General features: G+C 63.8%; 2 protein-coding genes across 4 annotated transcripts in view; both read left to right on the top strand.

Moving 5' to 3' along the window:
• The first annotated feature begins 9973 nt into the window (after positions 1-9973).
• On the top strand, positions 9974-47767 carry FES (FES proto-oncogene, tyrosine kinase). The gene is made up of 20 exons (XM_084642205.1): positions 9974-10077; positions 12582-12861; positions 17627-17800; positions 18743-18839; positions 20489-20672; positions 21547-21684; positions 22533-22652; positions 22805-22927; positions 26028-26214; positions 39804-39881; positions 40158-40367; positions 41363-41485; positions 41630-41683; positions 42411-42529; positions 43061-43155; positions 43386-43509; positions 45229-45386; positions 45916-46038; positions 46262-46400; positions 46944-47767. Exons 2-20 carry the CDS (start codon positions 12637-12639, stop codon positions 47128-47130), a joined length of 2658 nt encoding a protein of 885 aa, XP_084498331.1. The 5' UTR covers positions 9974-10077; positions 12582-12636; the 3' UTR covers positions 47131-47767.
• A 7833-nt stretch (positions 47768-55600) lies between these two features.
• MAN2A2 (mannosidase alpha class 2A member 2) overlaps positions 55601-60948 on the top strand; it is a 37613-nt gene continuing 32265 nt past the window's right edge. For 2 of the 3 annotated variants that reach the window (XM_084642201.1, XM_084642202.1), the window contains exon 1: positions 55629-55761. The gene's annotated coding sequence lies outside the window, so the exon portion shown is untranslated. Of the gene's footprint in view, positions 55762-60948 lie in introns of all 3 variants that reach the window. The other variant, XM_084642203.1, reaches the window with a different exon arrangement.

Below are 60948 nucleotides of genomic sequence, written 5' to 3'. Positions count from 1 at the left end.
ACCTGCAACACTATGCGGTCCCACCAGTCTGTGCTTGTTTCCCGAGCCCAGAATCGGCGTTCCACAGCATGAACCTGCCCCATTAGCACCATGATGCATGCATTGGCAGGGCCCATGCTTTCAGAGAAATCTGTGTCCATGTCCTGATCACTCACGGGACCGCGCTGACGTCGCTTCCTCGCCCGGTATCGCGTTGCCATGTTCTGGTGCTGCATATACTGCTGGATAATGCGCGTGGTGTTTAATGTGCTCCTAATTGCCAAAGTGAGCTGAGCGGCCTCCAGGCTTGCCTTGGTATGGCGTCCGCACAGAAAAAAGGCGCGGAACGATTGTCTGCCGTTGCTCTGACGGAGGGAGGGGCGACTGACGACACGGCTTACAGGGTTGGCTTCAGGGAGCTAAAATCAACAAAGGGGGTGGCTGTACATCAAGGAGTATTTCAGGCAGGACTTCACGGAGGGTTCCAATAAGAAATGGTGCACCTAAGTTATCGTTCTTATTGGAACCAAGGAGGTTAGCCTAGCCTCTGATTGATACATGGCTAGATTTACCTCGCTGCACCTTCTCTGTGAGTGACTGCAGTGTGACCTAGAAGAATGAGTCCCCTAGACAGGGGAGGAGGCAAATGAGTACAAAACAAATCTGGTCTATTTCTTGTTTTGATCCACTCCATCTATCTTTTACATCTTTGGCTGGCAGCAGACGGTGCAGAAGGACTGCATGCCATCCACATCTCATGGCTGCTCGGCAGAAGATGGTACAGTACGACTGCTAGCCATCCTCATCTCTTGCCTGCCTGGCAGAAGATGGTACAGTACGACTGTTAGCAGTCCGTATCGCCTGCCCGCTCACCATAAGACGGTTCAATAGGACTGACTGCAGGACTAAAGAGAATGACCTGGTCAAGTCACTCCAAATTTAGTCCCTGCGCCCATGTCTGCCCAGGTGCTCCCAGCCGACGTGGCCAGGAGCACCTCGGACACGACGAGGACGACTACCAGTCGTATTGCACCGTCTGCTGCCAGAAGGCAATGGGTTGCTGCTACTGTGCAGCAAAGCCGTACCGCGTCTGCCAGCACCCAGGAGACATAGGGTGACGGTTACCTGAGCGGGCTCCATGCTTGCCATGGTATGGCGTCTGCACAGGTAACTCAGGAAAAAAGGCGCAAAATGATTGTCTGCCCTTGCTTTCACGGAGGGAGGGAGGGAACGGGGGCTTGACGATACGTACCCAGAACCACCCGTGACAATGTTTTAGCCCCATCAGAGTGCTCCATTGTGACTGCTCTGGACAGCACTCTCAGATGCCCGATTGTTTGCCGTTGCTCTGACGCCGGGAGGGGCGACTGAGGACACGGCTTACAGGGTTGGCTTCAGGGAGCTAAAATCAACAAAGGGGGTGTCTTTACATCAAGGAGTATTTCAGGCAGGACTTCACGGAGGGTTCCAATAAGAAATGGTGCACCTAAGTTATTGTCCTTATTGGAACAAGAAGGTTAGCCTGGCCTCTGATTGATACATGGCTAGATTTACCTCGCTGCACCTTCTCTGTGAGTGACTGCAGTGTGACCTAGAAGAATGAGTCCCCTAGACAGGGGAGGGGGGGAAGCAAATGAGTACAAAACAAATCTGGTCTATTTCTTGTTTTGATCCACTCCATCTATCTTTTACATCTTTGGCTGGCAGCAGACGGTGCAGAAGGACTGCATGCCATCCACATCTCATGGCTGCTCGGCAGAAGATGGTACAGTACGACTGCTAGCCATCCTCATCTCTTGCCTGCCTGGCAGAAGATGGTACAGTACGACTGCTAGCAGTCCGTATCGCCTGCCCGCTCACCATAAGACTATTCAATAGGACTGACTGCAGGACTAAAGAGAATGACCTGGTCAAGTCACTCCAAATTTAGTCCCTGCGCTCATGTCTGCCCAGGCGCTCCCAGCCGACGTGACCAGGAGCACCTCGGACATGACGATGACGGCTACCAGTCGTACTGTACTGTCTGCTGCCACAAGGCAAGGGGTTGCTGCTACTGTGTAGCAATGCCGTACCGCGTCTGCCAGCACCCAGGAGACATAGGGTGACGGTTACCTGAGCGGGCTCCATGCTTGCCGTGGTATGGCGTCTGCACAGGTAACTCAGGAAAAAAGGCGCGAAATGATTGTCTGCCCTTGCTTTCACGGAGGCAGGGAGGGAACAGGGGCCTGATGATATGTACCCAGAACCACCCGCGACAATGTTTTAGCCCCATCAGGCATTGGGATCTCAACCCAGAATTCCAATGGGCAGCGGAGACTGCGGGAACTGTGGGGTAGCTACCCACAGTGCAACGCTCCGGAAGTCGACTCTAGCCTCGGTACTGTGGAAGCGCTCCGCCGAGTTAATGCACTGATAGCATTTTCTGTGGGGACACACACACTCGAATATATAAAACCGATTTCTAAAAAACCGACTTCTATAAATTCGACCTTATTCCGTAGTGTAGACATACCCTTAGAAGTTTTTAAGGTCAGGCTTGACAAAGCCCTGGCTGGGATGATTTAATTGGGGATTGGTCCTGCTTTTGAGCAGGGGGTTGGACTAGATGACCTCCTGAGGTCCCTTCCAACCCTGATATTCTATGATTCTATGACCCCTGCAGCAGAGCCTCGGGGAGCTCACTGCCCCCTTCTCTACGTAGTTTTCTTCTCCTCCAGCAGGTTACCAGACCCACTGCGTCGACTTTGGGTCTCTGGCCCTGTGAGTGCGTGTGCGCCCGAGCGCTTGCTCCTGGAGACGGCAGAGTCTTGTCTGGGGCCTGGGCCTGCGCAGAGCAGCCTCATGGGCATGTCAGGAGGCGCGAGTCTGCTGCTGCTCAGTTCCTCCTTGCCCCCGGGATGCAGCAGTCAGCTGGCCACTGGCCTCCGCTCCCACCTTTCTCCTTGGGAGCCGGTGGTTTTCCTTTGGTTACTCCATTCGTTGTATTCAGCACTGCTGTGCGGGGGGGGGGGGGCACCTTCTTCCCCCTCTTCTTCTTGGACCTCTGCTTTGTGCTGGAGCACTTGTTACACCCACGGTGCTGCCCGGGGCCTTTCCTGCGGTGCCAGCCATGCCAGGGATCCGCGGTGTTGGGGGCCTCTCAGAGTTGTCTGGGTTCAAAGGCAGAGCCAAGGACAGGAAGACTAGATGTCCACTCCTGTTAGTGGAACGTGCTCTAGCTCTGGAGGGACCCCCCCACCCCACATACATCAGCCACCATCGCAGGCCACCTGAGTCCTGCTGCTGGATCATCTCTGGCCCTGGCCGATGAAAGGGGAAGCTGCTCTCCCAGCGGGGACACGAAGCAGCAGGTAGCTCACCCCATGAACCCACTCTCGGAGCCCTCTCATCCCTCTAAGAGCACCGGCGAGGCTCCGGCTGAGTCCAGTTTCGAGGCGGTGGGCCTGCGGAAGAAGCCCTGTTCTGACAACACACCCGAGCATCTACCACAGTGGCAACACCTGACACCGGGCAGCACCAGGATACATACAGGGCTATGCCCTGGCACTGACATCTCACCATACCTCTGACCCTCCAACCACCTCCATGCCCAAACAGCCCCCATTTCCCCCTCTGGCGGCACCACCCCAAACCTCGCCCTCATCCTGCCAGCTGCCTTCCTTCAGGGGATTGCACAGGCCCCGCTGAACCCGAGTCTTCAGTACCGGGCAGATCGTCCAGCGACTCTCCCGGCACTGACCTGGCAGCTGCAAGCTGAGACTCACTTCAGCCTCCAGCCGTTGGGACTGGTCTGGGCATTGAAGGCCCCCCGAGGTGAGGAGCCCTCAGTCCAGAGAGCTGTCCCTGTAACAGACCTTCAGGAGCCCCTGGGGAACCCACCAGACGTTGTAGGCACAGCGACTGATTATCACTGGGACCCATGGGTCACTATGGCAACCAGTTCCATCAGGTACTTAAGAAAAAGCTCCAGCATCCCCTGGTACCACACCAGCCCCGACACCTGCAGGCTGCCACCCGGTACTGCACACCGTGGTGCCACGGGCCTCGGTACCCCACGGGCCTCGGTACCGCACACTGTATCAGGACCAGCTGATATACAGGAAGAGACTGAGGAGATCTCGCCTCCCTCTAAGGTCTCTTCATCTCTGGACCAGGGCAGGAGGCCTCCACCAGTCTCCCATGCTGAGAGCTTCAAGACCTTACAGGACGTCATGAAGAGGCTAGCGGATTCTCTTCGAGAGGCAGGCCCACAGTCATGATGTTCCTGGGTCACATCCTGACTCCTAACCCCCAGCGAAAGGTGCCCTACACCCTGTGCCAATGTCTGGCAGAATCCCATTGATCTGCAAGTGGGCAAAGACCTGCCATGTGCCACCAAACAGAGTGGAACTTCCCTGAAAGCTGCTCTCGATGCCGCTGACCCACCTCCAGGTCCTGGCCACAACGGTGCTCATGAGAAGAGCATCTGGCTCCCGTCCTCAGCTCCTCCAGCATAAGTACAAAATCCCAGGGCAGAGTTCCCATTTGGGGCCTAAGCTCCTCGGCGACCCAGAGCCCTCTCCTCACAGGCTCCAGGATGCCAGTGATGCGGCTGTCTCTGGGGAGCCATGTAGCTATATGGCTCACAGTGAGCCTATTCCAGAGCCAGCCACATACCTTCCTCCACTGCTGGGGCCTGTCCGGAGAAACCCAGATCTCCCACCCCTACTCCTACTCAGTCGGCCCCTCCCTCTAAGAGGTACTTTTGATACCTCAGTTGGGGCCATCAAGCAACTCACTCCACGGATCAGCGGTTGTGCAACTCCCCCGCTTCGGAGTCTGACTCTGCACTGCCTGCCTGTAACAGTGCTGCCCGTGGGAGCCCGCTGAGGTCACTCAATCAGGGTGAACTGCAAACAGAACTGGGCAGACATACCCCAAAGGCTGGTGGATATTCCAGTACTTAGATTTACCCAGCCAGCCCAAACCAGCTTCTATAGCACCTCCCTGGTTACTCAGAGGTCCAAATAATGCAGTTCCCTTAAAGTGCCCAGCCGCAGGCCTCTAGCCAGACACACATGTCAGATAAGATTTTCAGTAATCACCATCATATCTCATCATATAAAACAAAAGGTTCTTCCAATCCCAAAGGATCAGCCACACACCCAGATCCAATTATAACTTAGATCTTACCCAAAATACACACTTACAGCCAATTCTTATTAACTAAGCTAAAATTTATTAAAAAAGAAAAGAGAGTTGGTTGAAAGATCAATATACATACAGACTTGAGTTCAATTTCTTGAGGTCCAGTTACATAGCAGAGATGAGTTTGTAGTTGCCAAAAGTCCTTTTAGAAATAGTCCACAGGTTATAGTCCAATGTCCAGTCCGTGACTGGGGATCTCAATTTTTATGGCTTAGGGTTTCCCCTTCTTGAAACCCAAAGCAGATCTGATATAAAATAGGATGGTGTCCCAGGGGTTTTATACATTTTCCAGCAGCCTCTTGGCCTGAGAGAATAAACTTAAATCTTCTGTCTCTCAACCATCCTGGCAATTAGTATAGTGTCATTTATCCATTGAACAGTTCAGATACAGGGTTCAGAGTAGCAGCCATGTTAGTCTGTATCTGCAAAAAGAAAAGGAGGACGTGTGACACCTTAGAGACTAACACATTTATTTAACTTATGCTCAAATAAATTTGTTAGTCTCTAAGGTGCCACACGTCCTCCTTTAGTTCAGACACAGGTTACCACAACCTTCAAAGAGACATACAGACAATAATACTATGTCGCTCAAGTGTCTTCCTAAATGTTAATATTCCTTTTCTGATCTTTGAATCAAAGCTACAGCCATAGACAAGACTTGTTTGCTGACATCACAAGCCCTGAGCAAACATCTCCCCTTCTATCTCTAACAATGCAGGCTGCATTTCAAAGCTCTCTTCATTTCCATCTCTTCCTAACCAGTCTCTAAAGTTCAGCCATGGGTCAGGTCAGTCTGGGAGTTAATTAACTTTTTCTGGCCCGGTGTCACCTGTCAATGAGATATTATATTACACACCTAAGGTCACACTGCCGCCTGGAGGTTCCTTACCTGCAGGGCACTGAAGTGGGCTACTCCAGGCACATCCATTCCATCCCTTCCCCCCACCCCGCCCCTGGCCAGGCACTCCTAAGGCAAGAGTCTCATCTCCTCCTCCTCCTGGAAGCAAGAGAGCAGGTCCCAGCAGAATTCCTCAGAAAAGGGTTTTACTCCAGTTACTTCCTTGTTCCCAAGAAGGACGGAGGGTGGAGACCAAGCCTCACGCTCAGCAACCTGAGCAACTCCATCCTAGCAAACACTTCAGAATGGTGACACCAGCTTCCCTAATCCCAGCCTGAGACGGAGGAGATGGGTTGTTGCCCTCAGCCAACAGGACCATCCACCCCTCCCACAAATGCTTCCTACACCTTGTACTGGGGCGGATCACTCTCAATGCCAAGTTCTCCCCTTTGGACTCCCCACGGCCTCAGGGTGTTCACAGAGTCTCTCAGTGGTAGCGGTTCACCTCCCCCAGTGGGGCATGTGTGTGGTCTCATGTGTGGACGGTCGCTTCTCAGAGACCCATGACGGACATGTGGCTGTCTAGGGCCTGTGCCCCAAGCCCATGGAGACTCTGAGAAGACAATAGCCGCTCCAATTGCCCAGATATTTGGCACCTAGCAACTAAGGGTCAGGGATGACCCGCCAGTTGGGTGTGACCAGCTGGAGAAGAAAGGGCTAAGGAGGAGGCCAGCTGACAATGTTTGTCTGGAACAAGGAGAAAGGACTGAGGAGGGGCCAGGTGGCGTTAAGTGGGGCGGGACTGGGACTAAAGAAGGGTCAGAGGGCTCTCGGCCCTGGACCAGACTGTAACTTTCTGTTGTGTGTGTTAACTAAGGACGTTCTACGCTGGGTTCCAGCCTTCTAATAAACCCTTCTGCTTTTACACCGCTGCTGAGTCACTCCAGTTGAAGGAAGTTGGGGAACATGCTCCTTTCAGGTGTGCAAGTCTCTCTCTCTCAGGTGGATTCACTGAGGGGAGCTCAAAGCATGAAGCGGGGGGGCTGAAGGCTCCAAGAGTTGGTCCCAGGAGGTGGTGAAACCAAGGGGCTGACCCCAGTGAGAGCGTGACCCTAAGGGAGCTGACACACTGAAGGGGTCCCCCAGGGGCTACTCTAGCGCCCCAGAGCTGGGCATCCATGACACACCCAAGGGACAGATGCTCGAAGAAGAGAGGTTACTTCCCTGACGCTAACCGGAGTTCTTCGAGATGGGTTGTCCCTCGGGTTGCCCCACCTCCCACCCACTTTCTCCTCCACTGCAGAGATTCTGGCTTTAAGGGTGAAAAGGAGCTGGGTGGTAGCAGGCTTGTGTCTCTTGCTCTGCCCTTGTTCAAAGTGCGGGTCGCGGCTCTGCGCAGGCCCAACACTGCCGTCTCTGAACGAGAGTGCCCCACTGTGCACGCTTCCTACGCTGGAGCTCCCCCGGACAAACTGGCTTGAGGAACTCGAGTTCCCGTAAGGCCAGTAACCTCTCCTCCACACTGTACAAGCCTGAGGGCCCCTGCTTACTATTTGCCACTTGTCAGAAACATTCAGGAAATGAACAGGGAGCCAGAGCTAAGAACAGCCAGCCTGGGTCAGAGCAATAGGCCATGTAGCCAGTACCCTGTCTGCTGGCGGTGGCTGGTACCAGATGCCTCAGAGGGAATGAACAGAACAGGACAATTTCAAGTGATCCATCCCTATCCAGAGCAAGGGGTTGCAGCCGTGACCATCTTGGCTAATAGCCATTGATAGACCTGTCCTCCAGGAACGTATCAAATTCTTTGTTGAATGTTGTTATACTCGTGGCCTTCACAGCATCCTCTGGCAAGGAGTTCCACAGGTTGACTGTGTGTTGTGTGAAGAAATACTGCCTTTTGTTTGTTTTAAACCTGCTGCCTGTTAATTTCATTGGTGACCCCTAGTTCTTGTGTTATGTGTCTTCCTTATTCACTTTCTCCACACTGGTCCTGATTTCATAGACCTCTGTCATACCCCGCCATCCTCCTCGGTCGTCTCTTGGTTGTTTCTACTTCAGATTCCTCTGAGACCTTGGTCTCAACACAGGGCAGCTCAGTTGCTGTCAATCAATTGCCTACAACTGTTTGTCTCCTCTGGGCCACATCCTGACACGGAAACTCCACAGACTGAACTGGTCAGACGCTTTTGCTGGCACTGGTTCTGGTTAGTAGCCATAGTGAAATCTAACGCCATTAGTAGCTCATCCGCTCTCTCGGTGAGCCAGGCTCGGCTTCCAGAGGGCCCAGTCTCCACTGAGGTGGTTCAGTGCTGGCTCCCGCGTTCCCTAGCATTATTCAGCTTCCATCCTCCTCGCTAGCAGCTGCTTCCTCTCCAGGTGCCCTGCGCAGGGAGAGATTCAGTGCAGCAGCAAGAAGTTCCAGAGCCTCGCGCTCAGTCTTTGGCCTCCTTCCCCCATCTGGCTCTGCAGGGCTGCGGCCAGCTGAGCAGCTCTAACCTGGCCCGCTGACAGCCTGTCTTGGAGGGTAGCGGGGAAGCCGAATGCGCCAGGAGCTCATGTCTATGCAGGGTCTCTGCCAGGTCAGGTGGGGCTTCTACCCCTTGCTTTCCAGCCCGTAGCCAGGCCCTGACAGCTCAGACTGATGGCTGGCTCCAAACGGCGTGTCTGGGCCTTGAGCCAGAGATGGCTAATTCCTGCGTGGGGTAAGTTCTGCAGCAGCCCCAGAGCCTGGCCACAGGAAACCCTCCTTTCAGCCCAGCCCCCGGCCCTTCTGTGCTCGCACACTGAACTGAGCTGAGCCCAGCGAGCTTTTTCCCACCCTGGGCTCCGGGCCCTCGGCGTCCCGCCCCCAGGATCCCACCCTGGGCTCCGGACCATCGGCGTCCCACCCCCAGGATCCCATCCTGGGCTCCGGACCATCGGCGTTCCACCCCCAGGATCCCATCCTGGGCTCCGAGCCCTCAGCGTCCCGCTTCCAGGATCCCATCCTGGGCTCCGGACCATCGGCGTCCCACCCCCAGGATCCCATCCTGGGCTCCGAGCCCTCGACGTCCCGCCCCCAGGATCCCACCCTGGACTCCGGGCCCTCGGCGTCCCGCCCCCAGGATCCCACTCTGGGCTCCGGACCATCGGCGTCCCGCCCCCAGGATCCCACCCTGGGCTCCGGACCATCGGCGTCCCACCCCCAGGATCCCACCCTGGGCTCCGAGCCCTCGACGTCCCGCCCCCAGGATCCCACCCTGGACTCCGGGCCCTCAGCATCCTGCCCCCAGGATCCTGCCCCCAGCTGCAGGCTCCGCGGTCGCAGAGATGGACGCATTGGAGCCGGTGTGAGGCCAGCTAACTGAAGAAGGGCCAGTGGGGCGAGGGGTAACAGAAAAGGGCTGAGGTTGGCCAGGCATGGGCTGGGAGGGTCCCAGGAGGGCTGTGCTATGTAACCCTGGACTGGCCCAGCCCAGGGACTAGCCTGCAGGGACCTGCACTGCCCTGGCCCATGGGGCTTGTCCAGCTCTCAGCAGGGAGTGCAGCTGTCCCGTTGTCTGGGGGTTGGGATGGGGGCCGGAGCAGTGCTTGAGGGTGGCATGTAGGCTTGGGGCTGAAGAAGCGGGGCATTGGGGCACAGTGCACCCTGCCCCCCTGCTGTCCCCAGGGCCCAGCAGTATTTCCTGGAGCACCAAGGAACTCCTGTCTCTTCCTTTGGCTCAGCGTGGCTTCCCCCAGATTCCCCTCAGTGACAGGGCAGGTGGGTCAGTGCCATTCTCCCAGAGCAAGTGGGGCATTGGCAGGTCTTGGTGAGTCCCAGGGTGCTTCACACCCCCTCCCCGACCCCGTTATTCTCTGCAGGGGGCTGACCGCACAGCCTGGCGCTGGTGGGGTGGGAGGGGAGCAGGAAGTGCGGGAAGTCTTGCAATGGTTTGCTGGTCAGTGTAGCGTTTCCTGTTCTTCTTTCTCAGCTGGGGTTGTGCAGTATCCAGGCTAGTGACAGAGCTGCCTGCGTGGGGCCGGGGAGCCCAGTGCCACGAGGGATTCACAGCACTCCCCTGCTTCCCGGGAGCTAGGGCTGCAGACACGTGAGTCAGCGCCAGGGTGGGGGTGCCCTTTCTTACAGCCTTGTCCTGGGCTAAGGGCTCAGCCACAGGGCACGTAGCACCCAGCCCCTCCTGTCACCGCCTGCCCCCAGGAGAAGGGCTCAATGCTGGGAGCTCTGGCCCCCGGCCCCTCCTGAGCACTGAGTCCAGAGAGGTCAGTGCTGGGGACACAACTCCCTCCCAGCCGACTCCAGTTGTAGAGGGTCAGACTGAGTCTCCCTTTCTGCCTCATTCTGCACCCCAGCCCGGGTCCTGCCCGCCACGGCTCTGCAGGAGCCTCTGGTCTCCCCTCCCCCATGGCCATGGCAGCTGCAGCCCCTCTCCTCGGGGAACAGGTCCTCAGGGCCCTTTGCCAGCAGGTGCCTGGGGCAGTGATGCCAGGGCAGAACAGGGGGCTCACTGCCCCACGGTGCCTTGTAGACAGGGCCCCTCAGAGCCATTCAGAGCGACTTCCCACCACCCCCAGTGCCCTATAGACAGGGCCCCTCAGAGCCATTCAGAGGGGCTGTCCCCTGACCCAATGGTGAATGTCCATGCAGCACCATCTGACTGGGCTGGGCTGGGCTGGGCATCAGGCTGTCCCCGGGGGGCTGGGATACCAGTGGTACTCCCCTGGCAGGTGCTGCCCGCCCACATCCTCATCCCTTAGGCTGCGTCTCTGCTCGCCTGTTACTTGCTGGTGAGCTGCTCTCCCCTCTCAGCCCCCTGGGGCCAGATCTTGCCCCCCGGAACTTCGGCCAGCTTGGGCCCCCTGGGCTCCCAGCCCTTACTACAGCCGTCAAGAATCATAGAAGATCAGGGTTGGAAGGGCCCTCTGGAGGCCATCTAGTCCAACCCCCTGCCCAGAGCAGGACCAATCCCAACTAAATCATCCCAGCCAGGGCTTTGTCAAGCCTGACCTTAAAAATGTCAAAGGATGGAGATTCCACCACCTCGCTAGGGAACCCATTCCAGTGTTTCACCACCCTCCTCCTGAAATAGTGTTTCCTAATATCCAACCTAGACCTCCCCCACTGCAACTTGAGAGCATTGCTCCTTGTTCTGTCATCTGCCACCACTGAGAACAGCCAAGCTCCATCCTCTCTGGAACCCCCCTTCAGGTAGCTGAAGGCTGTTATCAAATCCCCCCCGCACTCTTCTCTTCTGCAGACTAAACAAGCCCAGTTCCCTCAGCCTCCCCTCATAAGTCACGTGCCCCAGCCCCCTGATCATTTCCGTTGCCCTCCGCTGGACTCTCTCCAATTTGTCCACATCCTTTCTGTAGTGGGGGCCCAAAACTGGATGCAATACTCCAGGTGTGGCCTCACCAGTGTCGAATAGAGGGGAATAATCACTTCCCTCGATCTGCTGGCTATGCTCCTACTAATACAGCCCAGTATGCCGTTGGCCTTCTTGGCAACAAGGGCAAGCTGCTGACTCATATCCAGCTTCTCATTTACTGTAACCCCCAGGTCCTTTTCTGCAGAAGTGCTGCTGAGCCATTCGGTCCCTAGTCTGTAGTGGTGCATGGGATTCTTCCTTCCTAAGTGCAGGACTCTGCACTTGTCCTTGTTGAACCCCATCAGATTTCTTTTGGCCCAATCCTCCAATTTGTCTAGGTCACTCTGGACCCTATCCATACCCTCCACCTCTCCCCCAAGCTTAGTGTCATCTGCAAACTTGCTGGGGCACAGCACACCCTGCCCCTCTGCTTTGCCCCGCTCATCCTGCCCCGGGGCTGTGGGGCTCAGCCCGGCCCTGCAGTATTCCCTGGAGAGCCAAGGACTGCTGCCGTTTGCCCCCCTCTGAGGCCAGGCTGGGTGCCTCCCACTCCAGTGAGTCCATACGCCCGGGCTGGAGCCCCCTCGCCCCAGACTCTAGTGGCTTGGGGGAAGGGAGCATCCCCCCACACACTGCGTGGGGCTCCCTTGCTCGCTCACTCTGGGGCTCAGCAAGTAGCAGCAAAACCAGAGTCTATTTCTGACCCACCACTTCCTCCCTCTGTGACCTCGGAGCAGCTCTGCCTGAGAGCGGCTCCCAGCCCAGGCCGCTCACGCATGAGACTAACACCTTCCCCCATGATTTGAATCCATTTTGGAAATCAGGTTTTGTGGGGCTGTGTCAAAGTGTCACTATTGTCCAGCCAGTCAAGTCCCCCCAGAACCCATGGCCCAGGGTGGTCACTGAGCCACAAACCCCATGGCCAGATCCTCCCGATGGGGGCAGTGCCCCAAAACCCCTGCCCCCAGGGCTGCACGGCTAGGTGTCGGGGCAACAGTCCACTGGGGAATTTGTGGAACTATTCAGACCCTCCCAAAAAACAATGCGGGAGAGGCGAGCCTGGAAAATGCAAAGGGGACCTGACCACAGGCAAATGAGCTGGGGAAGCTGCAGCAGGCTTGGGGATGGGGCACAGGGTGGTGGCTTGGGGGCTGGTATACGGTTCACACCCGGCGCCAGGGGAAGGGGCATTCTCGGGTGACTGTTCTACTCATGGCCTCCAACAGCATCGCCCCTGCCTGCTGTGGGGGGGAGAGGAGCCGGCTCTCTGCAGCTCGTGCCATGGGCTTGGGGATGGAGCTGTGCAGCCCCCAGGCACACAGCGCCCTGCTGCGGCTGCAGGACTCTGAGCTGCGCCTCCTGGAGCTGATGAAGAAGTGGATGGTGCAGCGAGCCAAGAGCGACAGGGAGTACGCGGCCCTGCTGCACAACACATTCTGCCAGCTGGAGAAGCAGGAGGGCTTCGGGCAGCCCCTGCCAGGAGACTACAGAAGCCAGATCAGTGAGGTAGGATTGCCCCAGGCTGGGTCAGCTCTGTAGGCAGAGACCCTGCAGCCATCCGGCCCCGACCCCTGGGCACGGAGAGCCAAGCTGGGGGAGGCAAAGGAGGGGCTGGCGGAGCGGGCACACTGCAGGCTGTGGCTCATGCTGGCTCCAAAGACTCCGAGAAGAGGGCATGTGGGGATGCAACAGAAACCCCTTTCAGAGGAGCAGCCGTGTTAGCCTGTATCCGCAAAAAGAAAAGGAGGACTTCTGGCACCTTAGAGACTAACCAATTTATTTGAGCATAAGCTTTCATGGGCTACAGCTCATTTCATTGGATGCATTCAGTGGAAAATACAGTGGGGAGATTTATATACACAGAGAACATAAAACAATGGGTGTTACCATACAGACTGTAAGGAGAGTGATCAGGTGAGGTGAGCTATTACCAGCAGGAGAGAAAAAAACCCTTTTGTAGTGCTAATCAAGGTGGGCCATTTCCAGCAGTTGACAAGACTGTGTGAGGAACAGTGGGGGGAGGGGGAAATAAACATGGGGAAATAGTTTTACTTTGTGTAATGACCCATCCACTCCCAGTCTCTATTCAAGCCTAAGTTAATGGTGTCCAGTTTGCAAATTAATTCCAATTAATCAGTTTCTCCTTGGAGTCTGTTTTTGTAGTTTTTTGTTGTAATTTTGTGAGTTTTAGGTCTGTAATCGAGTGACCAGAGAGATGGAAGTGTTCTCCGACTGGTTTATGAATGTTATAATTCTTGACGACTGATTTGTGTCCATTTATTCTTTTACGTAGAGACTGTCCAGTCTGGCCAATGTACATGGCAGAGGGGCATTGCTGGCACACGATGGCATATATCACATTGGTGGATGTGCAGGTGAACGAGCCTCTGATAGTGTGGCTGATGTTATTAGGCCCTGTGATGGTGTCCCCTGAATAGATATGTGGGCACAATTGGCAACGGGCTTTGTTGCAAGGATAAGTTCCTGGGTTAGTGGTTCTGTTGTGTGGTTGCTGGTTAGTATTTGCTTCAGGCTGGGGGGCTGTCTGTAGGCAAGGACTGGCCTGTCTCCCATGATCTGTGAAAGTGATGGGTCGTCCTTCAGGATAGGTTGTAGATCCTTGATGATGCACTGGAGAGGTTTTAGTTGGAGGCTGAAGGTGACGGCTAGTGGCTTTCTGTTACTGTCTTTGTTGGGCCTGTCCTGTAGTAGGTGACTTCTGGGAACTCTTCTGGCTCTGTCAATCTGTTTCTTCACTTCAGCAGGTGGGTATTGTAGTTGTAAGAACGCTTGATAGAGATCTTCGCAAAAAGAAAAGGAGGACTTGTGGCACCTTAGAGACTAACCAATTTATTAGAGCATAAGCTTTCGTGAGCTACAGCTCACTTCCTCAGATGCATATCGTGGAAACTGCAGCAGGCTTTATATATACACAGAGAATATGAAACAATACCTATTCCCACCCCACTGTCCTGCTGGTAATAGCTTATCTAAAGTGATTTCCAGCACAAATCCAGGTTTTCTCACCCTCCACCCCCCCACACAAATTCACTCTCCTGCTGGTGATAGCCCATCCAAAGTGACAACTCTTTACACAATGTGCATGACAATCAAGCTGGGCTATTTCCTGCATAAATCCAGGTTCTCACATCCCCCCACCCCCATACACACAGAAACTCACTCTCCTGCTGGTAATAGCTCATCCAAACTGACCACTCTTCAAGTTAAAATCCAAGTTATACTCACCAACAACCACATACCACACAACAGAACCACTAACCCAGGAACTTATCCTTGCAACAAAGCCCGTTGCCAACTGTGCCCACATATCTATTCAGGGGACACCATCACAGGGCCTAATAACATCAGCCACACTATCAGAGGCTCGTTCACCTGCACATCCACCAATGTGATATATGCCATCATGTGCCAGCAATGCCCCTCTGCCATGTACATTGGTCAAACTGGACAGTCTCTACGTAAAAGAATAAATGGACACAAATCAGATGTCAAGAATTGTAACATTCATAAACCAGTCGGAGAACACTTCAATCTCTCTGGTCACGCGATCACAGACATGAAGGTCGCTATCTTAAAACAAAAAAACTTCAAATCCAGACTCCAGCGAGAAACTGCTGAATTGGAATTCATTTGCAAATTGGATACTATTAATTTAGGCTTAAATAGAGACTTGGAGTGGCTAAGTCATTATGCAAGGTAGCCTGTTTCCTCTTGTTTTTTCCTACCCCCCCCCCCCAGATGTTCTGGTTTAACTTGGATTTTAACTTGAAGAGTGGTCAGTTTGGATGAGCTATTACCAGCAGGAGAGTGAGTTTCTGTGTGTATGGGGGTGGGGGGATGTGAGAACCTGGATTTATGCAGGAAATAGCCCAGCTTGATTGTCATGCACATTGTGTAAAGAGTTGTCACTTTGGATGGGCTATCACCAGCAGGAGAGTGAATTTGTGTGGGGGGGTGGAGGGTGAGAAAACCTGGATTTGTGCTGGAAATCACTTTAGATAAGCTATTACCAGCAGGACAGTGGGGTGGGAATAGGTATTGTTTCATATTCTCTGTGTATATATAAAGCCTGCTGCAGTTTCCACGATATGCATCTGAGGAAGTGAGCTGTAGCTCACGAAAGCTTATGCTCTAATAAATTGGTTAGTCTCTAAGGTGCCACAAGTCCTCCTTTTCTTTTTGCGAATACAGACTAACACGGCTGCTACTCTGAAACCTGATAGAGATCTTGTAGCTGTTTGTCTCTGTCTGAGGGGTGGAGCAAATGCGTTTGTATTGTAGAGCTTGGCTGTAGATGATAGATCGTGTGGTGTGGTCAGGGTGAGAGCTGGAGGCATGCAGGTAGGAATAGCGGTCAGTAGGTTTCCGGTATAGGGTGGTGTTTATGTGACCATCGCTTATTAGCACCGTAGTGTCCAGGAAGTGGATCTCTTGTGTGGACTGGTCCAGGCTGAGGTTGGTGGTGGGATGGAAATTGTTGAAATCATGGTGGAATTCCTCAAGGGCTTCTTTTCCATGGGTCCAGATGATGAAGATGTCATCAATATAGCGCAAGTAGAGTAGGGGCATTAGGGGACGAGAGCTGAGGAAGCGTTGTTCTAAATCAGCCATAAATATGTTGGCATCCTGTGGGGCCATGCGGGTACCCATAGCAGTGCTGCTGACTTGAAGGTATACATTGTCCCCAGATGTGACATAGTTATGGGTGAGGACAAAGTCCAAACCCCTTTGCGTTCCCTGTTCCTGGGACGGGTGTCAGCAGAGAGGGGCCCCTGCTGCGTAAGGGGCCGGAAGGCAGCCCATTCCCATCAGACAGCACACCCAGGGCCCTGAGCACTGTGGGGCCATCGCAGGACCCTGGGCCCCACCCCGTGCTCAGTTCGGGCTGCCCCTTGCCCCGGTGGGGAAGGTGCTGGCTGCAGCTCTGAGGCTGCTCTAGCTGATGCTGTGGGGCAGACGCAGGAGGTGCAAAGGCAGGTGAAAGCCCCCCGGGCTTTACTTCTCTGGGCCGGACCAGGCTGGGCCCCGCAGAGGTGCTGCTGAGTGCGAGGAGCCCCGGAGCCATCCCTCAAAGTGCCCTTGGGCGCAGCGAGGGAGGGCAGCACAGCGGGTACCTGTAGCATGGCTGGGACTCTTCCCGCCGGTACCCAGGGCTGTGGGCACCTCATTCCCACCTGCCTTCAGCTCCCGACCCCCCGCTCTAGCTCCAGCCCAACAACACAAGTTGCCGTGGGCCCCATTCTCGCTTTCCAGGCTAGCACCAGCCCCCAGCCCTACAAGCATCTCCCTGCAGGGCCCAGCCCCGGGGGACAAGTCTCAGAGCCAGGCCAGCTGACAGGCTCGTGGGGCTTGGGCTGTGGGCTACGACTGGCAGTGTCGGGTTTGGGCTTGGGTCGGACAGCAGGGTTGGAGCCCCGCCGTTTCAAAGCCCACACTCCAGCCATTGACTATAACAGGGTTTAAAAGAGAACTGGATACATCCATGGAGGTTAAGTCCACTAATGGCTATTAGCCAGGATGGGTGAGGAATGGTGTCCCTAGCCTCCGTTTGTCAGAGGGTGGAGATGGATGGCAGGAGAGAGATCACTAGGTCCTTACCTGTTTGGTTCACTCCCTCTGGGGCACCTGGCCTTGGCCACCGTCGGCAGACAGGACACTGGGCTGGATGGACCTTAGGTCTCCCCCGGAGACTTTACCCTCACTGGATTAGCCCTGTGCTCAGACTCAGTGGGCATCCCCGGGGCCCCTGAAGGGCTCAGGACACATGTACACAGACCGACAGACAGACACAGATGGACCGACAGCTCGGCCCCAGGCCCAGAGCACATCGCTATCTGGGGAGCTCGGGAGCTCCTGTGTGGTGGATGCACTGCAATTTTGCACGGAGGGCGGCCAGCATGAGCCAGGTGTTCAGTAGAGACCTCATGGGACACTCTGGGGTGCCCTGTATGTACCTCTGCCCCAGGGGCTCACTGTAAACCCATGGCACCTCTGGGCCCTCTGCCAGCTGGCACCAAGAGGGCCTGGGTCAGAGATCTCAGTCACCCCCAGAGCCCAGCTGGGCCCCTGGAGTCTGCTCAGGCCCCCCAGAAAATACCCCTCGGCTTCCCCATTGCCCTCCCCTAGGCTCCCCCACACTCAGCCACACGAGCTCCTCTGCCCCCATGCTACTGCCTCCCCCACACACTCTCAGCCCCTGCAAGCTCCCGCCGTGCTCCCGGCCCCGCTGAGCTCTCCCCTCTCCTGGCAGTCCTGGTGGGTGCTGGCGAACCAGACGGAGGTGCTGAGCCAGATCCTGCAGCGCCATGCGGAGGACCTGGCCGCCGGGCCCCTGAGCAAGCTGAGCCTGCTGATCCGCGACAAGCAGCGGCTCCGCAAGGCCTACAGCGAGCAGTGGCAGCAGCTGAGCCAGGACTATGTCAGGGTAGGAAGGGCCCCGTGCCCCCACCAGCAGGGCCCCCAGCGACCCCCAACCCCTGGGGCTGCTCCAGGGCGCCGTACCCAGCGGGGCCCCTGCCCGGCCAGCCTCACGGGAGCTGTGGGCAGCGTGGAGCGGCAGGCGTGAGGCCCTCTCTGCCATGGGGCCGGGTGTTTCCTCGCCCGGGAGAGGCCCTTCTTCCCTGGGGCAACTGCGGCCTGGCGCCCTCATTCCCGGGCTGCCTGCTGAACCAGGCCTGGGATACTCTGCCGGGGCCAAGCGCTGCCTCTGGCTCCGGCCACCACTCTGCCGGGTTTGCCCGCCCACCCCGGCCTCCCCCCGACTCTGCCCGCCCACCCCGGCGTCCGCCTGGCTCTGCCCACCCCCCATGGCTCTGCTCACCCCCCATTATCTCCCACAGGCTCTGCCGGACCCCCCCACAATCTCCCCCGGTTCTGCCCCCCCCGCCCCCCCGACTCTGCCCACCCCCCCGGCCTTCCCCCGACTCTGCCCGCCCCCCCAGCCTCCGCCTGGCTCTGCCCGCCCCCCCGGCCTGCCCCCGACTCTGCCCGCCCCCCCGGCCTCCCCCTGGCTCTGCCCGCCCCCCTGGCATCCGCCTGGCTCTGCCTGCCCCCCATGGCTCTGCTCACCCCCCATTATCTCCCACAGGCTCTGCCGGACCCCCCCACAATCTCCCCCGGTTCTGCCCCCGCAGCCTTCCCTGGCTCTGCCCGCCCCCCATGATCTTCATCGGGCTCTGCCCACCCCTCACATCCTCCCCCGGCTCTGCCCATCCCCCTCATTGCCCTGGCCTCTGCCCAACTCCCCAATCACCCCTCCGGTCTCTGTCCTGTCCCCCAGTCACCTCCCTTGGGGCTCTGCCCAGCCCCTGCTGTGGGGCACAGGGGGTTACGCTCCTCACACCAAGCGTTTCTGTGTCATTCACAGACAAACCAGCAGGAGCTGGAGAAGCTGAAGTCGCAGTACCGGAGCCTGGCCCGGGACAGTGCCCAGGCCAAGCGCAAGTTCCAGGAGGCCAGCAAAGGTGGGTGCCCTGCCCCACCCCTGCCCCACGCTGCTCCCAGCCTGAGCTGGGGTGAGTGGCACTGAGGGGAGCACCAAGCTTGCCCGGGATGCCAGCAATGGGGCTGCTCTGGCTGAGGCCAGGCCTGACCCCCAAGCTCCCTGCGGCTCTGCCACTCCCTGGCTCTGGCTGCTAGCAAGGCTCTTCTGTCCCGGCGTCCCCAGGCGATGCTCTGGAACTGCTCCCTGCGAAGCCAGTCAGGACTCTGGGGGAGTCTCCTCTCTGGGAGCAGCCTGTCTGCAGGACCCACAGCTCACACGGCTTCCCCCTTCCTGGGTCTAACCTTGGAGCATTCAGCCTCCTCTGCCCCTCTGTGCGCTTCCCACAGCGAGTCCGCTCAGGTGGGGTCTTGGGGAAGCCAGAGGGTCCTGCCCCCCAACTCCGCAGTCAGACGGGACTCTCAGCCAGCCAGTAACACAGAAGGTTTATTAGACGACAGGGACACAGCGTAGGGCAGAGCTCGTTAGCACAGAAATCTGTGACTTTCAGCCAAGTCCATCTTGGGGGGAGGGGAGCCCCCTGAGCCCCAAGCCAGCCGACTGACTCGCTTCCAGCTGCCTGGCCCCTGCCCTGTCAGTTGCTCCTCCTCTGGCCTTTGTTTTGCTTCCCAGCCAGAGTCACCTGGTTGCATCCCCCTCCTGGGTCTCAGGTGATGAAGGGGCGGCCACAGCATCCATGCAGGCAGCTGGAGCAACCCCCACAAAGGTCACACATGCTTATTCCCACCACCTAGGCATCGGTGTAATACACAGGGAAACAGGCATACACGGCATTCATGCAAAACAGTAAGACTCACATACAGCATAGCAAGGGGAAATCCCCACTTCCTCATACCTTGCAAACTCAGCCTGCTCTGCTGGTCCGTGACCCCGCTGGCCAGTCCCCCGGGCTGCGCTCCCTAGAGTTGCCAACTTTCTATTCACACAGAACTGAACACCTCTGCCCCACCCCTTCTCCGAGGCCCCGCCCATGCTTGCTCCACACCACCCCCCCCCACCCCCCACCCCCCCCCGTCGCTCGCTCTCCCCCACCGTCACTTGCTTTCACTGGGCTGGGGCAGGGGGTTGGGGTGTGGCGGGGGGAGAGCTCTGGCTGGGGCCGAGGATGAGCGGTTTGGGGTGCGGGAGGGGATTCCAGGCTGGACCGGGGGGGTTGGGGTGCAGGGGGTTGGGATGCAAGTTCCTGGCAGCACTTACCACAGCTCCGAGGAAGTGGCCGCCAGGCCCCTGTGCCCTCTAGGTGCATGGGCGGCCAGGCAGTTCTGCAGGGTGTGCACTGCCTTTGCACCGCAGGCACCTCCCCCTGCAGCGCCCATTGGTCACAGTTCCCGGCCAGTGGGAGCTGCGGAGCCGGTACTCGGGGCAGAGGCAGCGCGTGGAGCCTCCCAGTCCCTGATTGCCCCAGGCCCCCGCTGGGCCGCTGACTGGACTTTTAACGGCCCGGTCGTTGGTGCTGGCCAGAACCGCCAGGGTCCCTTTTCCACTGGGCGTTCCAGTCAAAAACCGGACACCTGGCAACGCTAGTTGGCAACGCTAGGCCCAGCAGGGGCCGCGGGGAATTGGGCTGGGGTGCCTCTCCCAGGACTTCCCCAGCTGCCGCTCTCCCCCCAGACAAGGACCGGGACAAGGCCAAGGACAAGTACGTGCGGAGCCTGTGGAAGCTCTACGCCCTGCACAACCAGTACGTGCTGGCCCTCAAGGCTGCCGAGCTGCACCATACGCTGCACTTCCAGCAGGCGCTGCCCGCCCTGCACCGCTCCCTGCATGGCCTGCACCAGGAGATGGCGCTTGTCCTGTAAGAGCCCCGCCCCGGCATTCCCACCCCCTGCTGCTGCCACCGGCATACCCACCCCCACCGCTGGCATTCCCACCCCCTGCTGCTGCCACCGGCATACCCACCCCCACCGCTGGCATACCCACCCCCACCGCCAGCATACCCAGCTCCCTGCCACTGGCATTCCCACCCCCTGCTGCCGGCATTCCCACCCCCACTGCTGGCATACCCAGCCCCTGCTGCTGCCACTAGCATACCCACCCCCACCGCTGGCATTCCCACCCCCTGCTGCCGGCATACCCAGCCCCTGCCATACCCAGCCCCTGCCGCTGGCATACCCAGCCCCTGCCGCCAGCATACCCAGCCCCTGCCGCCAGCATACCCAGCCCCTGCCATACCCAGCCCCTGCCACCGGCATACCCAGCCCCTGCCATACCCAGCCCCTGCCATACCCCTCCCCTGCCATACCCAGCCCCTGCCATACCCAGCCCCTGCCGTACCCAGCCCCTGCCGCCGGCATACCCAGCCCCTGCCATACCCAGCCCCTGCCGTACCCATGTGTGCGGCAGGGATGCTGCCCAGTGCTACCGCCACAGTGCCGGGGGATGCAGGCAGCGTGGAGGGCACAGAGAGCACAGCCGCTGCCAAGCGCACATGAGCACGCTCAGTCCGCGAGCTCCCACTTCACAGTTGCAGGCGTGTTTCTGGGGCCAACGGGGTGAGATCTGGCCTGGGGAGTCGGGCTCAGGGCCCCGTGTGCAGCTGCCCCATGGGGCTCGCCCTCCCAATAGGCCCAGGCCACCAGGGGAGAGGGCTCACGGCAGTGTCGGTGGCAGGCCTGGCTGGGGGCTGTGGCTGGGGGGATGGTCCGGGCTATGGTACCTGTGCCCCACAGGAAGGAGATCCTGCAGGAGTACGCCGAGGTCAGCAGCCTGGTTCAGGAGGAGGTGGGCTCCGTGCACCAGGAGATCACCCGCGCCATCCAGGCGATCGATCCCGCGACAGAATACGACAGCTTCCTCCAGCAGCACAGGTACGGCTCCTCCCGCCCCCCCACGCTCGGAGCTACACCCCGCTTCTGAACAGCCGCCTGGAGGAACCGCTCCCAAGGGCCCGCTTTGCTTTCCAGTGGGGCCCGCAGCCTCCCCGCCTCCTGGGCTCCAGCCGCCTGCTTCCCCCTGCGAGCCCCATGGAGCAGAGTCTGGGGAGCCTTGTGCTCTGCAGGGATCGAGGCATCCAGCCAGGAGTTGCAGGGCTCCTGGTACGCTGGAAGGCCTGAGGACAGCACAGGGAAGCCAAGGTTAAATCACCGTCCGTTCTGGCCACCGTTAGCGCAATGCCCCAGCCAGGCTGCAGTAACCCCCCCATCGGGCTCTGGTGCTCCTGGGCTCCTTAGTGCCCGGGGGAGAGCAGCCACTTCCCCAGAGCCCACACTGTGCCCTGCCTGTCCCAGCTCAGGCCCCTGTTCTCAAGCTGGGGTCTCCCTGCTGCGGGGGCACCTCCTCCCGCTGGGGTGGTTTGCTAGATCCTGGTCTCTCTGGGATTCTGCACTGCCGTGGAGTCACTTTCAGCAGATTCCAGCCCCTGGCCCAAACAGCTGGCCACACCCTCCCCTCATGGCCTGCGCTGCCCGCAAGAGCAAATGTAACACATTTCCCCACTGGGCAGCAATGCAAAGTGTGGGGGAAACTGAGGCACACACAGGATTCATAGACATGCCGGACAATTCCCACTTTGTCAGAGTCCTGCCCTCCTGGGGGTGGATGCTGGCAGGGCAGGGCACCGAAAGGCAGCAGGGATTCCCCGTTCCTGCCCCAGGTCTGTGTGTGCAGCCAGGGCTGGAGGCTGGTTTTAAGCACGCTCAGAGCACTGTCCCCCTAGGTGTGTGAGCGAGATCCCGCCCAGGGTGACCTTCGACGAGAGCCTGCTGGAGGAGAGCGAGAACCTGGAGGCCGACGAGCTGCAGCTGAATGAGCTGACAATAGAGAGCGTGCAGCACACGTGGGTACAGGGCAGGGGCGGGCACCGGGACGTGAGGGTCCCTGGGAGGGCTGTAGCACTGGGCCCTGGGCAGCCACTGGCTGGCTCCCGAACCCCAGGGGGTGTCAGGCCCAGCAGGGGACCCCCGGACTAGATGGTGCTATCTCTTGCAGCCTGACGGCCATGGAGGAGGAACTAGCCACTGCCACGCAGACCATGAGCAGCAAAGGGCAGCGTGTCCAGGACCTGCAGGCCGAGCTCCTGGGCGAGGAGCAGAGCGTGGGGCCCCGGGAGCGGTGAGATGGGGGGAGGGATGTAATGATGCTGGTTCTGGTGGGACCCAATTCAGGACAAATTGCTTCAAGCAGGGCAGTTACAGCCCAAGGCTGGGGTTCCTTTGCACACCAAGGCAAACCAAACCAGCCTTACAGAGAAGACTTTGGTTTTACCCCACTGGCTAACCACAAGTCACACAAGCAATTCCCTTAGACACTCCAGTTTCCCAGTATCCCCACCAGTGCCGCTCGTTATGGGGACGAATGGGTATGAAAACCAGCACCCCAGTAAAAGAAAAGAGGTTCTCTCGATCCCAAAGGACCAAGCCCCAGACCCAGGTCAATATACAAATCAGATCTTACCCACAAATCACACTGTTGCCAATCCTTTAGAATCTAAAATCTAAAGGTTTATTCATAAAAGGAAAAAGATAGAGATGAGAGCTAGGATTGCTTAAACGGAATCAATGACATGCAGTGATGGCAAAGTTCTTGGTTCAGGCTTGTAGCAGTGATGGCATAAACTGCAGGTTCAAATCAGGTCTCTGGAGAACATGCCCAGCTGGGGTGGGTCCTTCAGTCCTTTGTGTAGAGCTTCCAATTGTAGCAAAGTCCCTCCAGAGGTAGGAAGCAGGATTGAAGACCACATGGAGGAGCTGCAGCAGCTTTGTGTAGTCTCTTGCCATGTGGTCTCTGCTTTCTTTGTCCCAAAGACAAGCTGTCCATCCCATGGCCTGGAAAAACCTCGGAGTTCTGTCCATAGGCAGGTCCCTGCATGCTTGGCTGAGTCCCCAGGCGTGTCTGCCTTCTCTCAGTGGGTCAGTTGTGTAGCTGATGGTCCTTGATGGGCCACCCAGCAGGCTAGGCAGAGCTGACACCAGCTTGTCTGGGGTGTCGCCCAGAAGCACAGCACAAGTTTGAGCTACAGAGACAATACTTATAACTTTAAATAAAAAACTGATACATGCACGCAGATCGCATAATCCTAACCAGCCAACCATAACACTTTATACAAGATTTGGTGCCATTACAGGACCTTGGTTGCAACAATGATCTATATGGTCCCAGTTTATGTCAATAACATCACAAGGGATCAGTGAGATGGGGGGTCCCAGGGAACGGTGAGATGGGGGGCCCGAGGGACCGGTGAGAAGGGGGCAGGGAGTGGTGAGGTGGGGGGCCCCGGGAGTGGTGAGATGGGAGGACAGGGAGCAGTGAGGTGGGGGGGCCCCGGAAGCAGGGTGGTGCGGGATGTGACCTGGGTGGGGGTAGTGAGACAAGGGGTGGTGGGACCCAGGGATAGAGGGGTTTTGGTGAGAACCTGAGAAGTGGGTCCATGAGAGATCTGGAGGGAGGGGGAGCATTGTGAGCGGGGGAGAAAAGGGAGCAGTGTGATGGGGGGAGGGATGCAGTGTGACTTCGGATCTGTGCCTACTGTGGCCCAGCGGGGTTCAGCAGGGTATTCCCCTACCCCGGCCAGAGGCAGCAGTGCTGGGGATTCTGTCCCCCATGACATGGAAGTGGGGTGTGGGCTGGAAATGCCAGTCCATGCCCATTTGCTCAGGGATACCCGTGACTGGGGCAGCCGGGTGGGGCGGTCGGGGAGCTCTGGGCAGGCGGGCGAGCTCTGGGCCGGGAGCTCTGGGCAGGCGGGTGAGCTCTGGGCCAGGAGCTCTGGGCGGGCGGGGAGCTCTGAGCCGGGAGCTCTGGGCGGGCGGGTGAGCTCTGGGCCGGGAGCTCTGGGCGGGCGGGGAGCTCTGGGCCGGGAGCTCTGGGCGGGCGGGGAGCTCTGGGCCGGGAGCTCTGGGCGGGTGGGCAGCTCTGAGCTGGGAGCTCTGGGCGGGCGGGGAGCTCTGAGCCGGGAGCTCTGGGCGGGCGGGCGAGCTCTGGGCCGGGAGCTCTGGGCGGGCGGGCAGCTCTGAGCCGGGAGCTCTGGGCGGGCGGGGAGCTCTAGGCCGGGAGCTCTGGGCGGGCGGGCGAGCTCTGGGCTGGGAGCTCTGGGCGGGCGGGGAGCTCTGAGCCGGGAGCTCTGGGCGGGCGGGCGAGCTCTGGGCCGGGAGCTCTGGGCGGGCGGGGAGCTCTGAGCCGGGAGCTCTGGGTGGGCGGGCAGCTCTGAGCCGGGAGCTCTGGGCGGGCGGGCGAGCTCTGGGCCGGGAGCTCTGGGCGGGCGGGGAGCTCTGGGCCGGGAGCTCTGGGCGGGCGGGGAGCTCTGAGCCGGGAGCTCTGGGCGGGCGGGGAGCTCTGAGCCGGGAGCTCTGGGCGGGCGGGGAGCTCTGAGCCGGGAGCTCTGGGCGGGCGGGCGAGCTCTGAGCCAGGAGCTCTGGGCCGGGAACTCTGGGCGGGCGGGGAGCTCTGGGCAGGCGGGCAGCTCTGGGCCGGGAGCTCTGGGCGGGCGGGGAGCTCTGGGCCGGGAGCTCTGGGCGGGCTGGGAGCTCTGGGCGGGCGGGGAGCTCTGAGCCGGGAGCTCTGGGCGGGCGGGCGAGCTCTGAGCCGGGAGCTCTGGGCCGGGAACTCTGGGCGGGCGGGGAGCTCTGGGCAGGCGGGCAGCTCTGGGCCGGGAGCTCTGGGCGGGCGGGGAGCTCTGGGCCGGGAGCTCTGGGCGGGCTGGGAGCTCTGGGCGGGCGGGGAGCTCTGAGCCGGGAGCTCTGGGCGGGCGGGCGAGCTCTGAGCCGGGAGCTCTGGGCCGGGAACTCTGGGCGGGCGGGGAGCTCTGGGCGGGCGGGCAGCTCTGGGCCGGGAGCTCTGGGCGGGCGGGGAGCTCTGGGCCGGGAGCTCTGGGCGGGCTGGGAGCTCTGGGCGGGCGGGGAGCTCTGGGCCAGGAGCTCTGGGCGGGCGGGGAGCTCTGGGCCGGGAGCTCTGGGCGGGCGGGGAGCTCTGGGTGGGTGGGGAGCTCTGGGCCGGGAGCTCTGGGCGGGTGGGGAGCTCTGGGCCGGGAGCTCTGGGCGGGCGGGGAGCTCTGGGCCGGGAGCTCTGGGCGGGCGGGGAGCTCTGGGTGGGCGGGGAGCTCTGGGCGGGAGCTCTGGGTGGGCGGGGAGCTCTGGGCGGGCGGGCAGCTCTGGGCAGGCGGGGAGCTCTGGGCAGGCGGGGAGCTCTGAGCCGCGGCTGTTGCTGTCTGGCACAGGGTGCACCTGCTGGGGAAGCGCCAGGCTCTGCAGGAGGCGCAGCTGCATTTCCAGGTCTCCCTGTGCGCCCAGGCCAAGCTGCAAGCCCAGCGGGACGTACTGCACCAGAAGCTGGACCAGCTGGGCTCCCGCACCCCCCGTCCAGGCCTGCCCCTGCAGGACGACAGGAACTCCCTCTCCTCCACGGTGAGCACGTCCCCCGCTGCCCCGCCCACGCCCAGCAGCCCGCCACCCCCAGAGCCCTGCCCGCCCCACCCCCAGAGCCCTGCCACCCCCAGAGCCCCCAGCATCCTGCCACCCCCAGAGCCCTGCCCCACCCCCAGCATCCCGCCACCCCCAGAGCCCCCAGCATCCCGCCACCCCCAGAGCCCTGCCCGCCCCACCCCACCCCCAGAGCCCTGCCACCCCCAGAGCCCCCAGCATCCCGCCACCCCCAGAGCCCTGCCCTGCCCCACCCCACCCCCAGCATCCCGCCACCCCCAGAGCCCTGCCCTGCCCCACCCCACCCCCAGCATCCCGCCACCCCCAGAGCCCTGCCCTGCCCCACCCCCAGCAGCCCGCCACCCCCAGAGCCCCCAGCAGCCCGCCACCCCCAGAGCCCTGCCCTGCCCCACCCCCAGCATCCCGCCACCCCCAGAGCCCTGCCCTGCCCCACCCCACCCCCAGCAGCCTGCCACCCCCAGAGCCCCCAGCAGCCCGCCACCCCCAGAGCCCTGCCCTGCCGCACCCCCAGCGCCCTGTGCCAGCCCCAGCCTCCCACCCAGCCCCACCCTGAGCACCGTACCCTGACCCACCCCCAGATCCCCACTCTGTGCCACCCCCAGCATCCCACCCTGTGCCCCAGCACCCTCCCGTGCCCTGCCCTGGTGTGACGCAGCAGGGAGGGGGGAGCATTGACCTGGGAATGGGGCAGGGGAGTTTCACTGGGGATGGGAGACCTGGGAGCCTGTCACCTGAGCCAGGAGGGGGAGGGGGAGGTAACACCTCTGCCTGGGAATGTGAACAGAGGCTGCAGGAAGGAGCTTGCTGGGGGGGGTTAGTTTTTCAGTTTGGGGCTGGGTGGAGGAACGCAGGGAACCCCAGGGCTGGGGTCTAAGCTCCCTGCACCCCCAGAAGGACGTGATTGAGGGGTCCTGGGTGTACCCACAAGCTCTGTTTTGGACTGTGTTCCTGTTGTCCAATAAACCTTCTGTTTTACTGGCTGGCTGAGAGTCTCAGTGGATCCCAGGAAGAGGGGTGCAGGGCCTGGACTCCCCCACACTCCGTGACAACTGGTGGCAGCGGTGGGATGTACTGCACCCCGTGAACGGCGCTTCCTGCAGTAAGTGACTGGGGAGCAGTAAAACGAAGGGGGATTGACGGGAACCAGGCGTGCTGAAGATTCAGAGAGAGACGGTTTCGGGGGGCGGTTAACCCCTGGGAATGTGTGACCAGAGAGAAAGACTTTTGCAGTAACAGGGTCCCCCGGGGGATTGTAGCGAGCGGTCCCGGGGCGGAGGAGTCTGCAGCTCGACCCTGGCAAAGAGGTGGTGACCTCAAGAAGGACTGGCACACGAGGGGTTTTTCCTGGAAACCGTGGGAAGCTGCCCGGCCTGCGAGTGGCCAGCAGGGAGATGTACGCTAAACGCCTTAAGAGCGACCTGGTGGAGCTGTGCAGGCAGAGGGGGCTGCGCATCAGGAGGTCCACCAAGGAACAGCTGATTGCCCAGTTGGAGGAGAGGGATCGCTTGGATGACCCGATCCCTGTCCCTGAGGGAAGCTGCCTGGCGGAGGCAGCGTGGGCCCTGGGGCCTGACCGGGCTGGGAGGGGTCAGACTGCTGCTGAGGACATCCCGAGACCCTTCCTACCTGGGCCTGGGGGAGGGGTTGGGGGAAGCCCAGCGAATACCGAGGGCACCCTGACCCTGGCAGCCAGCAGGGGATCCTCCCGGTGGAGCTCCCCATCCCTGGAGCGGAGGCGGCTGGAATGGGAGAGGGAGATGAACATGAGGGAGCTGGAGGATCATGAAAAGCAGCGTCAGCATGAGCAGGAGGAGAAGGAGAAACAAAGACAGCATGAACTGGAGCTGGCCAGGCTGAGGAGTAGTGGGGCCCCGGCTGCGGTGAGTGCGAGGGGACCCAAGACTGCAAGGAGCTTTGAATAGTGCTTCCTGGCCCAGCGGAAGGAGGGGGAGGACATAGATAGCTTCCTGACGGCCTTTGAGAATGCCTGTGAGCTGCACAGGGTTGACCCTGCGGACAGGCTCCAGTTCCTCACCCCCTTACTGGACCCCAAAGCCGTGGAGGTGTACAGCCGGATGACAGGGCCGGAGGCAGGGGACTATGAACTGTTCAAGCAGGCCCTGCTCCGTGAGTTTGGGCTGACCCCCGAGATGTACCGGAGAAGGTTCCGGAGTCAGCGTAAAACGCCTGAGGTCACCTACCTACAACTGGTCAACCGGATGCAGGGGTATGCCCGCAAGTGGGCAGCTGGGGCCCGAGCTAAAGAGGACCTGCTGGACCTAATCGTACTGGAGCAGCTGTATGATCAGTGCCCGTCCGACCTGAGGCTGTGGTTGGTGGACAAAAAGCTAGAGAACCCCCAGCACGCAGGGCAGCTGGCCGACGAGTTTGTGAACAGTCGGTCAGGGGGTAGCCAGGAGGAGCCCCAAAAGAACAGCCCCCCTCCCCCCCGATGCAGAGAGAGAGTCACCAGGGGGCCCCCAGCGGGGAAATAGGGAGAACCGCCTCCCAAGGGGAACGTCTGGCGTCAGGACCATCCGACCCGCTCAAGGGGACCAACGTGACCTGAGCTGCTATCACTGTGGCCAGAGAGGCCACGTACGGTCCCAGTGCCCCAGGCTCAGTGACAGACTGAGCAGACCCAACCTACCCAGGGTTAACTGGGTAGGGACCCAGCTGGACGAGGGGCAGACGGCCCAGGCAAAGGGGGCTGCCAGCTTACCACCTGCTCAGGAGGGAAAAGTACCCCCGGACAGCCCTGCCAGAGGGCTGGATGCTCTGGACTCAGGGTTCTTGGTTTATGGGATGGGCGCGGGGCTGTCCCTCCGGAGAGAGTGCCTTGTTCCCCAGGAGGTGGATGGGAGGAAGGTCAATGGATACTGGGATACGGGCGCGGAGGTGACGCTGGCCCGGTCCGAGGTGGTGGCCCCAGATCGGGTGGTGCCCGATACCTACCTGACCCTGACGGGGTGGGCGGGACCCCATTCAAGGTGCCTGTGGTGAGGGTGCACCTGAAATGGAGGGCCAAGCAGGATCCCAGGGATGTGGGGGTGTCACGGCGTCCCCGGGCGATGCTCTGGAACTGCTCCCCATAAAGCCAGTCAGGACTCTGGGGAAGTCTCCTCTCTGGGAGCAGCCTGTCTTCAGGACACACAGCTCACACAGCATCCACCTTCCTGGGTCTGCCTCGGAGCATTCAGCCTCCTCTGCCCCTCCGTGCGCTTCCCACAGCGAGTCCACTCAGGCGGGGTCCTGGGGAAGCCAGAGGGTCCTGCCCCCCAACTCTGCATTCAGATGTGACTCTCAGCCAGCCAGTAAAACAGAGGTCTAAAACAGAGCTTGTAGGTACAGAGAACAGGACTGCTCAGTCAGGTCCATTTTGGGGGGCAGTGAGCCAGTCCTGCCCCCCAACTTTGCAGGCAGATGTGACTCTCAGCCAGCCAGTAAAACAGAAGGTTTATTAGACAACAGGAACATGGTCTAACACAGAACTTGTAGGTGCAGAGAACCGGACCCCTCACCTGGGTCCATTTTGGGGGGCAGTGAGCCAGACAACCCCTTCTGCACTTCACTCCATGTCCCAGCCAGTCCCAAACTGAAACTCCCTCCAGCCCTCCTCCTCTGGGCTTTGTCCCTTTTCCCGGCCAGGAGGTCTCTGGATTCCTTTGTTCTCCAACCCTTTAGCTCTCACCTTGCAGGGGGGAAGGGCCCAGGCCATCAGTTGCCAGGAAACAGGGTGTCGGCCATCCTCTGTGTCCAGACCCCTGCACACACCTGCCCTCTAGGGCTCTGCAATGATCATACACCCTTACCCCACCACCTAGATACTTAAGAACTGCCTAGGGGAAACTGAGGCACCCCCACACTATTCAGAGGAAACATTAAGAACAGTCCCGCTTCGTCACAGGGGGTGCACCACCATTTGCCCACAGAGGTGTTACTTCCCTCTCCCCCTCCTGGCTCAGGTGACAGGCTCTCAGGTCTCCCATTGAAACTCCCCTGCCACATTCCCAGGTCAACACTCCTCCTCCCTGCTGTGTCACATCTGTACCACCTCCAATGCCCTGCCCTGAGTCACCCCTAGTGCCCCCCCTGCCCCACCCCCATGCCTTGCCCCACCCCCAGCGCCCTGCTCTGCCCCACCTCCAATGCCCTGACCTACCCCACCCCCTCAGCGCCCCGCCCTGAGTCACCCCCAGCGCCCTGCCCTGAGCCACCCCCAACGCCCTGACCTACCCCACCCCCTCAGCGCCCCGCCCTGAGTCACCCCCAGCGCCCTGCCCTGAGCCACCCCCAACGCCCTGCCCTGCCCCACCCCCTCAGCGCCCCGCCCTGAGTCACCCCCAGTGCCCCGCCCTGCCCCACCCCCAGCGCCCTGCCCTGCCCCACCCCCTCAGCGCCCCGCCCTGAGTCACCCCCAGCGCCCTGCCCTGCCCCACCTCCAACGCCCTGACCTACCCCACCCCCTCAGCGCCCCGCCCTGAGTCACCCCCAGTGCCCCGCCCTGCCCCACCCCCAGCGCCCTGCCCTGAGCCACCTCCAACGCCCTGACCTACCCCACCCCCTCAGCGCCCCGCCCTGAGTCACCCCCACCCCCATGCCTTGCCCCACCCCCAGCGCCCTGCCCTGCCCCACCTCCAACGCCCTGACCTACCCCACCCCCTCAGCGCCCCGCCCTGAGTCACCCCCACCCCCATGCCTTGCCCCACCCCCAGCGCCCTGCCCTGCCCCACCTCCAACGCCCTGACCTACCCCACCCCCTCAGCGCCCCGCCCTGAGTCACCCCCAGCGCCCTGCCCTGAGCCACCCCCAACGCCCTGACCTACCCCACCCCCTCAGCGCCCCACCCTGAGTCACCCCCAGCGCCCCACCCTGAGTCACCCCCAGCGCCCTGCCCTGAGCCACCCCCAGTGCCCCGCCCTGCCCCACCCCCAGCGCCCTGCTCTGCCCCACCTCCAATGCCCTGACCTACCCCACCCCCTCAGCGCCCCGCCCTGAGTCACCCCCAGCGCCCTGCCCTGAGCCACCCCCAACGCCCTGCCCTGCCCCACCCCCTCAGCGCCCCGCCCTGAGTCACCCCCAGTGCCCCGCCCTGCCCCACCCCCAGCGCCCTGCCCTGAGCCACCTCCAACGCCCTGACCTACCCCACCCGCTCAGCGCCCCGCCCTGAGTCACCCCCACCCCCATGCCTTGCCCCACCCCCAGCGCCCTGCCCTGCCCCACCTCCAACGCCCTGACCTACCCCACCCCCTCAGCGCCCCGCCCTGAGTCACCCCCAGCGCCCTGCCCTGAGCCACCTCCAACGCCCTGACCTACCCCACCCCCAGCGCCCCACCCTGAGTCACCCCCAGTGCCCCGCCCTGCCCCACCCCCAGTGCCCTGCCCTGCCCCACCCCCAGTGCCCTGCCCTGCCCCACCTCCAACGCCCTGACCTACCCCACCCCCTCAGCGCCCCGCCCTGAGTCACCCCCAGCGCCCCGCCCTGCCCCACCCCCAGCGCCCTGCCCTGCCCCACCCTCAGTGCCCTGCCCTACCCCACCCCCTCAGCGCCCCGCCCTGAGTCACCCCCAGCGCCCCGCCCTGCCCCACCCCCAGCGCCCTGCCCTGCCCCACCTCCAATGCCCTGCCCTGCCCCACCCCCAGCGCCCCGCTCTGCCCCACCTTCAGCGCCCTGCCCTGAGTCACCCCCAGTGCCCACCCTTCCCCACCCCCAGCGCCCCGCTCTGCCCCACCCTCAGCGCCCTGCCCTGAGTCACCCCTAGTGCCCCCCCTGCCCAACCCCCATGCCTTGCCCCACCCCCAGCGCCCTGCTCTGCCCCACCTCCAATGCCCTGACCTACCCCACCCCCTCAGCGCCCCGCCCTGAGTCACCCCCAGTGCCCCACCCTGCCCCACCCTCAGTGCCCTGCCCTACCCCACCCCCTCAGCGCCCCGCCCTGAGTCACCCCCAGTGCCCCGCCCTGCCCCACGCCCAGCGCCCTGCCCTGCCCCACCTCCAACGCCCTGACCTACCCCACCCCCTCAGCGCCCCGCCCTGAGTCACCCCCAGCGCCCTGCCCTGAGCCACCCCCAACGCCCTGACCTACCCCACCCCCTCAGCGCCCCACCCTGAGTCACCCCCAGCGCCCTGCCCTGAGCCACCCCCAGTGCCCCGCCCTGCCCCACCCCCAGCGCCCTGCTCTGCCCCACCTCCAATGCCCTGACCTACCCCACCCCCTCAGCGCCCTGCCCTGAGTCACCCCCAGTGCCCCGCCCTGCCCCACCCCCAGCGCCCTGCCCTGCCCCACCTCCAACGCCCTGACCTACCCCACCCCCAGCGCCCCACCCTGAGTCACCCCCAGCGCCCTGCCCTGCCCCACCCCCAGCGCCCCGCTCTGCCCCACCTCCAATGCCCTGACCTACCCCACCCCCTCAGCGCCCCGCCCTGAGTCACCCCCAGCGCCCTGCCCTGAGCCACCCCCAACGCCCTGACCTACCCCACCCCCTCAGCGCCCCACCCTGAGTCACCCCCAGTGCCCCGCCCTGCCCCACCCCCAGCGCCCTGCCCTGAGCCACCTCCAACGCCCTGACCTACCCCACCCCCTCAGCGCCCTGCCCTGAGTCACCCCCAGTGCCCCGCCCTGCCCCAACCCAGCGCCCTGCCCTGCCCCACCCCCAGCGCCCTGCCCTGCCCCACCTCCAACGCCCTGACCTACCCCACCCCCTCAGCGCCCCGCCCTGAGTCACCCCCAGCGCCCTGCCCTGAGCCACCCCCAACGCCCTGACCTACCCCACCCCCAGCGCCCCACCCTGAGTCACCCCCAGCGCCCTGCCCTGCCCCACCCCCAGTGCCCTGCCCTGCCCCACCTCCAACGCCCTGCCCTACCCCACCCCCTCAGCGCCCCGCCCTGAGTCACCCCCAGCGCCCCGCCCTGCCCCACCCCCAGCGCCCTGCCCTGCCCCACCTCCAACGCCCTGACCTACCCCACCCCCTCAGCGCCCCGCCCTGAGTCACCCCCAGCGCCCCGCCCTGCCCCACCCCCAGCGCCCTGCCCTGCCCCACCTCCAATGCCCTGACCTACCCCACCCCCTCAGCGCCCCGCCCTGAGTCACCCCCAGCGCCCCGCCCTGCCCCACCCCCAGCGCCCTGCCCTGCCCCACCTCCAATGCCCTGCCCTGCCCCACCCCCAGCGCCCCGCTCTGCCCCACCTTCAGCGCCCTGCCCTGAGTCACCCCCAGTGCCCACCCTTCCCCACCCCCAGCGCCCCGCTCTGCCCCACCCTCAGCGCCCTGCCCTGAGTCACCCCTAGTGCCCCCCCTGCCCAACCCCCATGCCTTGCCCCACCCCCAGCGCCCTGCTCTGCCCCACCTCCAATGCCCTGACCTACCCCACCCCCTCAGCGCCCCGCCCTGAGTCACCCCCAGTGCCCCACCCTGCCCCACCCTCAGTGCCCTGCCCTACCCCACCCCCTCAGCGCCCCGCCCTGAGTCACCCCCAGTGCCCCGCCCTGCCCCACGCCCAGCGCCCTGCCCTGCCCCACCTCCAACGCCCTGACCTACCCCACCCCCTCAGCGCCCCGCCCTGAGTCACCCCCAGCGCCCTGCCCTGAGCCACCCCCAGTGCCCCGCCCTGCCCCACCCCCAGCGCCCTGCCCTGCCCCACCCCCAGCGCCCCGCTCTGCCCCACCTCCAATGCCCTGACCTACCCCACCCCCTCAGCGCCCCGCCCTGAGTCACCCCCAGCGCCCTGCCCTGAGCCACCCCCAACGCCCTGACCTACCCCACCCCCTCAGCGCCCCACCCTGAGTCACCCCCAGTGCCCCGCCCTGCCCCACCCCCAGCGCCCTGCCCTGAGCCACCTCCAACGCCCTGACCTACCCCACCCCCTCAGCGCCCTGCCCTGAGTCACCCCCAGTGCCCCGCCCTGCCCCACCCCCACCCCCAGCGCCCTGCCCTGCCCCACCTCCAACGCCCTGACCTACCCCACCCCCTCAGCGCCCCGCCCTGAGTCACCCCCAGTGCCCCACCCTGCCCCACCCCCAGCGCCCTGCCCTACCCCACCCCCTCAGCGCCCCGCCCTGAGTCACCCCCAGTGCCCCGCCTGCCCCACCCCCAACGCCCTGACCTACCCCACCCCCAGCACCCCACCCTGAGTCACCCCCAGTGCCCTGCCCTGCCCCACCCCCAGCGCCCTGCCCTGCCCCACCCCCTCAGCGCCCCGCCCTGAGTCACCCCCAGCGCCCTGCCCTGAGCCACCCCCAACGCCCTGACCTACCCCACCCCCAGCGCCCCACCCTGAGTCACCCCCAGCGCCCTGCCCTGAGCCACCCCCAGTGCCCCGCCCTGCCCCACCCCCAGCGCCCTGCTCTGCCCCACCTCCAATGCCCTGACCTACCCCACCCCCTCAGCGCCCCACCCTGAGTCACCCCCAGCGCCCTGCCCTGCCCCACCCCCAGTGCCCTGCCCTGCCCCACCTCCAACGCCCTGCCCTACCCCACCCCCTCAGCGCCCCGCCCTGAGTCACCCCCAGCGCCCCGCCCTGCCCCACCCCCAGCGCCCTGCCCTGCCCCACCGCCAACGCCCTGACCTACCCCACCCCCTCAGCGCCCCGCCCTGAGTCACCCCCAGCGCCCCGCCCTGCCCCACCCCCAGCGCCCTGCCCTGCCCCACCTCCAACGCCCTGACCTACCCCACCCCCTCAGCGCCCCGCCCTGAGTCACCCCCAGCGCCCTGCCCTGAGCCACCCCCAACGCCCTGACCTACCCCACCCCCTCAGCGCCCCACCCTGAGTCACCCCCAGCGCCCTGCCCTGAGCCACCCCCAGCGCCCTGCTCTGCCCCACCTCCAATGCCCTGACCTACCCCACCCCCTCAGCGCCCTGCCCTGAGTCACCCCCAGTGCCCCGCCCTGCCCCACCCCCAGCGCCCTGCCCTGCCCCACCTCCAACGCCCTGACCTACCCCACCCCCAGCGCCCCACCCTGAGTCACCCCCAGCGCCCTGCCCTGCCCCACCCCCAGCGCCCCGCTCTGCCCCACCTCCAATGCCCTGACCTACCCCACCCCCTCAGCGCCCCGCCCTGAGTCACCCCCAGCGCCCTGCCCTGAGCCACCCCCAACGCCCTGACCTACCCCACCCCCTCAGCGCCCCACCCTGAGTCACCCCCAGTGCCCCGCCCTGCCCCACCCCCAGCGCCCTGCCCTGAGCCACCCCCAACGCCCTGCCCTACCCCACCCCCTCAGCGCCCTGCCCTGAGTCACCCCCAGTGCCCCGCCCTGCCCCACCCCCAGCGCCCTGCCCTGCCCCACCTCCAACGCCCTGACCTACCCCACCCCCTCAGCGCCCCGCCCTGAGTCACCCCCAGCGCCCTGCCCTGAGCCACCCCCAACGCCCTGACCTACCCCACCCCCAGCGCCCCACCCTGAGTCACCCCCAGCGCCCTGCCCTGCCCCACCCCCAGTGCCCTGCCCTGCCCCACCTCCAACGCCCTGCCCTACCCCACCCCCTCAGCGCCCCGCCCTGAGTCACCCCCAGCGCCCCGCCCTGCCCCACCCCCAGCGCCCTGCCCTGCCCCACCTCCAACGCCCTGACCTACCCCACCCCCTCAGCGCCCCGCCCTGAGTCACCCCCAGCGCCCCGCCCTGCCCCACCCCCAGCGCCCTGCCCTGCCCCACCTCCAATGCCCTGACCTACCCCACCCCCTCAGCGCCCCGCCCTGAGTCACCCCCAGCGCCCCGCCCTGCCCCACCCCCAGCGCCCTGCCCTGCCCCACCTCCAATGCCCTGCCCTGCCCCACCCCCAGCGCCCCGCTCTGCCCCACCTTCAGCGCCCTGCCCTGAGTCACCCCCAGTGCCCACCCTTCCCCACCCCCAGCGCCCCGCTCTGCCCCACCCTCAGCGCCCTGCCCTGAGTCACCCCTAGTGCCCCCCCTGCCCAACCCCCATGCCTTGCCCCACCCCCAGCGCCCTGCTCTGCCCCACCTCCAATGCCCTGACCTACCCCACCCCCTCAGCGCCCCGCCCTGAGTCACCCCCAGTGCCCCACCCTGCCCCACCCTCAGTGCCCTGCCCTACCCCACCCCCTCAGCGCCCCGCCCTGAGTCACCCCCAGTGCCCCGCCCTGCCCCACGCCCAGCGCCCTGCCCTGCCCCACCTCCAACGCCCTGACCTACCCCACCCCCTCAGCGCCCCGCCCTGAGTCACCCCCAGCGCCCTGCCCTGAGCCACCCCCAACGCCCTGACCTACCCCACCCCCTCAGCGCCCCACCCTGAGTCACCCCCAGCGCCCTGCCCTGAGCCACCCCCAGTGCCCCGCCCTGCCCCACCCCCAGCGCCCTGCTCTGCCCCACCTCCAATGCCCTGACCTACCCCACCCCCTCAGCGCCCTGCCCTGAGTCACCCCCAGTGCCCCGCCCTGCCCCACCCCCAGCGCCCTGCCCTGCCCCACCTCCAACGCCCTGACCTACCCCACCCCCAGCGCCCCACCCTGAGTCACCCCCAGCGCCCTGCCCTGCCCCACCCCCAGCGCCCCGCTCTGCCCCACCTCCAATGCCCTGACCTACCCCACCCCCTCAGCGCCCCGCCCTGAGTCACCCCCAGCGCCCTGCCCTGAGCCACCCCCAACGCCCTGACCTACCCCACCCCCAGCGCCCCACCCTGAGTCACCCCCAGTGCCCCGCCCTGCCCCACCCCCAGCGCCCTGCCCTGAGCCACCTCCAACGCCCTGACCTACCCCACCCCCTCAGCGCCCTGCCCTGAGTCACCCCCAGTGCCCCGCCCTGCCCCACCCCCACCCCCAGCGCCCTGCCCTGCCCCACCTCCAACGCCCTGACCTACCCCACCCCCTCAGCGCCCCGCCCTGAGTCACCCCCAGTGCCCCACCCTGCCCCACCCCCAGCGCCCTGCCCTACCCCACCCCCTCAGCGCCCCGCCCTGAGTCACCCCCAGTGCCCCGCCTGCCCCACCCCCAACGCCCTGACCTACCCCACCCCCAGCACCCCACCCTGAGTCACCCCCAGTGCCCCACCCTGCCCCACCCCCAGCGCCCTGCCCTACCCCACCCCCTCAGCGCCCCGCCCTGAGTCACCCCCAGTGCCCTGCCCTGCCCCACCCCCAGCGCCCTGCCCTGCCCCACCCCCTCAGCGCCCCGCCCTGAGTCACCCCCAGCGCCCTGCCCTGAGCCACCCCCAACGCCCTGACCTACCCCACCCCCAGCGCCCCACCCTGAGTCACCCCCAGCGCCCTGCCCTGAGCCACCCCCAGTGCCCCGCCCTGCCCCACCCCCAGCGCCCTGCTCTGCCCCACCTCCAATGCCCTGACCTACCCCACCCCCTCAGCGCCCCACCCTGAGTCACCCCCAGCGCCCTGCCCTGCCCCACCCCCAGTGCCCTGCCCTGCCCCACCTCCAACGCCCTGCCCTACCCCACCCCCTCAGCGCCCCGCCCTGAGTCACCCCCAGCGCCCCGCCCTGCCCCACCCCCAGCGCCCTGCCCTGCCCCACCGCCAACGCCCTGACCTACCCCACCCCCTCAGCGCCCCGCCCTGAGTCACCCCCAGCGCCCCGCCCTGCCCCACCCCCAGCGCCCTGCCCTGCCCCACCTCCAATGCCCTGACCTACCCCACCCCCTCAGCGCCCCGCCCTGAGTCACCCCCAGTGCCCCGCCCTGCCCCACCCCTAGTGCCCTGCCCTGCCCCACCTCCAACGCCCTGACCTACCCCACCCCCTCAGCGCCCCGCCCTGAGTCACCCCCAGCGCCCTGCCCTGAGCCACCCCCAACGCCCTGACCTCCCCTACCCCCAGCGCCCCACCCTGAGTCACCCCCAGTGCCCCGCCCTGCCCCACCCCCAGCGCCCTGCCCTGCCCCACCTCCAACGCCCTGACCTACCCCACCCCCCCAGCGCCCCGCCCTGAGTCACCCCCAGCGCCCCGCCCTGCCCCATCCCCAGCGCCCTGCCCTGCCCCACCTCCAATGCCCTGACCTACCCCACCCCCTCAGCGCCCCGCCCTGAGTCACCCCCAGTGCCCCGCCCTGCCCCACCCCCAGCACCCTGCCCTGCCCCACCTCCAACGCCCTGACCTACCCCACCCCCTCAGCGCCCCGCCCTGAGTCACCCCCAGTGCCCCGCCCTGCCCCACCCCCAGCGCCCTGCCCTGCCCCACCTCCAACGCCCTGACCTACCCCACCCCCTCAGCGCCCCGCCCTGAGTCACCCCCAGTGCCCCGCCCTGCCCCACCCCCAGCGCCCTGCCCTGCCCCACCTCCAACGCCCTGACCTACCCCACCCCCTCAGCGCCCCGCCCTGAGTCACCCCCAGCGCCCTGCCCTGAGCCACCCCCAACGCCCTGACCTACCCCACCCCCTCAGCGCCCCACCCTGAGTCACCCCCAGTGCCCCGCCCTGCCCCACCCCCAGCGCCCTGCCCTGCCCCACCTCCAACGCCCTGACCTACCCCACCCCCTCAGCGCCCCGCCCTGAGTCACCCCCAGCGCCCTGCCCTGAGCCACCCCCAACGCCCTGACCTACCCCACCCCCTCAGCGCCCCACCCTGAGTCACCCCCAGTGCCCCGCCCTGCCCCACCCCCAGCGCCCTGCCCTGCCCCACCTCCAACGCCCTGACCTACCCCACCCCCTCAGCGCCCCGCCCTGAGTCACCCCCGGCGCCCTGCCCTGAGCCACCCCCAACGCCCTGACCTACCCCACCCCCAGCGCCCCACCCTGAGTCACCCCCAGTGCCCCGCCCTGCCCCACCCCCAGCGCCCTGCCCTGCCCCACCCTCAGTGCCCCGCCCTGCCCCACCCCCAGCGCCCTGCCCTGCCCCACCTCCAACGCCCTGACCTACCCCACCCCCTCAGCGCCCCGCCCTGAGTCACCCCCAGTGCCCCGCCCTGCCCCACCCCCAGCGCCCCGCCCTGCCCCACCCTCAGTGCCCTGCCCTACCCCACCCCCTCAGCGCCCCGCCCTGAGTCACCCCCAGTGCCCCGCCCTGCCCCACCCCCAGCGCCCTGCCCTGCCCCACCTCCAACGCCCTGACCTACCCCACCCCCTCAGCGCCCCGCCCTGAGTCACCCCCAGCGCCCTGACCTACCCCACCCCCAGCGCCCCGCCCTGCCCCACCCCCAGTGCCCCGCCCTGCCCTGCCCCACCCTCAGTGCCCCGCCCTGCCCCACCCCCAGCGCCCTGCCCTGCCCCACCTCCAACGCCCTGACCTATCCCACCCCCAGCGCCCCACCCTGAGTCACCCCCAGTGCCCCGCCCTGCCCCACCCCCAGCGCCCCGCCCTGCCCCACCCTCAGCGCCCTGCCCTGAGCCACCCCCAGTGCCCTGCCTTGGAGAAAGTCAGGGACACTCGGGCACCAGGCTCAGCTTGGCCCCAGTGGCTGCCCAGGGCATTGGCCTTGCTAAGAAATGTGGGTGCTGCTGTGTGGTGCGGGTGCCCTGCCCCACGCCCAGCCCTGGGTGCAGCCCACGGGCACCTGGCCAGAGTCCAGCCCACCCAGTGCCCGGCCTAGGCCATTCCTGCACTCGGGCATGGGACACTCCCAGCCACACGGCTCAGCCCCTCTCTGCCCCCTGGCAGGAGCAGGAGCGCCCAGGAGCCAGCGCGTTGGAGACCCTCAGGAATCACATCTCGGGCATCTTCCGCCCCAAGTACTCAGTGAGTACCCCAGCGCTACTGCCTCCCCTTCCCTGCCCCCACCTTCCCTCTCCCCTTCCCTCTCCCACCCCACTACCTTCTGCAGCCCTCTCCCCACCTCACCCCTTCCCTCCCCATTTCCTCCCTGCCCTCTCCTCCCCATCTCCGCCTGAGCCCCGCAGTCTGTGTGGAGAAGGGGGCCTGGATGTCCCTGCCGTACCCGTTGCTCTGGGCAGCCCCCTGTGGGTGCTGACGGGGTCCCCTACCCATCCCGCTTACCCCGTCTCTGTCTCCCAGGTGCCGCCCCCCCTGCCGCTCCTCCCTGAAGTGCAGAAGCCCCTGTGCCAGCAGACCTGGTACCACGGCGCCATCCCCCGGGCGGAGGTGCAGGAGCTGCTGCTCCACAGCGGGGACTTCTTGGTGCGGGAGAGCCAGGGCAAGCAGGAGCAGGTGCTGAGTGTGCTGTGGGATGGGCTGCCCCGGCACTTCATCATCCAGGCCTGCGATGTGAGTGGGGCCAGGGGCTGGGCCCCGGGAGGGCGCTGACAGGGGCAGCGCAGGCAGCTCTGGGGGCAGCTCCGGGGCCATCCTGCAGCTGCCCCTGCCTGCCCCGCTGGGACATAGGGCCCCGGCCTGCCGGGTAGAGCCTGGGCAGGAGCTCCGAGGGGAGTGCCCATGGGCGGGGGCTGGAGGACCTGTGATGCGAGGCCGGGGTTTTTTCCTGCCACTCCTTGTGCCCCGTTGGACCCTCGTCCCAGCCACTCACAAACGCTCCCCCAGGCTGGGCATCCCTGTCACGGAGTGTGGGGGAGTCCAGGCCCTGCACCCCTCTTCCAGGGATCCACTGAGACTCTCAGCCAGCCAGTAAAACAGAAGGTTTATTGGACAACAGGAACACAGTCCACAACAGAGCTTGTGGGTACACCCAGGACCCCTCAGTCACGTCCTTCTGGGGGAGCAGGGAGCTTAGACCCCAGCCCTGGGGTTCCCTGCGTTCCTCCACCCAGCCCCAAACTGAAACTAAACCCCCCCCAGCAGGCTCCTTCCTGCAGCCTCTGTCCGCATTCCTGGGCAGAGGTGTTACCTCCCCCGCCCCCTCCCCCTCCTGGCTCAGGTGACAGGCTCCCAGGTCTCCCATCCCCAGGGCACATTCCCAGGTCAACACTCCCCCCTCCCTGCTGCCTCACATCGTCACAATCCCCGGCACCAGCAGCCAGAGAGACGGCCCCCGGCTCCCAAGGCCAGGCCTAGCCAGGCCCCTGGCAGGCACTGGTGCTGACCTGCAATCTGTAGTTCTACCGGGAATGGGGGAGATAGGGGGTGTGCGTGGGGTGTGTTGGGTGAGGGTGCATGGTGTATATTGAGCTGTAGGGGTGGGGGGTGTATGTGGGGGAGGTTAGGGGGCATGGGGGTCTATACAGGGCAGGTTGGGGGGTCTGTGAGCAGGGCTGGGAGGGCAGGGCAGGGGCAGAGTAAGATCCCAGCACCTCCACCTCTCCCAGGACATGTACCGTCTGGAGGGCGAGGGCTTCTGCACCATCCCGCTGCTCATCGACCATTTCCTGCAGACCCGGCAGCCCGTCACCAAGAAGAGTGGAATCATCCTGGCCAAGCCCATCCCCAAGGTACCACGCTGGCCCCACTGCACGGCTCCCCAGGGGCTGGGCGTTGTGGACAAAGGGCTCCCTTGGGGGTGGGGGTGAGGGCGGGGCGGGGAATGCTGGGGCTGGATAGTTTCCTGCTCTTTGACTCCTGCCTTCCTTCCCCAGGACAAATGGGTGCTGAACCATGAGGACGTGGTGCTGGGCGAGCGCATCGGGCGGGTGAGTGCCCCCAGGGCAGGCATGGGCTCGGCCACTGCTGGGGCACTGCTCTGAGGAAGCGCGCAGCAGGCCCAGGATCGTGGGGGGTTAGGGTTAGGGTGTGCAGGCAGCGTTACGATGCAGATTAGTTTCAGTTTAATAAAAGGTACTGAATGGCAGGATTTCTAACTTCCCTTGTTGCAGCCAGAGCCCAGCAGGACCTGCCAGTGCGCCGGGGAGCTGCTGTCTGTGCCAGGCTCTCTGTCTGAGGCTAGGGGCGTCTGGGGGTCAGGCTGGGCCCGGGCTCTCTGACAGCTCTGCCAGGCCACAGACTGCCCTGCTCCTGCTGTGTTACCCTGGCGCTGACCCAGCTGGGAGCAGCGTGGCTGCACACCCTTGCTGCCAGGCTGGGAGCCCTCGTCCAGCCGGTCATTCGGGGCATCGCGCTTCCTTGCCGGCCACCCGTGACGTAAGGACCCAGGCAATGAGGAAGCCTCTCTGGTGGTTAGAAATGGGTCCCTCGGTTCCCGTCACTCTGCGGCGGCTGGTGCCCACTCCCCAGTCAGCCCCTAGGAGGAGGGGTCGACGGGACCTGAATCACCGAAGCAGCGTCCAGGCATGCCAGAGGCAGAACAGGCCCTGGCCCATGTTAATGCCCCACCTGGCACGAGGCAGAGGGAGCTGGCTCAGCTGGACTCCGGGATCGACTGGGGGCAGAGGCAGCTGGTGCATTTGCTTTGTCTCCCAGGGTAACTTTGGGGAGGTGTTCAGCGGCCGCCTGCTCACTGACAACACCCCAGTGGCTGTGAAGTCCTGCCGCGAAACCCTCCCGCCGGAGCTCAAGGCCAAATTCCTGCAGGAAGCCAGGTCTGTACAGAGCCCCAGCGCCACGCTCTGCCCCCCAGAGCCGCACTCTGCCCCCCAGCGCCCCGCTCTTCCCCCCAGTGCCAAGGGCCTCTGTCCACTCCACTCTCTGTCCCCCAGCCCGCACTCTGCCCTGGGGGGCCATTTGCCAGCCATGGGGAGGGGGCTTTGGGGTTTCTGGGCTTGCTTAAATTTCAATTAAAACAGTTTTTCTGGATCAAAATCTTCTGGAGCCTGGGGGGACTCCAAACCCAGCCCAGACCAGGGACCCCCCAGACCTGACAGGAACAGGGGATCCCAAACAAACCCAGCCCAGACGGAGACCCCCCCCCACCCAGACCTGACAGGGACAGGGGATCCCAAACAAACCCAGCCCAGACAGTGGGTCCCCAAGCCCAGGGTGATGGCGGGTGGGTAGGTGCCCTCCGTGCTTTTGAAATGTACTGACAGAGAAGCCCCCTTGCTGGCTGTTGCGACTGGCTCACGCCCCAGGCTGTGACAGCCAGGGGGTGACCAGCGTGTCTCTGCCCCCAGGATCCTGAAGCAGTACAGCCACCCCAACATTGTCAAGCTCATTGGCGTCTGCACCCAGAAGCAGCCCATCTACATCGTCATGGAGCTGGTGCAGGGTGAGTCCCCCCGCCTTGCAGCCTGGCCTGCTGTTGCCCTGGCCCTGGCCCCCAGCCCCTCCTCCCTCCAGTTCACTCCCGGTGAGCCCTGCTTCCCACACCCTGGACCCTAATGAATCTCCCCCAGTCCCGTGCCCCAGCCGCACTCCCCGCAAGGGCTGGTGGCAGGCGCCTGAGGCCTGCAGCCAGGCCCCTAACTCCCTGAGGTCAGCACTACCCTCCCCACACAGGAGGGGACTTCCTGACCTTCCTGCGCAGCGAGGGGCTGCAGCTGAAGGCAAAGGAGCTGCTCAAGATGACGGCGAATGCTGCTGCTGGGATGGAGTACCTGGAAAGCAAGCACTGCATCCACAGGTGAGACCTTCCGCCCAGGCTCGCTCTGAGACACCGCGCTCCCCACAGGCAGCCACAGATATGTGCATTGCTGCAGCATGCAGAGACCCAGTCTGCGCTCAGGGGCCCCGAGCATCCCAGGTGCTGCCCAGACCCCAGCCGAGATCAGGGCCCCTGAGTGCCCCGGGCGCTGCCCAGACCCCAGCCGAGATCAGGGCCCCTGAGTGCCCCGGGCGCTGCCCAGACCCCAGCCGAGATCAGGGCCCCTGAGTGCCCCGGGCGCTGCCCAGACCCCAGCCAAGATCAGGGCCCCTGAGTGCCCCGGGCGCTGCCCAGACCCCAGCCGAGATCAGGGCCCCCGAGTGCCCCAGGCACTAGGGTGACCAGACAGCAAGTGTGAAAAATCGGGACTGAGGTGGAGGGTAATAGGAACCTATATAAGAAAAAGACCCAAAAATCGGGACTGTCCCTATAAAATCGGGACATCTGGTCACCCCACCAGGCGCTGCCCAAACCCCAGCCATGATCGAGGGCCCTGAGCATCCCAGTCAATGCCTGGACATCAGCTGCTATTGGGGCCCCTGAGTGTGCTGGGCGCTGCAGGTGATACCAGCCATGGTCTGCCAGCGAGTACCTGTCCTGAGAGCTGGGAAGGCTCCCGTGAGATGCCCGCTGGGTTAGAGCCCTGGCCTTACCCTGGAGACCTGGCGGTGTCTCTGCCTGGGTTCACTACGTTTCTGCAGCCCTCCAGCCCCAGGGCTTCCCACAGAAGGGAGTGTCCTTGTCCCATGTGACAGATGGGGACTGGGGCCCTGGACGGGGTCACCCAGAGAGCCGGAGCTGTGATAAACAGCAGGCCCTAGTGCCCTCAGGGAGATGGGCTGGGCAGGCGTCCTCAGGCAGGTCGACTTTCTCCAAGCTCGTTTGTGCCCTTGGCCTGCAGGAGCCCGTCTGCCATGGGGTCAGGAGCGGTTGTCACCGAGTCCCCGGGCAAAGCTCTGGAACTGCTCCCTGTGAAGCCAGTCAGGACTCTGGGGAAGTCTCCTCTCTGGGAGCAGCCTGTCTTCAGGACACACAGCTCACCCGGCTCCACCTTCCTGGGTCTGCCTCGGAGCATTCAGCCTCCTCTGCCCCTCCGTGTGCTTCCCACAGCGAGTCCACTCAGGCGGGGTCCTGGGGAAGCCAGAGGGTCCTGCCCCCCAACTCTGCATTCAGATGTGACTCTCAGCCAGCCAGTAAAACAGAGGTCTAAAACAGAGCTTGTAGGTACAGAGAACAGGACTGCTCAGTCAGGTCCATTTTGGGGGGCAGTGAGCCAGACAACCCCATCTGCACTTCACTCCATGTCTCCAGCCAGCCCCAACTGACTCACTCTACACCCTTCCTCCTCTGGGCTTTGTCCCTTTCCCTGGCCAGGAGGTCACCGGATTCCTTTATTCTCCAACCCTTTAGCTCTCACCTTGCAGGGGGGAAGGGCCCCAGTCATCAGTGGCCAGGAGACAGAGTGTCGGCCACTTATGTACCCTGGCCCTTTGCTCTGCAACAATGACAACCCCTTATCCCACCACCTAGAGACTTAAGAAATGCAAAGGGGAAACTGAGGCACCCCTACAGTATTCAGAGGAAACATTAAGAACAGTCCCGCTTCGTCACAGGGTCATGGCTGGGGCCTCCAGATTCTCTGTAGCCAGTAGCCTGGCGGGCTGCAGGGCCTGGCGCTCAGCTGCTCCTCTCCCGCAGGGACCTCGCAGCTCGCAACTGCCTGGTGACGGAGAAGAACTCGCTGAAGATCAGTGACTTTGGGATGTCGCGGGAGGAGGAGGACGGGGTCTATGCCTCCACAGGAGGCTTGAAGCAGATTCCTGTGAAATGGACAGCGCCAGAGGCACTGAATTACGGTATGGTGTTTGCTGCGGCTCCCAGCCCCATCCCTCTGAGCTGGTGCCCTCTGCAGACCGCCAGGGGCCGTCTAGCACCATGCAAGCACTGGGTGCAGCCAGGGCACCGGGGGAAAGCACTTGCAAACAGCAAGAAAGAACCCAGGAGTCCTGGCTATGAGTCCCCTAGACCACACAGCTCCTCATGCGTCCCTCAGGCCCAATACGGGGACGCGGGCGCCGGGCACCCCACAGCTCTGCTCAGCTCTTTGCATACGGTTATTGACCGGGGTGGCCGATCGCCCAGCGTCCCCGTGCCTGGATCCCTCTGGCTGGGGCAGCGGGAGGCCATGGGAAGGTGGGGCCAGATGCTGCGTCCCCGTTGGACCAGGGCGGTGTCTGCAGGGAGTGGGGGCTGCCCAAGCTGCAGCGCGGTGAGTGCCTGCCTAGGAGCCCCAAGGGGGATGCTATCCCCATGGCTGGAGCAGCTGGCGAGGGGCTGGAGGTAGCCATGCTCCCAGCCCCTTGCCTGAAGCCCCCCTCTCCCCAGGCCGCTACTCCTCAGACAGCGATGTCTGGAGCTTCGGGATCTTGCTGTGGGAAGCCTTCAGCCTCGGCGCCACCCCCTATTCCCACCTGAGCAACACCCAGACGCGCGAAGCCATTGAGCAAGGTAAGCAGGCTCTGCCCCGGCCAGGCCCCATCTCCCCATGAACAGGAGGTACCTGGGCTGCTGCCAGGCCTGGAGCCACCCCCTGCCCCCCGCCCCCACCGAGAGGGAGCCCAGGGGATCCCCCTCCAGTGAGCAGCCGCCAGGGGCTGAGGGTGTTTCCGGCTCTCTACAGCCCTGGGGGCAGGCTGCCCTGGGCCCTGAGCCTGTTGCCCTCTCTCCCCAGGGGTGCGGCTGGACCCCCCCAAGCAGTGTCCTGAGGACGTGTACAGGCTGATGCAGCGGTGCTGGGAGTACGATCCCCGGAAACGGCCCAGCTTCAGCACCGTTCACCAGGAGCTCGTCAGCATCCGCAAGAGGCAGCGGTAACGGACCGCGGGCTCCCAGGCCAGGAGACGCTGCCCTGGGCTGGAGCTGTCAGCCCCAGAGCCCCTTGGGCAGAGCCCACGTTGTGCCAGCCTCCCTGCAAACGCCCGGCGTGCCCGCCCCGGACTTGTCTTCCACCATGGCCTGGGGCATCGCAGGCTCCAGCTGTCGCCATCGGCCAGACCCAGGCTATGTTTGTTGCCTCCTGGGTGCTGAGAGGCCCTGGGCCCTGGGGTCTCCAGCCTGCGCAGCGCCATCCCCTGGGCCTGCCCCAGCTGTCAGGCTTCGGGACAGATGGGCCAAGCTCTTCTCATCTGCTTTTTTTTTTTTTTTGGGGGGGGGGGGGCATATTTCCTGTGGAATAAAAGCTACCCCCTCCTCACCCAGTCAGTGCTGTGGCACCCACTATGGGAGGCCAGTGGGATTGCGGGGCCTGCGCTGGGTCCCTGCGGCCCAGCTTCTGTGGGGACCCTTCTGCCCCTGCAGGGTGCTCCCCATGGCCTGCCAGAGCCCCCATCTCTGCTCTTTCTGTGCATTTCCAGGTACCTGGGGGCTCGGCCTAGCCTGGCTCCTGTGCCTGGGGGCATGGGGCTGGCAGGCGGAAGAAGATTCTGCAGCTCAGAGACCTGTGCCCAGAGCCCCACCCTGCCGGGGCACCAGTTACTCAGACCAGCAGCCCACAGGGAGCCCGTCACTGCGGGGCTGGGCCGCTGGCCCCCCTGGAGCTAGATACATGCCTGTGGCTGGTGCACGCACCAGGCAGGGAGCCGTGTGTACCGACAGCCCATCCCAGTCTCTGGCTGGTACCTGGTCTGTATCACACTCCCAGGAATGGCGCATGCAAACTGGGTGGGCAGCTACACCCACGTGATGCTAGAAATCCAGCTCTGGCCGTGCCAGCCAGCAGCACGGGCTGTGCCCCTCAGTAAGACTGCTGCGTTCAGCTCTAGGCACCAGAAATGGCTCTGGCAGGAGCCAGCAAGTCCCTTGCTGGGCACGGCATGGGCATCTTGTGTCCTAGGCAGGGCCTTGCCCTCCGTGCTGCCAAGGACTCCCCAGGGCCCGGAGCCGGCCAACCCCAGCATTTACCAATGTTCCGGATTCCGTGTGTGGCCACAGCACCAGTGGCCCTGGCCAGGGCCGCACTGTGCCAGGCCTGTAGAGACACAGAGCCAAGAGATGGCCCTGCCCCACAGAGCTACAATCAGAGCGCAGCAGGGATGACAGGTGCGTGCCGTGATGCTTGGTAAGATTTGTATGTTTCCAATGCATGCCTCAGTTTCCCGCTGTGCTTTGTACTGCTGTGCTGTCACAGATCCACAGGATCTCTTCTATGCCTCTGCTATTAAACAGCCCCTTGGAATCACCCCATCACCACCCGGAAAACTGAGGCACACACCGTATTAGTCTAGGACAGTAAGACTCACATGCAACATAACAAGATGAATAAAACCCCACTTCGTCACATCTCTCCCCCTCCGAGACCGAACTGAGTGGGGCCACTTTAGCCAGCGGCCTGGGGAAGTTCGGGCCCCCTCTCTCCAGGACAGAGCATCGTTGGCACTCCCCTTCACGTGGACCACCTCCACGTCGTAATGCTGAAGCTGGAGATGCCACCTCAGGAGCTTGGCATTGGCCCCTTTCATCGGGTGTGGCCACGTCCGGGGCGAGTGGTGGCTGTACACAGTGAAGCACCACCCAAACGGATATGGCTGCAGCTTTCTAAGGGCCCATTCCTTTCTATGGCCGCGCAGTTCTGCTCCCGGGGCAGCAGCTTCCTGCTCAGCTACCTGATGGGGTGTCTCTCCCCCTTTCCATCAACCTGCATTAGCACCGCCCCCAGCCCCGTGTCGGAGGCGTCGGTGAACACCACAAAGGGCTTGTCAAAGTCTGGGTTTCCCAGCACCGGGCCCTTGACCAGAGCCTCCTTCAGAGCAAGAGAGCCTCCTGGCACTGCTCGGTCCAGACCACCTTGTCTGGCTTCCCCTTCTTGCATAGCTCAGTGATGGGGGCGGCTCTGGCGTTAAAGTGGGCACAAATCTTCGGTAGTATCCTGCCATCCCAATGAAAGCCTGGACCTGCTTCTTAGTCTGGGGAGCGGGCCAATCTCTGATCACCTCCACCTTGGCTGGCTCTGGCTTTAGGCAGCCGGGCCCCATTTTGTGGCCCAGCTATGACACCTCTGACATCCCCACCTTGCACTTCTCAACCTTTTACAGTCAGACCTGCATCCCGGAGCCGGTCCAGCACTTGTCTAACCTGGGACACATGGTCCTTCCAGGTCTGGCTGAAGACACAGATGTCAATATACGCCAGGGCAAAATTCTCCATCCCCTTGAGTAACTGGTCCACCAGGCTCTGGAAGGTGACAGGTGGCCCCTTTAGGCCGAAAGGTAGGACCAGGAACCCATATAACCCCAGAAGGGTGATAAAAGCAGATTTCAGTTGGGCATCCGGATCCAAAGGTAATTGCCAGTAGCCCTTGGTGAGATCCATAGTAGTGAGATAATGAGCCCCGCCTAGCTTGTCTAGGAGCTCATCAGGCCTAGGCATGGGGTGGGCATCGAACGTGGTGATGGCATTAAGCATCTGGTAATCCACACAAAACCGGATTGACCCATCCTCCTTGGGGATCAGCACCCCGGGAGAGGCTCAAGGGCTGTTGAATGGCTGGATCACCCAAAAGCCAGCATGTCCTTGACCTCTCTCTCCAGGTCCTGGGCTGTTTTCCCAGTGACCCGGAATGGGGAGCATCTTACAGGGGGTTTGGCTCCTGTCTCCACCTGGTGGACAGCCAGGTTAGTGAGACCAGGCCAGTTGGAGAACAGCTGCTGGTAGGAACCCAGCACCCCTCGATCTCTGCCTGCTGGTCAGGGGTTAGCTGGTCAGAGAGGGGAACTGATTCCGGCCATTGTCTCAGGGAATAGATCCACCAAGGGGTCATCTCCCTGCTCCTCCCACTGGCCACACATGGCCAGTACCAAATTCTCGCTGTCCCAGTGCGGCTTCATCATGTTGACATGGTACACTGGGTGTCTGTGAGCCCAGCTGGACAGTTCCACTGCATAGTTCACCTCAAAAAGAAAAGGAGTACTTGTGGCACCTTAGAGACTAACCAATTTATTTGAGCATGAGCTTTCGTGAGCTATAGCTCACTTCATCGGTTCAGCTGATTGATGACCTTAAAGGGCCCGTCCCAGGCAGCCTGTAGTTTGTTCTTTCTCATGGGGATGAGGAGCATCACCTGGTCCCCGGTGGCACAGGATGTCACGGAGTCCCTGGGTGATGCTCTGGAACGGCTCCCCATGAAGCCAGTCAGGACTCTGGGGCAGTCGCCTTTCTGTGAGCAGCCTGTCTTCAGGACACACAGCTCACACAGCTTCTACCTTCCTGGGTCTGACCTCGGAGCATTCAGCCTCCTCTGCCCCTCCGTGCGCTTCCCCGCAGCGAGTCCACTCAGGCGGGGCTCCTGGGGAAGCCAGAGGGTCCTGCACCCCAACTTCGCAGTCAGACGTGACTCTCAGCCAGCCAGTAAAACAGAAGGTTTATTAGACGACAGGAACGTGGTCTAAAACAGAGCTTGCAGGTGCAGAGAACGGGACCCCTCAGCTGGGTCCATTTTGGGGGGCAGTGAGCCAGACAACCACGTCTGCACTTCACTCCATGTCCCAGCCAGCCCCAAACTGAAAATCCCCTCCAGCCCCTCCTCCTCTGGGCTTTGTTCCTTTCCCGGGCCAGGTGGTCACCTGATTCCTTTGTTCTCCAACCCTTTAGCTCTCACCTTGCAGAGGGTAAGGGTCAGACCATCAGTTGCCAGGAAACAGGGTGTCGGCCATTCTCTGTGTCCAGACTCCTGCACACACCTGCCCTCTAGGGCTCTGCAGTGATCATACACCCTTACTCCACCCCCTAGATACTTAAGAACTGCCTAGGGGAAACTGAGGCACCCCCACACTATTCAGAGGAAACATTAAGAACAGTCCCGCTTCGTCACACAGGAGCAGGCCCGCGCTTAGCGGCCGTATCAGACCTTCTGCTTCCCTTGGGCCCTGGCTAAATTCTTCCCGGCCAAGTCCATGAGCTCAGCGAGCTTTTCCCGGAAAGTCAGGACATGCTCCACCACTGATTTTCCATCGGGGGAGGCCTTCCCCTCCCACTCGTCTCTCATCAAGTCGCATCACTCTCCTCCCATACAGCAACTCGAAAGGAGAGAACCTGGTTGATTCCTGGGGCACTTCCCGGTACGCGAACAGCAGGTGGGGTAAATACTTGTCCCAGTGGGTGCTGGTCCATAAAGGTTTTCAGCATCATCTTTAGCGTCCCATTGAACCTCTCCACCAGCCCGTTGGATTGGGGGTGATATGCTGAGGCCCAGGTGTGCTGGACCCCACACTTCTCCCACAAGCACCGGAGCAGAGTTGACATGAAATTGGACCCCTGGTCTGTAAGGACCTCCTTGGGGAGCCCCACTCTGCTGAAAACGGTCAGCAGTGTATCTGCCACAATGTCTGCCTCGGGATAGTGAGTAGTGAAATCTACCACCACCAGAATGTAATTTTTCCCTCTCCGAGTTGCCTTGCTGAGGGGTCCCACTATGTCCACGGCCACCTTCTGGAACGGCTCCTCTATGATGGGCAGGGGTTTCAATGCCGCTTTCCCCTTGTCCAGGGCCTTCCCCACCCTCTGGCAGGGGTTGCAGGACCTGCGGTATTGTTGGACAACATCAAAGACCCCGGGCCAGTAAAAGTTCTGTAGCAGTCGCTGCCTGGTGCGCTGGATTCCCTGGTGTCCCGAGAGAGGGACATTGTGGGCCAGGTACAGCAGCCTGCTGTGGTACTTCTGGGGGACCGCTAGCTGCCTCCTGATCCCCCATGGTTCCACTTCCCCTTGGGGAGCCCATTCCCGGTACAGTAATTCCTTTTCCCACAGGAATCTCTCCTGGCAGCCTTTCCCCAGGGGTTTCTCCGCGCTGTGGCCAGCAAGTTCCCTCAGCTTCTGTAAGGAGGGATCCTTCTGCAGCTCGGCCTGGAATTCAGTGGCTGGGGAAGGGGTGGGGACCTGCTCCCTTGCAGTGGCTGGGTCTGGGGCCAGAGCCCTGCCAAATCCTGTCCCCAGTGGCTCCTTTCCCGCTGGGGTAGAGACCAGCACCCCCGGCCGGGCACGACCCCCAGTGTCAGAGCAGAGTGCCTTTCACTGGCTCTGGCTACGGGTGATGACTAGGCTGCTTTGGGGGCCGCCTGGCCAATCCGCTAGGTCACCCCTCATCAGCACGTGGTTGGCAGCTGATGGTGCACCCCCACATCTTTGGGGCCCTCCTTGGCCCCCCATTTCAGATGTACCCTCCCCACAGGTACCTTAAACAGGGGCCTGCACACACCCATCAGGGTCAGGTAGGTGTTGGACACCACCCGGTCTGGGGCCACCACTTCGGACTGGGCCAGCATCACCTCAGCGCCCGTGTCCCAGTACCCTGTGATCTGCTTCCCAACCACCTCCAGGGGAAAGAGGCACTCGCTCCTCAGGGCCCATCCCGTGCCTACTCTGTAGATTAAGAACTTCAAATCCAGAGCATCAAGCCTCCCTGAGGAGCTGGCCTGGGAGACTCCTCCCTCTAGGGCCATTGCTAAATTGCCAGCCCCTCCTGCTTGGGGCTAATCCCCCTTTGTTTTACTGCTCTCCAGTCACTTACTGCAGGAGGCTCTGTCCAGGGGTGCAGTTTGATCCCACTACTACCACCAGTTGTCACGGAGTCACCAGGCGATGCTCTGGAACTGCTCCCTAAGAAGCCAGTCAGGACTCTGGGGGTGCCTCCTCTCTGGGAGCAGCCTGTCTGCAGGACACACAGCTCACACAGCTTCCACCTTCCTGGGTCTGACCTCGGAGCATTCAGCATCCTCTGCCCCTCCGTGCACTTCTCCCAGCGAGTCCGCCCAGGCGGGGTCCTGGGGAAGCCAGAGGGTCGTGCCCCCCAAGTCCACAGTCAGATGGGGCTCTCAGCCAGCATAAAACAGAAGGTTTATTCATCGACAGAAACACAGCATAGAACAGAGCTTGCTATTACAGACAGCAGTGACTTTCAGCAAAGTCCATCTTGGGAATCCTGGGCCAGATGCCCTGGATTCCCCCTCTTCCAGTTCCCACAAGCAGACTGCCAGCCTCCAGCCTTCATGCCCCTCCTCCTTCTCTTTGTCTTGCTTCCCAGGCCAAAGGTGTCAACTGGTCACATCCCCCTCCTGGGTCTCTGGTTACACAGGTGCAAACAGCTGGGCAGTCTCACCTGCCCTGAGGGCCTCAGCAAAATCACACGCCCAGTTCCCACCACTGAAGCATTGGTGCAGTACCCAGGGAAACTAAGGCACACACAGTGTTTAGTCTAGGACAGTAAGACTCACATGCAGCATAACAAGATGAATAAAACCCCACTTCGTCACACTCCTCACTCCCCTCCCATGGCTGGAGCCAGAGGGAGATTAGGGTTTGTGGGGCCCATGGGTTAGAGCATGTGAGGGGCTCCCCCATCCTCTCGCGGCGCTCCAGCTAGGGAGTGGGGTCAGGGTGCAGGGGCCCCTGGGGTATGGGCCCTGTTGGCCCAGTGGCTAATCGGCCACTGGCTGGAGCTGAGCGTGGTGCTGGGTCCAGGCCTCTCTTGTTTAACCCTTGAGGGGAGCAAGGGAAGGGGGTTCTGAATCTCAAATTTTGCTTTCCCTTCCGACAGGCCTGACACTGGGACCTTGGTGTGGTTTCCCTGTAGCTGCAGCCCTAGTCGTGTGGCGGGTCCCCTGCACACGAGTGAAGTGACTCTCCCAGCTAAGGAGGGTCAAAAGGTGGGCGTGGGAAGACCCGTGCTGCCCCGGCCCCAGAACAGAGGGGCTGAGGGTGAACATTGCTCGCTGGCAAGAGGGGAGGTGTCACCTGCAGACAAAGGCCTTATCCCTACAGAGTGTGGGCCGGAGCAAGGCCCAGCAAAAGCAGCAGCAGATGCACCAGGACATAATGGGGCTTTTCCTACAGCAAGTGCAGCTACTGCGACTCTCATGGACCAGCGGCTTCAACACTCCCGGGCTCGCCTGCCGTCGCAGTGAGTGGAGAACTGCAGCACGGTGCCTCCCTCCCCCACTCAGCACCAGCGCACCTACCCCTGCCCCTCCGCCGCGGGGCAAACACGGGCCCTCCGCTGCCCTGGGAGATCCCTGGCTGGTGGATGTGTTCCTGTGCCCTGTTTTGTGATTTCTGTAAGTTAAGCTGTATGTGCTGTAAAGTTCATCACATCTGGTTTGGGGCTGCTCTCATAACTGAAGAAAACTCTTTGGATTTAAAGTGACTCATCTTGATTAGTTTCCAACACCTGGTGTCCAACACCTGCTGGCAGGGAAGGGGACGCCCTTGTGCACTCACATGGGATCAGTGCAAAACAGGGTCCCTGCTATGTGGATAGCCAGCCCACAGCCGAATAGCTGTGCTGGCAGTGATCTGTGCCCAGATGTGCAGCAAGCACCATGCAGTTCCTAAGGGGGGGAAGGTTGGCGGGTGCAGCCCAGCCGGGGGAGGGGGAAGGGGAGTTGGGGGGTGCAGCCCAGCCAGGGGAGGGGGAAGGGGACTTGGGGGGTGCAGCCCAGCCGGGGGAGGGGGAAGGGGAGTTGGAGGTGTGCAGCCCAGTGCGGGGGAGGTGCAGTCCAGCCAGGGGAAGGGGAAGGGGAGTTGGGGGGTGCAGCCCAGCCAGGGGAGGGGGAAGGGGACTTGGGGGGTGCAGCCCAGCCAGGGGAGGGGGAAGGGGAGTTGGGGGGTGCAGCCCAGCCAGGGGAGGGGGAAGGGGAGTTGGGGGATGCAGCCCGGCCAGGGGAGGGGGAAGGGGAGTTGGAGGTGTGCAGCCCAGCCAGGGGAGGGGGAAGGGGAGTTGGGGGGTGCAGCCCAGCCGGGGGAGGGGGAAGGGGAGTTGGGGGGTGCAGCCCAGCCAGGGGAGGGGGAAGGGGACTTGGGGGGTGCAGCCCAGCCAGGGGAGGGGGAAGGGGAGTTGGAGGTGTGCAGCCCAGCCAGGGGAGGGGGAAGGGGAGTTGGGGGATGCAGCCCAGCCAGGGGAGGGGGAAGGGGAGTTGGGGGGTGCAGCCCAGCCGGGTCCTGCTGGTCCCACAGCACAGGGACATGGCTCTGGGGTAACCAGTCCTTGGCACCACACACACCAGGAAGCACCAGTCAGTGCCAGTGTCACGCCCCAGCAGGAGAGGCCAATGGAGAGGGGAAAAGAGAGACAGGGGTGTAGGGACAGACATAGCGACAGGGGAGGATGGACAGATGGGGGGCAGGGGAGAGAAAGGAGAGGAACAAACAGATAAGGGGGAGGGGATGGTGGGATGGACAGACAGACAGCAGGGGGAGAGGATGGGGCGGAGGACAGACAGACAAAAGTCTGCAGAAGAGAAGAGTGTGGGGGGGATTTGATAGCAGCCCTCAGCTACCCGAAGGGGGGCTCCAGAGAGGATGGAGCTGGGCTGTTCCCAGGGGTGGCAGATGGCAGAACAAGTTGCAGGGGGGGAGGTCTAGGCTGGATATTCGGAAACACGATTTCACGGGGCGGGGGGTGAAGCGCTGGAATGGGATCCCTGGGGAGGCGGTGGGCTCTCCATCCTTAGAGGCTTTTAGGGTTTTTGACAAAGCCCTGGCTGGGATGATTTAGTTGGGGTTGGACTGGAACCTCCCGAGGTCCCTTCCAACCCTGATCTATGATTTTATGGGAGAGGACGGGGGACAGATGGACATCCGGGGATGGGGGTGGGGCAGGGCGGACAGACAGACAGCAGTGGGGGGGGGGTGTGGACAAACAGACGGGGACGGGGGGGGGTGGACGGACAGACAGCTGCGGGGGACAGATGAACAAACAGAAAGCAGGGGGGGAGGACGGACAGACAGCCGGGGGAGGGGGGAGCGGAGGGACAGACAGTGGGGGGGTGCGGACAGATAGACGGGGGGGGGGAGTGCGGATGGAGAGAGCCGGGGGTGGGGGGAGCGGAGGGACAGACAGTGGGGGGGAGCGGACAGACAGCGGGGGCGGGCGGACAGAGCCGGGGGAGGGGGGAGCGGACAGACAGCTGGGGGAGGGGGGACGGACAGACAGACAGCTGGGGGGAAGGACAGACAGCGGGGGCGGGCGGACGGAGCCGGGGGAGGGGCCTGGGCGCATCCCGGCTCGCAGCCTCCTGCCCGGTCCCAGCAGCCGGCGCAGCCCGGGGCGCGGAGGCGGCGGCTGCCGGAGAGGCCGCGGCCGGCCCAGGAGCGGCGGCGCCCGGGGATCGGAGCCCGGCCCGGCCCGGCCCGGCGGAGGATGTGAGCGGACCGGGCCCGGGGCTGCCGCAGCCGGAGCCGGAGGTAAGGGGGAGCCGGCCCGGTCCGCGCCTCGCACCTGGCGCCGCGGGCTGCGCTGCCGGCCGGGGGCGGAGGGGCCCCGGGGTGCGGCCAGGGGCCCCGGGGTGCGGCCAGGGGCCCCGGGGTGCGGCCAGGGGCCCCGGGGTGCGGCCAGGGGCCCCGGGCGGCCCGGGCGCGGTGCGGCTGGACAGCTCCCGATCGGCCCCGCCAGCCGCAGCGCCAGCCCGGGCGGGACCCTGCAGCCGCAGCGCGGGGCGCCGGGTCCCTGGCCCCGCAGCGGGAGCTGGGCGCCCCGGTCAGCTCCAGGCCCTGGCCAGCCTGGAGACATGTCCCTCCCTCCCCTAGCTTGGGGACCCGGCCCCAGCCGCGCCCTGCGGCCCAGCTCCGCCGAGCGCAGGCTGGGAACCAGGGTGTCCTTGGAGCCCCGGCAGTGTCCCCGAGCGCCCCGTGTCGCGGCCCCAGACCCTGCGCCCCGCGGGCCCCTCTCTGGGTCTCAGCCCAGCCTCTCCAGAGGGGAGTTTCTCCAGGCCCCTGCAGTGCTGGGGGACCCCTGCTGCGCCCCGGACCCAGGGAGGCCTCCAGAGACCTGTAGGCACCAGGGCACTAGGTTCTTCTCCATCCCATTCCTCAGCGCCCAGACATCTCTGCTCTTCTGACTGCAGGGGTTCACCCGGCTGGGGGCTCAGAGCCCAGGTCCCTGTCCTGGGCTCATACCCTTCATTTAAGAACAGCACATCAGCCAGACTGGGTCATCCCCAGGGTCCATCCAGCCCAGCATCCTGTCTGCCGACACTGGCCGGTGCCAGGCCCCTGAGCGGGAATGAACAGAGCAGGGCCTTTCAAATCATAGCGCGTAGGCACTGCACATTACTTCGTGTGACCCTCCTTTGCCGTGCCTCACAATCCCCCTGCTCCCAACAAACCCCAGTAACTGTGCCGTCCATCAGTTCTGCCCCCACTGCTCAGCCCCATGCAGGGCCGTAATAAACGTGGTAGCCCACGGGCCAGGCACAGAACCATGCGGACCCGCTGACAGTCAGTGGCCAGGAAGGAAACTGACCATTTCACACATTCGACTCCTGTCGGGCCACTTTCTGCGCCAGGACAGCTTAGTTCAAAGGCCTTGCAAAGCCAAATAAGTGATGGCAGCTGGTTCCCCTGTATCCACTTCCTGACACAACCTCAGAGCCCATTGCTACCAGTTCCTCGGCAGGAGCCGGGTTGGGACCCCCTCCCATCACCCTCTCCCCAGCTTTGCTAGGTTGCTGTTAGTTACTGGCTTAGCCAGCCTGTCCCATCCCCTGGGACCTCAGAGAGATCCCTGAGCAGCTGCTTCATGGCCTGAGCTATAATCTCCTTCCCTCCCATGCAGCCAGGCAGCTGGTGCTTCCACCAGCTTGCTCGCCTGCGTGTTGACCCCAGCCACCCATCTGAGCCCCTTCACGGGCTTCCAGAGCAGACTGAGCCCTCTCACCCTCTCCAGGGCCCTTGCCACGTCCCCCATTCTCACCCTGCACTCTGCCTGTTCCACGCTCCCTCCTGCTCCCTCTCCAGACTTCCTGCCTCTGCCCAGTGCCGAGCTGAGCCCTGGCCCTCCAGGTGCCCAGAGAGCTTGAGTCTGGCTGGAATATCACCCCCCACCCAGGGCTGACTGCTCAGCCCTAGCAGCAGCCCCTCGAGGCAGGAGCAGCTTGTGCGTCCCTGGGCAGAGCTGGTGACTAGTTGGCATCGGGAGTGCAGGGACGGTGCCAGGCTCCCCTGGCTGTGGTGTGTGGCTGGGAAGAGAGCACAAGGGGGCTGGCTGCTGCCAGGGCATGAGTCGCTCAGCTCAGAGAGCTGGGTTTCCTCTCTGGGTGGGCTGTGCAAATTCCTGAGTGTGTCAGCTGGGCCCCTGTGTGCAGTGGGAATGGGCGAGGGAAGCCCTTGAAGCCTCCCGGTGACAGCTGCTGTGTGTTGTGGATTGGGGGTTTCAGGCCCACCAACCAGGCTGGGCAGGGCCTAGCTGCCCCACCTCAGGTGCCCTCAGCATCTCCTGCTGTTGGCCCAATGCCTTGGGGGGGGGGGCTGGGAGCAATTTCTTCCATCTGGCTGGATTCTGCCTTATTCTGGCTGCTGCCCTGTGGCTGGGTGGGGGCCTCCTGGATGATTCCCGTGCCAGACTGGACGCCAGCTCTTGGCTCAGATGGCAGGGCAGGTGCATTGGTCACTCCCTTTTTCCAGCCCCAGGAGACCTGCCCGAGAGCTCATGCTGGCCCCAGAGGCTGATTGCACTGCCAGAAGGGAGCACTGGGACTGGCTAGTCTGCCCTCCTGTAGGGCCCAGGCCGGAGCCCCTCGCCAGTGATCCCTGCACCCAGCCCAGCTGGCCGGCTGAGCAAGAGGGTAGCTTTTGCAGAGGATCAACCCGCTCCAGCTGAATTGCCCCGGGGTTAATCCTCTCCCCGCCCCCCCCAAATCTGTGCCTTCATCCTAGTGGGAATTTGGTTAGAGGGAGCCTGGTAAGAGGAGGGGGTGCGGTGGTGCAGTGTGGGCAAGGGGCATAGTGCTGAAATGTGAGGGAAGGGGACATGGTGGTGAAGCTAGGGGGAGGGGAAGGGGGATGTAATGGGGGATGGTGCGTGTGGTGGTGCAGTGAGGGGAGGGAAGGGGTGTGTGGTGGTGTAGTGTGAGGGAGGGGTGTGGTGATGCAGGGAGGGGAGGGGGAAGGGCATGGCGGTGCAGTGGGGGGAAGGGGACATGGTGGAGCTAGGGGGAGGGGGGTGTGGTGATGCAGTGAGGGGAGGGGAAGGGGTGTGGTGATGCAGTGAGGGGAGGGGGAAGGGCATGGCATGGCGGTGCAGTGAGGGGAAGGGGACATGGTGGAGCTGGGGGAGGGGGGTGTGATGATGCAGTGAGGGGAGGGGGAAGGGCATGGCATGGTGGTGCAGTGAGGGGAACGGGAGATGGTGGAGCTAGGGGGAGGGGGGTGTGGTGATGCAGGGAGGGGAGGGGGAAGGGCATGGCGGTGCAGTGAGGGGAAGGGGACATGGTGGAGCTAGGGGGAGGGGTGTGTGATGATGCAGTGAGGGGAGGGGGAAGGGCATGGTGGTGCAGTGAGGGGAAGGGGACATGGTGGAGCTAGGGGGAGGGGGGTGTGGTGATGCAGGGAGGGGAGGGGGAAGGGCATGGCGGTGCAGTGAGGGGAAGGGGACATGGTGGAGCTAGGGGGAGGGGGGTGTGGTGATGCAGGGAGGGGAGGGGGAAGGGCATGGCGGTGCAGTGGGGGGAAGGGGACATGGTGGAGCTAGGGGGAGGGGGGTGTGGTGATGCAGTGAGGGGAGGGGAAGGGGTGTGGTGATGCAGTGAGGGGAGGGGGAAGGGCATGGCATGGCGGTGCAGTGGGGGGAAGGGGACATGGTGGAGCTAGGGGGAGGGGGGTGTGGTGATGCAGGGAGGGGAGGGGGAAGGGCATGGCGGTGCAGTGAGGGGAAGGGGACATGGTGGAGCTAGGGGGAGGGGGGTGTGATGGTGCAGTGAGGGGAGGGGGAAGGGCATGGCGGTGCAGTGAGGGGAAGGGGACATGGTGGAGCTAGGGGGAGGGGGTGTGGTGATGCAGTGAGGGGAGGGGGAAGGGCATGGCATGGCGGTGCAGTGAGGGGAAGGGGACATGGTGGAGCTAGGGGGAGGGGGTGTGGTGATGCAGTGAGGGGAGGGGGAAGGGCATGGCATGGCGGTGCAGTGAGGGGAAGGGGACATGGTGGAGCTAGGGGGAGGGGGGTGTGGTGATGCAGTGAGGGGAGGGGGAAGGGCATGACGGTGCAGTGAGGGGAAGGGGACATGGTGGAGCTAGGGGGAGGGGGGTGGCAGTGCAGTGGGGGAGGGGATCCAGTGCCCTTCGTGGCTGGGGAGCAGGTGTCCTGGCCGGCCGAGCCGTGTGCCCGGCTGCGGGCTGTGCAGGGCAGGGTGTAATTCACGCTCAGCTCCCTCCCCAGCTCCTGGCACCGTCCCAGGCTTCACAGCTAAAAATACTGCCGGACGGCTCCAGCGCCGGGGGGATTAGGGTAACCAGGCCACAGCCATGCTCTGCCTGGCGTGGGGCGGGGGCTCCGGCACCCACCTGCTGCAGACGGGCTTCCTGTGTGTGCCCCGCAGCCTGCCAGGCTCCCGGCTGGGCCCCACCGGCCTCCCCCATCCCCCAGCTGAGTCTGTGAGCAGTGCTGTGGGCCGGGCAGGACAGGGAGCCGGGGGCGCTGGGTGTGGGGCAGCCCGGCCTGCACTGGGAGCCCGGGGGGCGCTGGGTGTGGGGCGGCCCGGCCTGCGCTGGGAGCCCGGGGGGCTCTGGGTGTGGGGCGTCCGTCCTGCGCTGGGAGCCGGGGGGCGCTGGGTGTGGGGCGGCCCGGCCTGCGCTGGGAGCCCGGGGGGCTCTGGGTGTGGGGCGGCCCGGCCTGTGCTGGGAGCCGGGGGGCGCTGGGTGTGGGGCGGCCCGGCCTGCGCTGGGAGCCCGGGGGGCGCTGGGTGTGGGGCGGCCCGGCCTGCGCTGGGAGCCGGGGGGCGCTGGGTGTGGGGCGGCCCGGCCTGCGCTGGGAGCCGGGGGGCGCTGGGTGTGGGGCGGGCAGGACAGGGAGCCGGGGGCGCTGGGTGTGGGGCGGCCCAGCCTGCGCTGGGAGCCGGGGGGCGCTGGGTGTGGGGCGGGCAGGACAGGGAGCCGGGGGCGCTGGGTGTGGGGCGGCCCGGCCTGCGCTGGGAGCCCGGGGGGCGCTGGGTGTGGGGCGGCCCGGCCTGCGCTGGGAGCCCGGGGGGCTCTGGGTGTGGGGCGTCCGTCCTTCGCTGGGAGCCCGGGGGGCGCTGGGTGTGGGGCGGCCCGGCCTGCGCTGGGAGCCCGGGGGGCGCTGGGTGTGGGGCGGCCCGGCCTGCGCTGGGAGCCCGGGGGGCGCTGGGTGTGGGGCGGCCCGGCCTGCGCTGGGAGCCGGGGGGCGCTGGGTGTGGGGCGGCCCGGCCTGCGCTGGGAGCCCGGGGGGCGCTGGGTGTAGGGCGGCCCGGCCTGCGCTGGGAGCCGGGGGGCGCTGGGTGTGGGGCGGGCAGGACAGGGAGCCGGGGGCGCTGGGTGTGGGGCGGCCCGGCCTGCGCTGGGAGCCCGGGGGGCGCTGGGTGTGGGGCGGCCCGGCCTGCGCTGGGAGCCGGGGGGCGCTGGGTGTGGGGCGGGCAGGACAGG

The sequence above is a fragment of the Lepidochelys olivacea genome, assembly GCF_965140295.1.
Source record: "Lepidochelys olivacea isolate rLepOli2 genome assembly, chromosome: 10".
Taxonomy (NCBI): Eukaryota; Metazoa; Chordata; order Testudines; family Cheloniidae; genus Lepidochelys; species Lepidochelys olivacea.
Note: the sequence above shows the minus strand (reverse complement) of the source record. Positions and strands in the feature narration are given on the sequence as shown.

Bases quoted from the DNA above. Each gene is read 5' to 3' on its own strand.
- FES (XM_084642205.1), top strand. From the start codon at position 12,637: ATGGGCTTGGGGATGGAGCTGTGCAGCCCCCAGGCACACAGCGCCCTG. The intron at 21,685-22,532 runs GTACGGCTCCTC...CTGTCCCCCTAG, and splicing joins AGCTTCCTCCAGCAGCACAG to GTGTGTGAGCGAGATCCCGC. The intron at 41,684-42,410 runs GTGAGTGCCCCC...TTTGTCTCCCAG, and splicing joins TGGGCGAGCGCATCGGGCGG to GGTAACTTTGGGGAGGTGTT.